The sequence below is a fragment of the Daucus carota genome, chromosome 7 (genome assembly GCF_001625215.2).
Source record: "Daucus carota subsp. sativus chromosome 7, DH1 v3.0, whole genome shotgun sequence".
Lineage (NCBI taxonomy): Eukaryota > Viridiplantae > Streptophyta > Magnoliopsida > Apiales > Apiaceae > Daucus > Daucus carota.
In genome coordinates, this window is record NC_030387.2 from 32,924,257 (window position 1) to 32,990,340 (window position 66,084).

General features: G+C 33.6%; 8 protein-coding genes and 2 long non-coding RNA genes across 10 annotated transcripts; 4 read left to right on the top strand and 6 right to left on the bottom strand.

Annotated features, from left to right (window-relative positions):
• Positions 1-210: 210 nt before the first annotated feature.
• LOC108196268 (uncharacterized) lies at positions 211-13,894 on the bottom strand. Its single transcript, XM_017363476.2, has 14 exons — positions 13,636-13,894; positions 12,824-13,077; positions 11,049-12,555; positions 10,936-10,967; positions 9,590-9,722; positions 9,297-9,394; positions 8,530-8,574; positions 7,224-7,329; positions 6,250-6,376; positions 4,971-5,086; positions 4,244-4,320; positions 3,302-3,436; positions 2,018-2,086; positions 211-776 (listed from the first exon to the last, which is right to left on the bottom strand). Exons 2-14 carry the CDS (start codon positions 13,070-13,072, stop codon positions 504-506), a joined length of 2,967 nt encoding a protein of 988 aa, XP_017218965.1. The 5' UTR covers positions 13,073-13,077; positions 13,636-13,894; the 3' UTR covers positions 211-503.
• A 1,305-nt stretch (positions 13,895-15,199) lies between these two features.
• LOC108196605 (glycine-rich RNA-binding protein 3, mitochondrial) lies at positions 15,200-22,502 on the bottom strand. The gene is made up of 5 exons (XM_017363958.2): positions 22,364-22,502; positions 21,170-21,313; positions 21,021-21,089; positions 16,925-17,031; positions 15,200-15,869 (listed from the first exon to the last, which is right to left on the bottom strand). The coding sequence occupies exons 2-5, from the start codon at positions 21,303-21,305 to the stop codon at positions 15,411-15,413; spliced, it is 771 nt and encodes a 256-aa protein (XP_017219447.1). The 5' UTR covers positions 21,306-21,313; positions 22,364-22,502; the 3' UTR covers positions 15,200-15,410.
• Positions 22,503-23,904: 1,402 nt separating this feature from the next.
• LOC108196539 (exocyst complex component EXO70E2) lies at positions 23,905-26,854 on the bottom strand. The gene has a single exon (XM_017363861.2). It carries the CDS (start codon positions 26,071-26,073, stop codon positions 24,106-24,108), a length of 1,968 nt encoding a protein of 655 aa, XP_017219350.1. The 5' UTR covers positions 26,074-26,854; the 3' UTR covers positions 23,905-24,105.
• Positions 26,855-35,630: 8,776 nt separating this feature from the next.
• On the bottom strand, positions 35,631-36,620 carry LOC108195315 (protein CHLORORESPIRATORY REDUCTION 7, chloroplastic). The gene is made up of 3 exons (XM_017362275.2): positions 36,413-36,620; positions 36,190-36,317; positions 35,631-36,006 (listed from the first exon to the last, which is right to left on the bottom strand). Exons 1-3 carry the CDS (start codon positions 36,486-36,488, stop codon positions 35,734-35,736), a joined length of 477 nt encoding a protein of 158 aa, XP_017217764.1. The 5' UTR covers positions 36,489-36,620; the 3' UTR covers positions 35,631-35,733.
• Positions 36,621-37,709: 1,089 nt separating this feature from the next.
• LOC108195398 (uncharacterized) lies at positions 37,710-39,255 on the top strand. The gene is made up of 2 exons (XM_017362355.2): positions 37,710-38,825; positions 38,930-39,255. Exons 1-2 carry the CDS (start codon positions 38,008-38,010, stop codon positions 39,099-39,101), a joined length of 990 nt encoding a protein of 329 aa, XP_017217844.1. The 5' UTR covers positions 37,710-38,007; the 3' UTR covers positions 39,102-39,255.
• Positions 38,534-39,388, bottom strand: LOC135147661 (uncharacterized). Its single transcript, XR_010285375.1, has 2 exons — positions 39,249-39,388; positions 38,534-39,091 (listed from the first exon to the last, which is right to left on the bottom strand). It is a non-coding gene; the product is annotated as an uncharacterized LOC135147661 (long non-coding RNA).
• A 6,335-nt stretch (positions 39,389-45,723) lies between these two features.
• Positions 45,724-49,595, top strand: LOC108195132 (LRR receptor-like serine/threonine-protein kinase RPK2). The gene has a single exon (XM_017362084.2). It carries the CDS (start codon positions 45,981-45,983, stop codon positions 49,371-49,373), a length of 3,393 nt encoding a protein of 1,130 aa, XP_017217573.1. The 5' UTR covers positions 45,724-45,980; the 3' UTR covers positions 49,374-49,595.
• Positions 49,596-51,649: 2,054 nt separating this feature from the next.
• Positions 51,650-52,891, bottom strand: LOC108194937 (ninja-family protein AFP3). The gene is made up of 2 exons (XM_017361874.2): positions 52,630-52,891; positions 51,650-52,170 (listed from the first exon to the last, which is right to left on the bottom strand). The coding sequence occupies exons 1-2, from the start codon at positions 52,889-52,891 to the stop codon at positions 51,836-51,838; spliced, it is 597 nt and encodes a 198-aa protein (XP_017217363.2). The 3' UTR covers positions 51,650-51,835.
• Positions 52,892-55,408: 2,517 nt separating this feature from the next.
• Positions 55,409-56,757, top strand: LOC108195140 (ninja-family protein AFP3). Its single transcript, XM_017362092.2, has 2 exons — positions 55,409-55,670; positions 56,423-56,757. Exons 1-2 carry the CDS (start codon positions 55,409-55,411, stop codon positions 56,755-56,757), a joined length of 597 nt encoding a protein of 198 aa, XP_017217581.2.
• A 3,499-nt stretch (positions 56,758-60,256) lies between these two features.
• On the top strand, positions 60,257-61,265 carry LOC108195145 (uncharacterized). The gene is made up of 2 exons (XR_010285831.1): positions 60,257-60,462; positions 60,616-61,265. It is a non-coding gene; the product is annotated as an uncharacterized LOC108195145 (long non-coding RNA).
• Positions 61,266-66,084: the final 4,819 nt, after the last annotated feature.

Consider the following 66,084-nt stretch of genomic DNA (forward strand, 5'->3'; position numbering starts at 1 on the left):
GAAGTTTCCATTTGGAAAAAGTCGCTTCTTTTGTTGGTAAAGCGTTGCAGACATTCGTAAAGCTTGAGCAGCATCGATACTTACTTTTATTTCTATTTCTTTTGTGATAAGGCACATTTACAAAATAATAAGGCAAAACACCAGTATATTAATGTCCCATATACAATTAAATATATTTCATAAATGATGCTAGTTATAAAATTGTTAGAGTTTAAAAAAAAAAAATTAAACCTTGGCCTCTAGATTCGTTAACTTTTCAAGGGGTTTAGCTTACAAATTGGGTTGTGGACAGAGTATTCAGGAGAGCAACTTGTTCAGGTCCTTCATGAACACTTGTAATTCGTTACAACTCCAAAAGTACACCGACTATATATTTAGGTAGAGAAAGAAAGAGGCAGTTGTAACTTATAACTGGGAATAAAAACCCAGATTACAGATTGCTTTCATAGTCACATGAATGAGACAGTTCTCATGATTCTATATTAAATTCTAAGGTGTATACATTATTTTCGCAGCCATATCTGATAATCTGATCCTTTATTGACAAACATTTGCCAGCTACCATCCAGATTCACTTCCTTTGACGGATTCCAGTCAAATTGACCAAGCTTCATTACGAGCGAATCTCCAATTTGTGCAGCATAACCCTCACTCACAGCATGAAATATCTTCACAGGACTTCTACAATGGATAGAAGCACGTTTTCGGGCCTCAATCAACTCCGTAATGGTATCATGGATGCCAAAATCATAGAAATGATCGTAAAACACAACAGGCTGCACAAAAGCACGATGTGTAACAATAATGATTGAGATCAACAGCAATGAAGAAGCAATGATTTAAGTCACTACCCAAAGCTCTCAAGAAAAAAAATTGAACGATCAGTTTTAAATAATATCATTTAGTACTATAGTATGGTGTCTCCGTGTCAATAATGCTAGCCACGAGTGAACATATTTGTCACAGAATTATGGTTGCTCTGGTGAATGAGGTGTCATTAGAACGTTGAAGCTATATTTAATGTAACTACTAAATTTTAAATACAATATCTTTTTGTATGAAGCACTAACCAATAATAGTAGACATCACCTAAAACACTAGTTCATTAATCAAGGAAAAAAACTTATGAAGAAATCGCAGTTCCAAAACAATGCTATTCCTATGGATAAATCATATTCCAGCTAAAATCATACTTGCAAGTTGCAGCTAAAGAGTATTTGTTCAAGTATAAAGTTTAATCACCAGTCATACTGCTTAAAAAGAATTCTTAATTACTTTCTCCATGATTTATATTTTTGCATAAAATTACTATATATTGTGCTAACCAAAATTTATGGGGGCAGTATTTTACTATGCATTGGGCTAAAACTAAGACTTAACAGGCCAAGCACCATGAGGATACAAAATTGCACCAAGGATATTAATAATTGTGTCATCAGTTGTCACACGTACTACTAGTTGCAAGAGATAGTCGTCACAAGTAATACTAGTTGCAAGGATACATTTAAAGTCAAATGAATGATGTCAGATAGATCCAAAAATATCTCAGGCTGACATTAAAAGCCAAAAGTTTAGTTTGAATTCAAATAAGAATTTTATTCCTAATCTAGGCAAAACATGTCTAGTCAAGGATCCTAGACTCTGGATCAACCATCTGAAAAGTTTTTGCCAAGTCCAACTGAGTGAGTGTAACCCAGTTGTATAATGCATTGATGTTCAATACCCGACAAGTTCATGCTCGCAAATGACATCTTGATTATCTAGGAATCTGGTATCTATAAGGCTTTAGTTGATGGAATTGGCCAACTGAGATGTATAATGTCCACAAACTAAAGAATGACCAAGTCTTTCTAAAAAAAAATTCGAGTTCGGAAAAAAAAGGACAAAATAAGTTGTCTTGAAAGGTAGTTAAATATTTTAATAGGTACCTGCTGATCTCTTAAAATAAGAGATCTAATGATTTACCAGTATAAAGCACAAGAAAAGTAGTAATATATGTCTTGCTTTATCAAATTACCGTTCCAGGATGAGTTAGAATATATGCATATCCTTGCGTAAGCTTATCTCTTGGAAACGGCCAATGACCCTGAAAATAAAATTAGCAAAGACAAAGAGGCACAGTTGTTTAGCCTAAAAGAAAAAGGCGAGGAAAACTTGTGATTTTTCCCCAAATATAATCAGATATAGTTTCTGTTTCTCTTCTTTCATCAAGATGCAAATAATGAAACAGATTATTTCAGCTAAAATTGTGATACATATGATAATAAATTCTCATCATGGGCAAGTAGTGTAGTAGCTCTTAGGTCAAAAAACAATCAAACTGATAAAAACATTTTGGAATAGCTGCTAGCATAAGGAAAAGCAAAAGAAGACTACTATGTATGTCTAACCAATTCTCAACTCCTAATACATGTATGAGGAGTACATTAAGGAACATAACATAAAAGTCAAAACATAAGTCACTAAATGAGAAGCTTTATATTACCCAATAATTATATAAACTATTGTTTTTTTTATTAATATTACTACCCCATTAGACTCCTATTGGCTATTACCCTGCGTTTGGTTTATTGTTCATAATAAATTAGTACGAAATTGTTTAAAATCCTATTATAATTGAAAATTTTCACCCACATCTCATATACTCGTCAATCCTATTATAATAATAGCAATTTAATTTAAAACTTAAATTCCCATTTAATATAAAATTCATACTTTTTTAATAACTAATGTATCTATATCACATAAACCCCCAGCATGTAATTCTGATACACTTTTATTACACTTAAAACTACTTTTCAATGGTATGCAACAATACAATGTTGCGCAATGTTTGGTTACAATCTATTTTATCACCATTTTTCATTTACAGTAATTTTACTTAAGTTTATTAAAATTATAAATTTTACATTATTATACGAGTATATTCTTATACAATAATTTAAAAAGGTTGATTCGAAACTATAAATATATGACCATGTTTATTTTAAAACAGTTTATAGTAATATAAGTTTATTAGAAATTATATTTTGTTGAAAATTTCAGTTTAGGCCCGTGCTGGTTATTTGCTAGTAGAAAATAAGGAAAAGAAAAGAAACAATAAATCTAATGCAAAGAGGTAACAAAAGTCTAACAATGATCGAAACTGGAAAGAGAATCATTATCTCTACAATAGTTATCTGTTTCAGATGGCATGAATAATAAGAAAAACTGGATCAAGATAACAAGCTGAAACAAGTGAATTGTGTAAGTTAAAGTCCAAAACGAAAAAAGAGTAGAGGATTGGGTGAGGGGCAAAGACCTGAGTTGATCCAGTATCATGGTTTTCCAAAAATGTGACGGCACGTGAAGGCCACCATCCCAATACTCCGGTTGGTTTTCCCTGAGGATCTATTAGTCTCCAGTATTCATTATGTAGAGCCGAGTGGAGTATACCCTACAGAAGAATCAGAATATAACTGATGCAAGTTTGCTTCGAAACTAATGTATTAGTTCATTAACTTCGTGCAAGGAATGTGGTGCAGAAAGTGTAACTGCTATTCATCTTTATAGTATCAAAATTATGCAGGAACATTTAGTTCTTCTAATCATATAACAAATTTTTATTCTTTTCTAATTAACCTAAATAATAAACGTAAGCAGACATTCACTCCTGCACATGTGATTTGTGAACCAAATGAACATTCAACATATTAACTGTAAACGATCCCAGGAAAGGGGGACTTTAAAAGTTTAGCATTTAACCCAAATCAAAATTTTGAACAGGTCCACAGAGTGATGAAGGGAAAATGGCAATAGATAAAAAGGCATAAATTAAGGACATATAAAGCCACATCTGAACATGCAATCAGAGACAGCCCAAATCATAGGTAGAAGAACAAGCATTGAAGAAAATGTAATGATATATATGCGAGATTTTATCAGTTGCCTTTGCTCCTTGGAAAGAGATAAGTAGTGAAGGAGAAGATGAGAAGGGTAAAGAAAGGAAGACGGTGCATAAAATAGTAATTATGATATTTTTGTTGTTGATATTGCCATAAAAAATTTAACGATCAAATGTGCTCTTAACGATTTAGTACAAGATATTGGGCAGCTTTTGCATCCAAGTAAAGTCCTTACGAGGAAATTAACAACTGTTACAGTTGGTGTAGTTGCCATCGGCGACAAGCATCATCAAGTATTAAAAATACCCATTATACTCTATGCAGAAGTAGTATGAGCAGAAAGATATTAAAGGGAGTACCTTCGTTGTGACATCAAATGCTGAAGAGGTGCCACCAGTGGCATTAATCCAATTGACGATCCTTTGACGATGAGCATCTAGTTACATAATGAAAATCATAGTTAAGAGGAGCAATAAAACTAACAGATGTCAATGACGAGGATGAGGATGATGATGATAGGGTCTAAATATTTAATACAGGTTGTCCGTGATTTCTTAAACTACGACAGGAACAAAAAAAAAAAATTTAGATCAGCTAATATTGACTAGCAATATAAGCATTTAATATTTTAATGAAACAACTATTTGAAAACTGGAACAATATACAATGCATGACAATATAAAACAATAATTTAGACAATTTTCACTTGTCGAAAAAGATTCTACTCCACTCATGGGAATTTACAGGGCATATAAAATAGCTTAAATCTTAATAAAAACATCATAGGCTGAGATGCTGAGTAGATCAGAGGCTCTGGAAGTCTATGAAATTCAAAATCAAGCAAGAAAATTATCGCTATTTCTGGGTATATAAATCCAAAAGAAGATGGAACAAAAAACACATGAAGAGGTTCTGTCATATAGTATATATACTGTGCCGATATACTGAGCAGATTATGTGGAGGTAAGAGTCATACTTCCATCAAACAAGTTATGGGACGTGAATTGTGCTTATGTGTATCTGGTTTTCACTGTAATCAAATCTAGAAATTCTCAACATGTAGATAACTGGTGCAGTCAGCAATACCTTGATTGTAGCATAAATTACCGCCCTCATAAGCCAGACTATCCCAATATTCCCCAATTGCAAATGAAGGATTGGAAGCTTCTATATACTCTTTCACATAACTGCCTGAAAACCCTCTGCATCCAAACAACATCTTCTATTAGTAAACAACAATAAATTGCTGAAATTTTATACGAGTATGACCTAGCAGTCTCAAGTGTGATCCTAATGAACCCAATAACTCTTAAAATCACAAATATGTAGTCTGGTTCTGGTACTCCCTCCATGGACACCAAACAAATCTGCTGCTTTGATTCTCGAGGAATGGGATATGAAAACATATCATGACATACATATTGGCTCTTCTTCCAACACTTCAAGATATTCGAAGATTTAGTAACTTAAGATTAACTTCAGTTTATTATAGGAGAACATAGAAGTTCTATAAGTTACCCTTTCATATAAGGTTGTTCATACATGAGTTACAGCTTATTTTTGTCAGGCTCAATAATCTTCCCAATTTCCTAATAATTTATAATAATTAACCTTAGTCACAAGTTAATTATTTCACCTCTCTGAAACGAGGAAGAACTTCTAATTAATTTACAGACAATTCTCTCGATGATATCCTTCAAATCCGGAAGGTATCCTAATGCAAATATTGACTAAGATAAAATCAATTAATTCCAAATATATCCCTAAACAATCATGGGGATAAAACACCTAATCCTAATAGAACTATGTTGGCTTGATCTTTATATAAATAGGGTACGCAAGCATCTTGGATGGAAAATGATCCGACATATCCATCAATTCGAGACACCTCTCAAGTCCAGCCTCGAACAATCAAAATTACAAAACCCCTTGTTTGCATAATTTGCTTATTCCAGTAACCTCCAAATTTGTTATAACCAAATTTGTCCGTTAACAGCCTGCATATATCTTCTCGTAGATAGTGTAATGCATCACTATATATGAGCTCATCTTTACAGCAGAATAGATAAATTTATACCATGTACCTTAGTTTGGTACTGGATATACAGGTTTAATGTGGTGGAAAAAAGTTAAGATATCACCAAAAAGGAAGTCAGAACTCAATTAAGACAATACTCTAATTGTACACCATAATAACCTTTTGTTTTTTGTAATCTGCTTTTTGCCAAAACACACTGACTATATGCTATATTGCTAATACCTCAAGAGATAGAGGAAACCATTTGGACATCAATATCTTTTATAATAAAAAAATGTAAAAGAAAAGGTCAAAAAACTATTGTCGTATTAATAAGATGAAACTTACCTCACAAAGTCCAGGCGCCATCCATCAAAACCAGTATCATTGCGGAGCCAATTTAACCACTCTTTCACATCTTTTCGTACAAAATCCTGGGAGTGATCAATGTTCGGTGCTGCATGAAAGATATCGCCTGCAGCTCAAAATAAAAGCAGATAAGTAGAGCCATACATATAATTGTCTCCCGACTGTTAACAATTCAATCTTGTGAACCTCTCTACTTTTCATGTATACTCAAGCACAACAAGAAAAAGATATACACCTTAATTTTTATAGGCTGCTGAAGTAGAACTTTATAAGGTAATCTTTGACTTCGTAGTGAAAAATTATTACACAAATAGGTAGCCTTCAGTTTCAATCAATTTTTAATCCTATCTACTTTCATGCCATGCTACTTTTTGAATACTGATAATATAAATGAATGTTAAAAATGTACATAGAAGTTTATCAAAGGCTAGTTGGCAGCATAAAACAGGCTAATAAGAAGCAACACAAGTGGGTGCCCTGAAAACAACTTTTCCAATTTTTTTCTTTAAGGCACTTCAAGAATTATATAATATTAATAACCATTATGCGGAGACCATTCTCATGGATGCAAAACTCCCATGTATCTGTGTTCCATTATTGCATTTAATTTGGTAAGAACAATTGCGTTAATTTTGGACATGTAACTACAGAGTTGCACTTTTTTCTTTCTATCCTCGTGATTAAAAGTTCAGGTCACTACTGGTTACATAAGAATAAAGTTTGCAAGCTTATGTGACGATATAGGCATTCCTTCTCGATAAAGTACAAAATATTATCACAATATAGGTTTCCTGAGTTTTGAGTAGATTAGTGAGAATTAGTGGGCATAATAAGAGGAGATCCTACATTATGTGAACTGAAAATCTTATAATCAGCAACATCAAGTTCCAGCAGGTACCACATGCATGTTTAGAGTGATTACATACAAGTGCACCAGTATCGAAATTGCATACCACTTGAAGGATTTCCACGCCCTTGAAAATTTGGATCATCGCAGACAATAGCCTCTGGTCCCCATGCAAGCTTGCCACCAAAAATGTTCCACACACCATTTGGACTCTGCAATTATGTGAAGGTAATTTACTGAAAGACCGTAACAGGCTGTGGCTTAGCCAGGAGAGACCTCTAGTGAGGGGGGAAAAAGAGAGGAAAATCTACTACTCAGATACAAAATGTTATTAAACTAAAACATAAACTAGTTACGATATTGTTTTCCATGTCTTCAGATGTTATAATCATATTCTCATTCCCAATTGTTTTAGAGATATCTCACTGTATTACATTTAATAATAATTTGTTGGTAACACCATCTGCCCTCTTTTACAAATATATCCATATATCTGATACAAAGATCAAGTGGGGAACATAGCAATACTATAGATCAAGTGGGGCCCTGTTAACCCCCCCCCCCCCCCCCACAGTTTCCCCACGTAGATTCACCGTTAAACAGCAGTTTGCATCTCATTTGACACACCAGAAGAAATGGAGCGTCCCATAGAGTAATAGAGTACAGGAAATAAAATGTATTGTGTTTTTTTACTTGCCACACAAGAATAGTCAGCCACATACAAGGCGTTAGGCATTGTAATATTTCCTTTTGTGAACAAAAATACCGGTTTGATAGTGCTAAAGTGAAATCATACCATGCTTCGATATCTAATCATTATGAAACTGAAGATTTTTACATCTAATCTAACCTGGTAAGCAACCAATGATGGGGATCCCAATTCCCAATGATGGTAAGTAGCCTACTAATTTCCCTATTGTTAGGTAACGCAATCAGAATGCAGTAATGCAAAAACTGGCAGTTTGAGACCTTAGGCAGAGATATATTGGACTCTGATTGATTGGAAACTGTATCCCGAAAGCATCCAAATACACCCTACGCCAGTATTTTTTGTTTTTTTTGCACCCTATTTATTTGCTCCGACCAGGTTACTGGAAATACAAGGCTAAATCTTGGCCTTCTATATCTAATTTGAATCTAAAACAAACATTGAAAATTTATTTTCTACAAAAAGGATTTTCTCTGATTGTGCATGGGTAGATCGATATTATAATTTCTCATCATTCACATATATTTAAGAATTACTTTGCATAACTGAGTCATTAATTGTTGACCAACAATCCAGATATCTTAAACTAAGAAGATGTGCCACTAACATACTACGTGCTTCAATATTTATAAACCAAATTGAAGTATGTCACATGATTATACATTGCAGGCAAAACTGAATTGAACAACAAACAATGAATCACCTGCTTATGGGCACACCGATGATTTAGTACAACATCTCCCAAGGCCTGCGGATGAAATATCATTACTTGTAAACAATGTTAAAAGTATAAAGCTGTATCAGTGACTTTCTCCTAAAACTTAAGGTTTAGGGAGAGATGGTCATCTAACAGATTAAATGTGGAAAATGGACTGATCTGGGCCTTCAAAAATTTAGCATGGGAGTATGGATGAGTATAGCAAATTTCGGTATATAATTTAAATCTACCCCATAAAATCAATATATGCAAGGCTACATCCCTGAAAGATGAACTCGTATCTAAATGCCATGTTTAAAAATTAAAACTGTAAAGGCAGAGATGTAAGGAAATAGTTGTTGAAAAAATCAATATAACAAAATTGTGTATGAGAAGAGGTAGCTTCTCGCACATATGGTCCTCTGCATCGTGACTAATATACTAAATCATAAATAATTACCAGAGAATGGCGAACCATATAAATACTCAAGTATGAGAAGTGTGGATGCATGTTAATACTTTTAGCCTACTCAATGAGTGGTTGAAATGGAAACTATTTTTTCTTTTGCCAAGTAGATATGGAAACTGTTATATATTTATAAAAATTATTAATTATTAATTAAACATATAACTCCTCAAAGTTCCAAAACATTCCCTGACAAGGCACTCTTGCATCTTTTCTAGAGGACACGGGTAACACTAGAGAAGATACTACAGCAAGCGTTTTCTTCATGCACATTGTTAATTAACATCCTCTTAAACTTAATGCATACCAAAAGATCTTGATTATGCATTTCCTCTATACAATACTTAAGCTCCTCTCTAGAACCATATGCCGAGTTTAAGTTGTACAGGTCCGAAGGCATATACCCTGTAAAACAGTCAAAATTAAATAAAATCAAGAATACTTAATGCTTAGGGATACTAGTATAGCATATTAGCATCAATAAAAAAAATTATGATCAGCCATACAGAATCTCATTAGAAAGTGATATTGAAATGCGTTGCTTCAAGCATTTAGATCAATGGCAAGATGGTATATAGATCTTTAAAAGTGGTGAAAGACCTTGTGGAGCAACAGATTCAGTTGGCGGTGGGAACCACACAGCTGTAATGCCAGACTTGGATAAATCAGAAGCTTTTGGAGCCAGCTCAAGGTACCACTTTTTTCTCGAGCTTTCCCAATTGAAACCTTGGAACTTAAAACAAGAAAATAGAGGGCATTTAGCAAAAAAAGAAGGTGGTAAAACCATGTTTTTAGCTATAGAAGACATTAAGACTAAATTATAAGACAACCTTCACATTTTTTTAGTACAATAATAAAAAAAAAATCTGCTTACAGCTTAAATACAGTAATTAATGAAAGTACAGGAGCTTCGTGATGCTAGTAAGAGAGATGAACTTGAGTGGGGCTGACATCAGCATACTTATGTGGCAGTTCCACCAGAAGAGCTTATAAGCTTCAATATGTTTGAAGGTAAGTATGAAACTGACAAGCGAACTTTGCAAATAGTTGGAACTTAAAATTCAAAAAATCAGGTTTTGGTTAAGAACTTAACAGCTCATGTATCTACTAGATGAACACGAAATAGTTCAGCAAATTTTGCCATCTGCATAACATATTTGGTTCTTAAAGATGTTGACCAAATTAAATCGTTAAGTTTTTGTTGATCGTCTGTTCGTTGGGTGGTCAGTTGGCTATGCCACTATTCTAAAGATTCTATAAGACTTTGAATTATTTTGATATGTAGAGACTAAATCACTCTAACCTCTATAGTGCTCTACACTATTTTGAGAAGTACCAGCTTGTCCTCGGCAAAGGTAAGTACATGTTGCACAAAGTTATAGAGACCAACTTCTAACCTTCATTTCACTGATTCGGACTACTTAAACTGCTCAAAAATATTTCAAGAAATTCTTTCAGGGAAAACTCTTTTACCTTTAAATCCATTTGAGGACAGAGGGAGTATTTGATAAAGTATAAGTCACACAAGTTTTTTTCTGCAGCATCCATAGAAAGGTTAATAGCATAGAGTTAAAACATTACATGCACATTCAGCATTAAGATCAACCACCTTAAGGAGAACCGGTAACTTAACATGGTATTACAAGGTCGGCAGAGCAGACGAGTTCGACTCTCTTCCACTCCCAATATTCTCATAATTTATTATGGACTTGTAGTGAGGGGAGTATTAGAATATAATATATTATCCAGTTTCATCCTCCTCCAATTGTTAACTTAACAATATGTCATGTAAGAACCTTTTTCTTTAGAAAACTATAGTGTATGCATATAATATTAACATTGTAAATGGTAAAAATGGGTTTTGTATAAAGAAAATTAAGCAACTCAAACACTTTGAACATAAGCATGTCACCTCAAATTAAATTGGTATTAAGAGGTATACTAACCACAATCTCTCTTCCGGTACCAGTTCCTGGCTCTGCATGGTGAAATCATTAGAAATACAATTGAGAGATCTGTTGTTCATGGACATAATATAGCTGAAGATGCAAATATCTACCTAATTTTATTTGTTCAGGGGTCTTCTGCCACTGAATGGTCTTTCGCTGAAGCGCACGTTCTAAAGCCTTCCGCTTCTTTTCAATAATTTCTTTCTCAATTACATGTTCAATAAGTGTGTCCCCTTCCTTTGGCTTTTCATGAGCAATAGACCAAACTTCATCAGGACGGGGCAATGTCAAAGATTTAAATTTAGATGTTATGGATTCAGAAATGTCCTTCTTCCTTGGAGGAAACTTGGGGAAGATGGAACATATCCTTCGTGCCATCCAGTCGGGTATCTCTCTGCGAGGACCATCACTGAGTAGTTTCCACTTTTGTGAATCATCATCCATTAACAGGTCAACCCGTCCACCATTAAGAACAAATATTGCATCTTCTTCCCCTTCGCCTATTGGCTTTTCTCTTAACAACAACGACTCTCCCAACTCTGCTCTTTGTCTCCACATCTTTGAAGCAACTTCAGATGCTTTTAAAGATCTCTGTAGAGCTTCACACCTTCTCAGGTATGCCTCCTCCTTGCATTGTGCTGCTTCTTTAGCAGAGTCAACTGCTGCCCTCATTGCCTCCAGTTCAACCTTAATAACCTTAGAAACAGATTTTTTTCTATCACCTGCATCCTTCTTCATTTTTTCTAATAACAATTTAATTTCCTCCTCTAGCTGAAGAGATTTCACCCCGCTTGACTCCTGATATTCTGCCAGTGCTTTCATTGTATCACTTGCACGAGTTTCAATTGCATTTGCCCGTTCTTGAGCTTGTTCCAGTTCCAGCTTTAATAGATCAATCTCACTTCTTGAAAGTAATAATTTAGAGTTCAGATCATCAATAGTAGCTTGTAACTTGATATTCTGTGTCTGGATGGAAGCCATCTCACCAACAGGAGTTACACTATCTGTAAACATAGACATCGCTTTTGTTGTATGTTCGCTAGCTGTTTCTGCAAGAGCCAGAGCCTTCTCTATGGCCTTTTTAGACTTATCTACGATAGATATAATGGTACCTTCAATGGAATTCCGTACCCGTTCTTCAATCTGGTAAGCTGCTTCAGCAGCTGAAGTTTCAGCTGCAGAAACCCTTAACTGTGCATCTTCTAATATGTGAGCAGTGGCCTGCTGAAAAGAAATCTCTGCCAACCTTTCTACTTGCACTGCCAGTTCAACAGCATCTTGTTTTGCAAGAACCAATTTGGTTTCCAAGTTAAATTTCTCTTCAATTGACTCCTGCAGATTCTGGTTAAACAAAGTTTTGGCAGCCTCGAGTTCTGCAATTGCCCGTTCTTTGTCGTGCATTATGGTGGCCATATATTCCTGTTGTTTAGCCTTGGATAGAGCCAACTCTTCCAAAAGCTCATCTCTCTCACTCTCGACGGTTTTTTTCCTAGGTCGTTTTTCATAATGGTCTCCTCCAACTGTTGATAAATCAAATTCAGTAAATTCTAATATTTCATCAGTATCTGAAGGAATACCATCTCCTTCATCAAGAGCACGAGTTAACGAAGAATCTCCCTGTCACAGAGTATATGGTTAATACATGGAAGTAGGCATAGACACCCTTTATAGTTGTTGGAATACAAAATATTGAATTTCGCAACTGGAGTTTCCATAATTGCCTAAAGAGTATAGGCAGCAACAGTAATCTACTTTCTCTATTCCTAATATTTTGACAAAGCTATTTGAATTTGGAAAGTTGCGTGAACCAACCTCATAAAGATATGTCAAAAAAATAAAATTCCATGTACCTTTTAACTCAAAAAAATCACAACTGTTCACATACCCTGCTAGAAAAGACAGTGGTACTTGATTTGCTGAGCAGGTCTCCTGTGTACCGAAAATCCTTGTGAACAGGTATCGCACATGAAGTCTTTGATAAGCTCGTCCCGTGGTAATAATTTCTATGGGTCAGAGGATGATACTTAAAACCAAAATACAAGTTGCGGTCACATCTCACAGGTAAATAATCAAATGGGTAGCCAAGACAGGAATGCCTACAGATTGTTGCATCGGAAAATGAAATGGCATCCATTTTATCTGTCAACAAAACAAACATTATCATACACTAACGCTAAATACACAAAAAGTTTAAGATGAATCACAAAACCAAACTGAATATATCGATCTAGCTAGTAACTACTATAGCAGCTAGATTTCAGAAAGTAAACAACAGCTCTGTTCATTTCACCGGAAAATAACTCGAGTATGAGAAAACAAAAAAATTTCCTCCATCATCAGGACGACAATGTTCTAAATTCTGATCAAAGTGTCGACAATTAGGCCTTCTATTTTTCCTACAATCACAACTTTTTCTCGAGGGATTTCCTTCCCCCGAAAAAATAAAAATCACCCTCAGACTCAACAAACACCGGAAAAATCAGAATACATTTCCTACAAACAAAACGAACACCTAGAGATGAATCATCTCGTTTGTATGTTAATTAAACAGAATATTGAGGGAGCTAATCCGCAATTACACAGAAATGATAATGTATTGACACAAACAGTTATAGGCATTACGAAACAACGAAACTAGTTAAGCAATTGAATAAATGCACATAAACAAAACTACATTAACAAAGTAGAGTTACATACAATCTGAAATTGAGTGTTAACCGAAGCTCCATGCATATACAACACAAAAGGTATGTGTTTGTGTGAGGTGAATTGAAATGATGATCAGGATGCTAATTTAAACATAATTGTGATTTGATTGAGTCAAGTATGGTGATCTCTGTGTTTAATATAAACACCAGAGTGGACTGCATTGGAGTGAGTGGAGGATCTTCACATGGAAAATCTGCACTTTCTCAGGAATAGTGTATGCCCAAATTAGGAGTACTTTTCTTTCTTTAAGCAAGCAACAAACAGTCAACTTATTTAATACTCCCTCAATATCGAATTATCGAATTAGATGAGCTCATTCACTTCGGGCATACACTTTAAGTTTCATTGACCGCATAATTACATCACTTATTTTTAAAATTCTATTTTTATAAATAAAATTTTAAATATGAAATTTTCGTTTGCAAAAAAAAATATCGAAAAAACAAATTTCAGAACTAGACGGTCAATGCACCTTAAGTTACGTGCTCATCTAATTTGGGACGGAAGGAGTAGATAACTTATTTATTTAATTTTTAATATTTAAAACCAGATTCTATTAACATGCTTTTTATATTAATCGGCGGTAATCTGAGATATATCTGTGATGTAGAAAATAGGCGTGTTTTATTTGGCTATTCTTTTCCTGTCAAATAAAAAAATATGGCTATTTATTTATTATTATAAATTGGGGATACCTTTTTCTTTCCGTAATTCAGCTGGGAAATAAAGATGGAGAACTTTGCTAATTAAGACATGCTTATATACGAGAAAGTGGAAAGTAAGTAGATGCTCACGGGCCACTTGCACTTAACGTAAATGCAAAAGCGGATCCACACTAGTACGAATAAGAAAGCGTCTACAACTTTTTATGAGAGCTTTACATCTCAGACAATCAATTTTTATTTTTTTTGCTAATTATTCCCCAGACAATCATAATAACCGCTGCTTCTACCTTTCTTGGTCATTTATGTATGGGTTGGACACTTGGACCTCACATATAGATATCGATTAGTCGGTCTTATAATATATATTATTTATTTTTCGACTGGTTATTCAAATTTAACTATTTTTATATATTTGAAGTCAGTAATAATAATTACTGTAGCCACGCTTGACAAAATACGATAGAGAAGTATTGTAAGAAGAAATGTTTCTTATTTAGCCATAACAAGGGCAACAGTGCAACACACTCCTACCAAGTACCAACTCTCATAATAAGACGAACCAAACGGATACAATAATCGGGCCAAGACAGATAAGATTATTTTTGGTTGCTATCACATCAAGGATTCAAAGAAAAATGCATCAAACTTATAGAAAATAAGCAACAGGAGAGAAACTGAGATATTCATGTTTTTCCTTTCTTACAATAATATCCACCAAAAGGGACTCGTCCATTTACTTCCTTCTCACTGTTAGGCAAATTTTTTTTTTTTTTTTTTTTATTTTCATAGCTAAGCATTAACTTGGCTTCTCAGCTGGAATTAGGTACCACAAAAACATATACAAACATGATTGTTGAAATACAAATGGAAATATCACAAGAAAAAACTCAAGGACAACCACAAACCAGAATCAAAATTATAGTATTCTTGTCACCCTTCTCCGAAGGAGAGCACAGAAGGAAATCTCAAAGTTCACTGACCTCTAAACTGGCTAATGGCAAAGATAAATTAGTCATTATTTTTTGTAATTACGCCATACAAGACATTCAAAGAGAGTGCAAGCCAGAAAGTAAAAATTAACTTGACAATAAAAGAGTGTCAGTTTCTCGTGTTTTCAATGGCTTCAGGCTCCCCACCATCAGCTCCATCCAGACTCAGACCATCGTTACCGGTAGTACCGCCAGATCCGGTTCCTGAAAAGCCAGTGTCACTAAATTCACCGCTGGAACCTCCCGCAGCAGAAAATCCATCACCGCTACCAGCAACATCATACCCGCCACTATTTCCGCCACCGTACCCGCCACTATTTCCGCCACCATAACTTCCGACATTGCCTCCACCGTCAGCATAGCTTCCATATCCCCCACCATAGTTGTTGCCCCCTCCACGGCCGCCACCGCCATAATTTCCATATCCTCCGCCATAATTGTTACCCCCTCCGCCATAGTTGTTACCCCCTCCATACCTGTTACCACCACCATAACTCCCACCACCAAAACCTCCTTGACGAGGCCTGTCTGTTGCAAAATCGACCTTTACCCTTCGCCCTTGAAGTTCCTAATATCATTGACAAATTTTCAATTCAGATAAAATAATATTGGAGAAATTTGCATAACGTATCATATTTAACATTGCAGTATGCACCACCAAATGATAAGAATTTGCACTAATTTTCAATATATCCTGCTATCCTGCTTGAACAAAGCTATAAATGCTAGTTATTCATCCTTTCTTCACCAAAAATGATTTAAGCAATAGTTTATTACTATGTTCTATGGATCTGTTTTCCATGTTGGAGGGTCTTATTTTTAGCACTTGTAATGTGATTTAGTCCTCCTGCTCAAGGAAAGCCCGTACAATGTATTTGACCAGTGATGACGCTACTGTCCAGGAAGACCATTACCAACTTTAGAGGAACAAAAAACACTGTAATCAACAATTCAAAGCCTTACTATGTGTATTGATTCCTAGATGTGATTCCAAGTAGAAGCCTATGCTAGCACATAGGAAACTGATTTGTATGGGAAAAACCAATATACACCGAATGTAACTGTCAAATATATATACGATATACCTAAGCTAGGTTATAATATATACAGTTAAAATATACAGGTTCGGTTCTATGGAGTCCCGCGTGCTGCTTGCAGACACGATTTTCAATTACAGGACTTCAAGTTCTCCATTTTAACTAATACTCCAAAAATATAAGTCCCCGATTCTGCAAGAAGGATATGTACTATTTGAATATACTAAAATTTTATACTCTAACAGGAGATGCTAAGTATTTAAAATCCAATCATAGAAATTTTGAGCTCAGTTGCAGTATATTTAACAATACTCTTCAGTTATTTACTGCTTCCTGCTAAACCTTCTTTACAAGAGGATTAAACATGAAAATTTAAATTATTCAAGAATAGAACAGGATTATTAATTCCACTTTTCACAAATAGAATTTTTAAACCATAATTACATATGTATATACAGACCCGACAAGAGAACACTACAGGAAAGACCTTTTCTCTCTTTAAGTTCATCTGGGAATTGTATACATATTGAAAAATTAGTGCATCACCTAAAAAGGACAGTATTGTATTCAACATATATGCATATACCTGCCCGTCCATGGCTTGCTTGGCACTTGACGCCTCTTCACTTGAAGTATAAGTAACAAAACCAAACCCTCTGGATCTACCAGTCATCTGATCAATGATGACCCTTGCTACAAAATATATGAAATTATATAATGAAAAGAATGTTATATACACAAGCTTCAGTTGGCATCATAATCACAAACTTAATAGTTTATTTAAGTTGGAACAGCTAACAAACATTATACATAAATTTATATACACTCTGTTATAGCAGATACTGATACAGAATAGACCTGCGGAATTTATTTAGTCTCTTTATTATTTCTCAAGTCTTTTTCATAATACACTTCAACGACGAAATTTGAGCATATTTGTTTAGCTAATTAATTTGATTGTTTAAGTGCACTATAGAGGTTTTTGCCTACTCTAGATATAGAAAAGGGTTTTTTTATATCGATTAAGATAATTTAAACTTTAAACAGAGACTTAATATGAATGAATTTTGGCTCACTAGTTGAACTACAAAAAATTTGAATTATAGCATCACATTTAATGAGTATGATCCATACAATATATTCTTTATTTTTAATATTTAAACTTGAAATTTTTGTATTTGATTGGTCATTGGTTATGCATCATCCAGAGAAAAAAGTCTATACGCTTCTATTACTACTAGACTTCCTGCTCTTCATCAAAATGGTAACTTAGCCTGAACGGGCCTGGTTATAAGTTTCATATTATGTACAAATATTATAATTCTTCAATTGATATTTAATATTTTGCCGTGTCTCCAAGATTGTCATTTTATCAAATGAACCATGGCAAATGAATATTTAATAAATCAATAATTTCGTCAAATGAATAATTTTACGGTATCAAAAATCAAAAATAATAGTAAAACGTATGTTAAAATTGATACAAGAATCAATAATCAATAAATGAAATAACAGTCACAAATTGTTGAATAATCTCTACATACAATATATAAGTTTGTTATTAACTGAAGTTTTTAAAGTATTATTATTCTGAATGACATATGTTTCGAATAATAAAAACGTCATCAAATACAATCAACTCCCTTACTAACTTACATATAGTCTTCGTTTTTTATAATACAAGATCTGCAATTCGCATGACCCACAATTTCATATATTAAATTGAAAATTTCTTTAATTTTTATTTCTATGTAAAATCTAATGCGTTATTTTTATGATTTGTGTTTTTAAAGTCAACTATTTTTACAACTGCAACAATTTAACTAATAAGCTGTTATATCTTTTGTACTAATATAGGATCCAGGATCTTATACTCCCTCCATTTCAAATTACATGTCCACTTTCTAAAAATCACATAGTTTAAGAAAAGTGAATTTTGAGGAAAGAGAGGTGTATTAACTATTAAGTCATTGGGGTTGTTTGGGTTAGCTTAAAATAAGTGACTTCTTGCTTAAATTAAAGAAGTAGAGTAGAAGTGAGAAGTAAATAAGTTAATAAAGTGTTTAGAAAAAAAGTAGAAGCTCTGAGAGAAAAGCTAGTATTCTCAGCTTCTTAAAAGTCCATCTACTTATTTACACAAATGGATCAAGAAAAGCAGAAGCCAAAAGTAACTTCTGCTTCTGCAAACCAAACAGGCCCATTAATTGAACATGATATGTGGATATATGGTTGATCTTGGAAATATAAATTAGAAATATGTGAAGGAGAATTGATTTTGGAAACATAAATTTATATTGAAAATTGAAGTGGACAAGTATTTTGAAACAAATTTTTTTCTAAAGTGGACATGTATTTTGAAACGGAGGGAGTGCTAAAATTTAACACCTCTATACCTTTTATTTTAATATATTGTTGTATTTTATAACTCAAGTATGTATTTAATGTGGTCATTCAATCAATAACTGACAACCGATGGAGTCCAAATATCATATATAAATTGTTTCGGGGTCATTTGGTTCGAGCTCTTCAAGTATGAGGTATGGGTATTCTTCATTCCAAACTCATACTTGGTGTTTGGTTAAGGAAAAGATATTCTGAAACCCATACCTCAAACCTATGAGATATGAGTTTTTCATACCCAAGTAGGGAGGTGGGTTTCATACATGGGTATGAGGAATCAAAAAAAAATTCTTTATATTTCATCTATATTTATATAGTTAGATGTATATTTTTTATATAAAACTAAATCATCAGCTCAAAGATATATAAAAAAATAATTAAAATATTTCAAATTAGTTAAAATTTATTATTCAAAACTATTTTAAATCAAAAATATTCATTCCATCATTCAACCAAACACATTATATCAGAAATGATACCTCAACCTCATACCACAGTAACCCGATTCTTGATTCCAACCCCATACCGCCTCTCGAACCAAACGATCCCTTCATGTTTTCTGTTTGAACTTCATACATTGCTAAATATTTTCCTGGAAAATAATTTCTAAAAAAAAACTTCCGAACAAATATTATACCAAAAAATGTTTTCCGGGAAAATAATTTTTTAAAAAAAAAACCTTCCGAACCAAGATTATACCAAAAAATGTTATCCTGGAAAATATTTTCCAACATCAAGTTATTTCCATACAAACAAATAAAGCTTTATTATAAATGAATTTTAATTTACTACTTGATTTTAAAAAAATTGGACTATAGTATTATATTTTATATGCATGATCCTATACAATATGTTTATTATTTAAAGTTGAAACTTTTGTATATAATTAGTTTCTACATCATGTAAAGCACCAAAAGTCTATAAGTTTCTATTACAAGACTTGCTACCTTACTAGAATGGTAATGTGAGATTACTCGAGTAGGCTATGAGTTCCCCAACCCTAATACTTCAAATGGTTTTACGACCAATCCATATCCATATCCAGTGTTATTAAAAGCGCGCATATGCGAACGCATATTCGATATGCGATGCAATGCCCACCTGAAGCGCATCGCTTCGGAGATGCGATGCGCTCGCTTTAATGCGCATCGAGCGCTTATGCGCTGTTCAAAAGCGCAAAATAAGCGCGCTTCTTTTAAAATAAGTCATTTTAAAAGGAAATGGGTCAAAAAAAAAACCCTGTGGACCTTATAGTAAGGAACACAAATAGATACAGACCAGATTTACATGCAAGAACAAGAGATATCGAACTGGAGACAAAAATTAAACTCATCTTCTTTTATGATTATTGCAGATACCCACATATATAAGATACACATATCGTGTATACACTAACATATATATATACATACAAGTGTTGTATATACACATATGACTTGAGTATGATGAAGAAGACTTTATTAGAGATCCGAATTATATTAGTAAAGATGATGATGATTTCCTGAATATTGATGACGAAGAAGTAGAAGAATGGACTAAGTTTGGAAATCTTTGCTACTTTGACTTTAGAAGAATTTGGTTGCTTTATCAATTAAATGTCATCTTATCTGTAAATTAACAATTTTCTGCTTATATATCATTTATATATGTATATTTATTTGTCTTCGATGAATCCGCGCAATTCGGGTTGCGCGTTGCGCTTATGCTCTGGGGGGCCTTTGCGCTTCTGTGCGCATATCGCATTTAATAACATTGTCCATATCTACCTCTAACAATGAAGGAGAGCACAATTCTCACCCAGGTCAAAGAAACTCGATCCCCCCGAGTAAATTAGTCTCATTGTCATGAAGGTTTTAACTTTTGAAATCTTTTTGCTCGATGCCAAAACAAAGTGGCAAAGAGCCTGAAGAAAGTACTTAGCTTGTCGATTTGAAAGTTCACAAATAAAATAAAGGAAAAATATAGTAACAGCCGGTTTATGATCCACATATAAATTTACAAATATATGACTGCAGAATCACATGTTCAAACCAAAAAATCAGTAGTATACAATCTTAAAAAGGGAGGGCTATTTGTCTTATCCTATATATTTGTATGCTTAGTCTTTACCAGAATATGTTATACTCCAAAGATAATAAACTACCTAAAAGAAACAGCATATTAATAAGACTATATAACATGTAAGTTCAGTAACAAAATTTTCGTACATCCATGCAAAGACTAGGGATCAGCCTGATAACAAATGATCAGAATATTTGGGCAAAGTAAAAACAAATCCATACCTTCTGTGACCTCCCCATGTTGTGCAAATTCTTCTCTTAAACTTCCATCATCAATACTCCAAGGAAGACCTGCACTAAGTAAAGAGTCAAACAAAGATAGAGCAACCAAAAGCCAACAATATACACAAGGGACAGAAAGAGATGCCCACCTCCAACAAATAGCTTGGAAGATGACATAAATCTTACTGCCTGGCAAAGTGATAAATTTGAAAGAGACGATTCTATGCTGACATGCTTAGAGCTTGCCTGCTTAAGCATATTTCCAAGTCTGCTAGCCAGAGCCATTTTGCAACCTAATTGGTAGAAATATACACATAAATTATAAGCCTTATACTGTCCGTAACATTATCAATGAAAAAGCGAGAAATCACATAATAAACTATGGCATCCTCCAGCAATATTGCAGGCATAGATGTGAACACAGCCCTGTTTTACAATTCCAATAGTCTAACTCTATCCTAATAATGCATAATCTTGCCTCTAGCAAAGAAATGATAACACTGTCCTCATTTCAAAATTGATACATGCTCACAAGAATATGCTCTACTAAAAACATTATACAAGCACCACCTCAATGATAAACACTAGAAAAATATATTGAACATGTTGAATCATTAAATACACTAAAAGTAGCACTAATGTTCAATATATTGAGTATTTTGGATAACTAATTGAATACACCCAATGACAAACCCCTCAAGAAAGATATGACATTAACTGAGTAAACAAAATTCTGAGAACATTTAGAGCCCTGGAAGAGAATTCTTACGGTTCTTAAAGTGAAAAAATTAACATGTCTAGTCGATAAAACAGAGAAATTTTCATTTAAAAAGAGCCTATACAATTAATATCACTATTTTGTTGCGGCATTGGATTAACACTCTGGTTAACAATCCCAATCATTTAAGCTTCTTATCTACAAATTTTCTGACTATTCAGTCGCGGCATTGGATTAACACTCTGGGTTAACACTCTCAATCATATAAGCTTCTTATCTACAAATTTTCTAACAAACGTTAAAGTTTTGAACATTGACTTTACATAGACCCACAGGTGCAAAATCATTTTAACCAAATAACACACTAACAAAAATTACAATTCCCTGAAAACTACAAAATAACAAAAATTATCACAAAAGCAGTAGCTCGAAACAATAATGAAAACATCAAAATTAGAGCAATAATCAGCATAAAAGATAAGTACAATTTTACAACGCATTACATCTACAACGAAAACCCCAAGATCTTAATAAACACAGAGTAAACAATATTAATGAAAAAATGAAAAGAATTATAGTGTAAAATTCAAGCTAGGGTTTTAGTTAAAGAAGAGAGAAATCGTACCTTTTTAGTGTACTGTATAGGTTAATTTCTACAAACACGAAACGATGTAATTGTATGTATTTATAAGTGCATACAAGGGCACGTGCAAAGCGCGTGTTTTCCGAATTGGGCTTTCCATTGATGCTTATCGACTATCGTCTTATCAAATTTATTCCAATATTTTTGTTCTTGAGATAATATAATTATGATCATGTAGAATTACGTCCAGAAGCATCTTAACTGACAGTCTGACAGTAATAATTTTATTTTATTGATTATTTAAAAATAATTTATTTTATTGATCATATATATTGAATTAGATCTAGCTGGTCTGGTCAATGGTCAATTTGATTTAAGTGATATTAAGGTTATAGTGCACTCTACTAAACTATAAATCAATTTTTAATTTTTTGCACGTTTAGATTTAATAGTAGAAATTATTATAAATTAGACTATATCATTTTTCTTTAAAAAAGTTACATAATCCGTCATTATAATCAAGTATTGTTTATTTCTTTTGCTAAGTGATTAGAAGAGTTGTTTTAGATGTTCTCCAAAATTGCATATGAATTACTCATTTAAGAGAAAATTTGCATGACTTGTCTGAAATAAAAATTACTCCCTCCGTCCCACCCATTTCTTATCAAATGGATTGGGCACGGAGTTTAAGAAATATATATAAAGTAGTGGAAAAGAGGAAGAAAAGTGGGTAAAGTGGTGGGACCCATTGATTTTTAATATATAAAAAGAAGATAGTGGAGTAAAAGTAGTGTGAAAAGGAAAGAAAAGTGGAGCTCATTGACTATTTTTGGTAAGTTTTGAAATGTAAAGAATTGGGTGGGACACCCCAAAAAAAAAGGTAAAGAAATGGGTGGGACGGAGGAAGTATTATTTTTATCTAAAAAGTTTGAGCCAACCATAGGATAGGAGTCCTCCCAAAACAAAACAGCTTTTGAAGAAGTCTTCAACATGGAAGCAGAAGGAAAACTAACAGGTGGTTTAGTCTTGTCCACGAATACCGTTACAAAACTAATCTTAAGAAATTAGTCATGTACTAGAAGCACCTCCACGACACAGTCTCCATGTACTAATCCTGAAGAAGAACGTTTTGATATAAAAATCTAAAGAAGATGGGCGCCATTTGAGTGAACTTATAATAAGTGTTTTTTGCTTAAAATAAAAAAGTGAAGTAGAAGTCAGAAGCAAATTAAAACTTATAAGTGATTAAAATGTTTGTTAAAGAAGTAAAAACCGTGAAACAAAGCTAACAATCCTAACTTTTTTTATAAATGCTTCTTGACTTATTATACAAACGGTACAGACAAATGCTTCGGACTTATAAAGACAGAAGTCCAACTTATAAGCTTTGGCCAAACACCACCTGGTCTGATTGATACACCAGACAACTCAAGCAACAAGCACCCCAAATAAGAGTAATAAGAGTCAAACAGCTAGGCCACTCGTTAAAACAATAGCCACGCAAACCATAAGAAGCATCCCACACAACTCAGCAGTCTTTAGCTTAGATCAACTTGAGCCTCGGGCCGGGTTAAACACACTGGTAAGATGAAAAAATTGTGACAAATTTATATATTACAAAGATTTGCTGTAAATGCCAGCCAAATAAATCTTATTATAATTCTACTTACCATAAGTTATACAGAAGAAAGATCTTACAGATCTACAGTACTATAAATACTTTTAAGCAAAATGCAAAAAAAAAATATTACAAGATAAATTAAATCCATCAATTTGCTTTGAGATCACTTCCTGTGGAAACTGTGTTGTAGTGACCTCGGGGAACCTTCAAACAGATCCATGAGGTGATTTTCGAGATCATCGGCACTGTACTTAATGTGCTTGTCACTTATGTGGTTCGTGTGTCTGCCTACAAAAGTTCGGTAAGCCTGAATCACCTTGAGAGATGTTGAGATTCGAAGATCGTCCCGTAACTGGATATCAGGGATTGTCCATCCAGTTTGACTCTTGTAAACATCTTCAAATGCAAGATAAAAGCTCTGCAGCCTTTCCTTCAGAAGAGTTTTCGAAATGGAATTTGAACCAGAATTATAGAGACCCTCGTCCCTGAGTAAAGAGAGGATAGAACTCCATGTCGCTCGCTCACAATCCATTGCATGGTGTTGGAACTTCCAGTTATGCTTACGTATCCAATCATCCCCTAAGATTGTTCTTAGCTCGGAATTCTTAGCCTTTTCAGACATGTAATGTATATTGTTCATCAAGAAAAGGCACCCAAGAGAACTGTCCTTGTATAATTTGGATTTTTCAATGAGATTGTGTTCCAAGATTGAAGTAAGCGATCGGAAGTGTATGGAAATTGGAGAAAGATAGTGAGGGGAGTTTACGCCGTTATCCTCTTCAGTGGCTGCATTTGAGTCTGGGGAAGATGACGCCGGGTCGTTTGTATCATTGTCCTTGAGGAGAGAACTGAGGGAATTGCTATAATCTGTCAGCGTCCTTAGGTAATTCATCACATATCTAGTGAGGTGATGGATTCCACCACCAGCAAAGGCGCTAGTTGACACATTTGATGCCACAGCATTCTTGAAATCAAGAAAAGTGGCTTTTGCACAATCACCCAACCTCTTAAGAACGTCCTGGCACTCACTTTTAATATTTGATCCAGTTTCATCACTGTATAAAGTATCAATGTCTGGAATAAGGTCTGCTAGGACTTCATACATGTCAAGAATCCTATGCAACTTTTCTGGTTGGTGAGGACCTACAGCAATAGCTTCAGCAAAATTAAGAAGCTGCAACATAGAGGCTTTCGATGACTCTGCAAAACATAGCGCGCTAACTGATTCAAGTTCCCCAAACACCTGATCCACTAACCATTTTTCACTAGCAAGGTAGACCCTCACAAATATCTTTATAGCTCGAATCCATCTCCTAATTTTGGAGTTCAAAGTGCCCCATTCCATCCTCAAGACATCATCAATGCTCGATCTCTCTACTTCAAGAATGAAGAGGCAGTCATCCAAAGCATCTTTCCGGACACTTATAAATGCCTGTGAGCACTCCCGACCATATTTTGCATCAAACATTAAATTTACAATGCATTTAAGATCAGGAATAACATCACGATGGATCAAGTCAATAGTGTATTCTTCTGCACCTCTACTAACACTGTCTCTCTGAAGCCCATCATCAACAGAATCATCTTCAAATGAGATAATTGAGCCATCATCCAAAGTATCTTCTTCGCTTGAACGAAATGACATGTGCTCAGGCTCAAAAGGCTGCCTATTCTGAACAAGTATGTGCTTAAGTTCCTCCTCAAGTCTAGTCATAGCCGTCTGAAGAACATCATGAGCCTTCCTTGCAAGTGCATCCTCTTCACTATCTTTGTTCAAACTCAAACTATCCAAACTTTCAGCCAATCTACGGGCTTCATCCACAGCCTTCACATAATCATTAGTTTCATCAGGCCCACAATCCCATATCATCAGCTGTTCTCCATCTACCTCCCAACTCATAACTTTGTCATGAACTAAATTAAGCCGCTTCTCTATATCACTTAATTCTTCTTCTTTGTCTTCCGGAGCTCTTGAGATGGTAGACAATTGGGTTCCAAGCTCCACCAAGAGCTTCCTAGCATCATTCGTCAAGTTCTTATTCGTCTCCAAGGCCTTCACAATATGTTGCGCCGCAGCAATTAAATTCTCATCTCCTTCTAGAGATGGAACTACAGATCTATTCTCCTCCATATCTTAAAATTTCACCCAAAACCACAAATAGGTTTAAATCACACCCAAGCCAAGAACCAAAGAACCTCACCACAAATTTCAAACCCTAGAATAGATTCTTAAACATGACCCAAAGTCCCAAATTAACCAAAAAATATTGAACTTCCCCAAGACAAAATCACTAATCAAGCAATAAAGAACCAAATTCTATCTCAGAAAAAAGTCCAACAAAATAAGAAATAAAAAAATTAGGTTTATGTCACACAACCCCAAGATATTTGGAGGGTGTTCCAGTAAAACACCCAATAGTGAACAAGGAGTATTGAATGACCAAATTACAAAACTAGCACACCATCTGACATAAGGATATGGAAACCAAGCTGAATAGAAGCAGATTTCTAAACAAAAGATTGATAAACACAGAAATACCCACTAAAGGTAAGATCTTTAAAGGTAAAATCACACAAGAACAAGAAAGAGAAGAAGAAACTTGAAAAACAAACTGACCCTTTTGAAGTTTATGATCTAGGAGAGGATTTGACCATTCTCAGCTTGGAGTTTTCTCACAGACCTGATTTCTGCAACTTTTTGGAGTCTTGTTGAAATTTATTACACACCCAAATATAAAATTATGTTACTACTGTTGCTCTTAGTTTATGATAATACTACTCCTGTAATAATATTATAATAACTATCTGTAATGGCACTTGGGTTTTAATTGACCATTGAAGAGTCTTGTTTGTGGAAAGACAACATCGAAGCAAGAAAAATTGGACACTTGTGTAAAACAAGAAATGAATATAAAATTAAATAAATGGTGACACTGCACTTAAATATGGGGAATTATAGGGTGACTTCATGTGTTGTATGTATGGTGCACCCTACCCGTAGGTGCCGCCACTGTGTAGAAATCCTGGTCATTTATTTGACTAGGTGTTCTGTCTGACTTTGACAAGTTCTAGATATTCTCTTGACCTCTACCTCTGTTGATTGTTTGTTATGCTTATTATTACAGTTAATTAATCAACCCAAATTTGTGAATAGAACAGCGGGAAATACAGACAACTGGACAATGCTAGTTCAGTTGAATTGGTTTGCGTTCGCAAAATATAAATAAACTTGAGTTAAGAAAATCAGCCCTCATGTTCAAAAGTGTCTCTGTCCACCAAAATGCTACCTGTCTCTGTTTAAATCAGTGGTCACCTTTTAATTTAACTAGTTAACAAGCCGCGCGTTGCGGCGGAATATAAAAATCATATTGATGATTTAATATTAATATTTATAAATAAATTAAATTTATGATAACTTATAAAAATTATATTAATGGTTTAAAATTAATATTTATAGAATAAAATAAATTTTATTTTATAAATATCTCGATGCAATACTGATATTAGTAAGCAAAATTGGACTATAGTTCATGAGTGAAGATATGAAAATAAAAATCTGCATGTAATTAACGATTCAAAACACGACAAATCTTAATCTTAGTTGTGTTTAGCATAGATGCGTTAAAGTTTATATTCTGATGCAACTCCGAAACCATCCCTAATTTTAATTGGGATAAACGTTATGTTCGAGTTGTATAAACATTAATCATCTCGGGACGTATGAGCTCCAATCTATTCATGGTTTTATTAGTGATTCCTTCCTTTTTTGAATTGGTTGTCCGCAAAAATATCAATTTAAATTCATGAGATCGCGGTCTATAATTACTCTTGCTTGCAAGTTGCAACTACTTGTATTTTTTTGATACTGCATAAACAGCCTTCACTTAAAAGGTGCTTGAACCGAACAAACAGATATTGTGGAAGTGTTACATGAATAATCTTTTCTTGTATACAAAGTAAATCATATAAAAATTAACAACAAACATGTCCGATAAACAAAACAAATATTATAAAATAACAACGAACAAACATATATCCCTGACGGTTAATTTATTGACTTTTTCATTCATCAAGACTATATTGTTTATTTGGATTTGGATTTGTCGACTGCCACATCCGACGAACTCTTACTCTTATTAGCCAATCATCTCTATCGCCACATTCAAATCATCTAGCATAGTGTAACTCATTATTGTATTAGAAGCCAATCATCTCTATCGCCATTCAAAGCATCTAGCATAGTATAACTCATCATTGTATTAGATGGAGAAGACAAATAAGCTCTAAAAAAAATTGTGTATGTTAATATTATAATGTCTGACCTCAATTTATAAAGGTTGATTTGAGAAAAAACTGCTTCTCAAAAATACTTTCTGTTTCTGATATACACCTTTTCCAAAAATATGATGGTACTTTCAAATTCTGATTTGATTTTGATATTTTGAAAAAGGTAGTTCTGAAACTTTGTTCTAATATATCCGGAACTAAAAAAGACAGTTTTTATTTTTGATATTTTTCATCCAAAAATTCCTGAAAAATAGAACGGAATTCTCTAAGAGACGCCACCTAAACGCCCCATGTTTCTCCTTTATATAAGTATATTGATTGAAAAAGGTAGTTCTGAAACTTTGTTCTAATATATCCGAAACTAAAAAAGACAGTTTTTATTTTTGATTTTTTTTCATCCAAAAATTCCAGGAAATTAGAAAAATAGAACGGAACTCTCTAAGAGACGCCACCTAAACGCCTCATGCTTCTCCTTCATATAAGTATATTGATTATAGACTTAGATTTTAAAAATAATACTCCCTCCATTTCAAATTACATGCCCACTTTGAAAGAAAAATTTTGTTTCAAATTAGTTGTCCACTTCAACTTTCAATGCAAATTCATATTTCCAAAGTCAATTCTACTCCACATACTCCTTATTTATATTCCTACATCAACCTCATTCCACGTATTTTCATCATCTAATGCAATAGATTTGTGAACATTCACTTTTCTTAAATTGTGTGATTTTTTTAAAGTGGACATGTAATTTGAAACGGAGGGAGTATTTACTACTCTTAACTTTATATAGATTAGTGATCAAATACAAATTATATCCAAAATATAAACTAAAAACATGTTCACAATCACAATTTACAATTGCAAGAATCACTAATTTATACTACACTAATCACTGTTTTATATAATAAAATTTGCAATACTTATGTTTCATATTTGAGATGATTATTAATGATTAATTATGATAATAGGATGTCCATGATGGTAGTAAGTGATGAGGAGAGACGTTTGATTGTGGTAAGTAGCCACTGATTGTGATAAGTTATAATGTCAAGTGGCGTTGGCTATTAGTGATGGTAACCAGTCGTGCGCATGCATAAAAAGTGTTGGTAATGGTGGCAGGAGGTCCCGTATTGTAGTACGGGTAGTACGGGTGACGATGATGATTGTATACATTGTATATATGTGTATGTATATATTTATATTCGCCATATATATTTTATACAAATTAAAGATCTGTGATGTAGAAATTAGTGATTTTTATAGTTAAAATTGTGATAAAAATTTGACCAAAGACTGATTTTTAGTTTGTAGGCTAATGTAATTTGTATTGGAGTAAGAGTAAAGACTCTATATATATTATTAAAATATTAAAGATTTAAGATTGATATTTTATTGTTATGGTTGAATATCAACCCCGCTGATGATTGCGTAGATCTCGCCCTACGAACAAGAAAAGTCATCTTTTGGTGTAAACCTCGCCTCATGTGGGGTCCTCGCCCTTGACGGGTGCCGAACCCATAGGCCCAGTATCTGGCAGCTCTGCTCGTCAACAGGGTCCTCGCCCAAAGTCGATCTTAGCCCAAAGTGAGTCATCGCCCTTAGCAATTCTGGGGATGTCCATACAACTGATTCTGGGGAGTCCACATGGTCTAGAGCTGGTCAGCCCATCTAGTACCATGCTTATTGGAGGAGGCTGGGCTTTGGAAGCCCATATCTGTCCAATCTAAGGCGGTGGCTCATTACTGGATTCAAGAAATGAGAAATTTATTCTGATTAGATTACTTGTTCTCCAAGAACTTGATCCCCGTCCGTAAGCACATAGTTTGGGAATAAGACAAAACCCTTGCAAGAGCGAATACTCCTTCGATCCTGTTAATAATTCTGATTCCGAACGTTCTCAGCCAAATTCAAAATCACCGTCTATATTCCGTCGTCCACCATCAGCAACTGTCAATAATTTCAGCAACTCTCCTTGTATCTTGTTATCACCATATTCCTCTGTTAACATTTATTATAATATATATAAACTATATCGGTGATTAATTGAGTCATAATTATTCGGTCGCGGCCACTGACCCCTGCAGAAACACACTCGCCACGAGTACATATTTGAGCAACGCAACTCAATGCCTCTCGTCACAGTGACGCATAAAGATGTCAGCATATAGAAAACAAAAGTCACTTGATTTAATTGATGCGTTTGAGTTAGTTTAAAATATGTGATTTATGATTTAGAATAACGGAGTGGATTAAAAGTGAACTTGACTTATAAGTTTTTAATAATGTTTAGGTAAATTTTATTTATAAGTCAATTAAGTGTATGATAATTTAAGTTTATAAATTAAAAAAAATTTCAAATTATTAAAATAAGTTTCTTAATAAATAAAGTTTATAACATATTAAAATTTTAAAAACTTCATAATAAAATGCAAATCACTAAAAAATCCAAAAAAAAACTAGTATTTCTGACTCTAACGTGCATCTTTTAAAAAAAACACTTGTGCTTTTTCCGCCGTAAAAATTAGAAGAAGTTTAAAGTATTAAAATAAACTGGAAGTACTAATTTTAAACTTGATCAAATAGCCCAGCCATCACATTCAGAGTCTTATTTTCGATGATTTTTGATATTTGATGCAGACGTGTAATTAACACATTCCGTAGTAAAATTGAGTAGCAAAGTCAATTTCCAATTGAGAAAGTCAACAGATACCAAATCAATCAATATACTTATATAAAGGAGAAGCGAGGGGCGTGTAGGTGGCGCCTCTCACATCGCTCCGTTCTATTTTTCTAATTTTCTGAAATTTTTGGATGAAAAATACCAAAAATTAGAACTACCTTTTTTAGTTTCGGATATATTAGAAGCAAGTTTCAGAATCTGATTTTGTTTCAGATTATTTATGGAATATAGTAGCTTGAAAATTTTAATTTGATTTTGTTTCTATATAATCTGATTTTGTTTCATATTATTTATAGAATATAGTAGTTTGGAAGTTTTAATTTGATTTTGTTTTTATATAAAGGAGGAGCGTGGGGCGATATATTAGAAGGAAGTTTCAGAATCTGATTTTGTTTCAGATTATTTATGGAATATAGCAGCTTTAAAGTTTTAATCTGATTTTGTTTCAGATTATTTAATTATGGGAAATAGTAGCACACAAGTCTCTCGGCACCTATAAATACCCCTATAGGTTGTAGGGTTTTGGATCATCTTAACACAACCTTCTCTCTCAGTATCACAACCCTAGCTCTCTCTGGTGATAGTTCTATTGCTCGATTTCTAATTCGGTGTTGTCGTTCTTCTGGTGAAGGCTGTTTATACAATATTAAAAAAATAAAAAAGTTGTTGTAAGCAAAGGTAATTATAGATCGCTATGTGGGAGTCGACAAATCCAAACACGGGAGAAGAATATAGTCTTGACAGGATATTGATGGATGATATCAATAAATTAACTATTTGTGATGTATGTTTGTTGGTTATTCTTTTATAAAATTTGTTTTGTTTATCGGACATGTTTGTTGTTGTTAATTTTTATATGATTTACTTTGCACACAAGAAAATATTATTCACACATTATTTGTTTGCTCCGTTCAAACAACTTTTAAGTGAAGACTGATCATACAGTATTAAAAAATAAAAGGTTGTTGCAAATAATGGTAGTTCTAGACCGTTATCGCACGAATTTAAGTTAGATGTGTTTGTGCACAATCAATCCAAAAAAATTGGAAGAAGGTGACAATGTAAGAACATGATTACTTTTCAAAAAAAAACACATATAAAATTAAGCTTTGTCGTGCTTTAAATTGTTAATTACGTGTAGAAATTTATTTTCATATTTTTCAACATGAATTATAGTCTAATTTTGCAATTTTATATATTAGTATTGACATTACATCAAGATTTTTATAATATAAAATTAAATTTATCCTACAAATATTAATTTTTAATCATTAATATATATTTTATATACAGCCACAAAATTATTGCATTCTACAAATATTAATATTAGATCGTTAATATAATTTTTATAGGCCGCCGCAACGCGCGGCTTCTCAACTAGTTGAATAAGATTGAGAAATTTAATGGAACGGGAAAAGAAGTTTAGAATTAGATACAGTACCAGTTATGAAGAAATTTCTCGCTTGTTAAATACTGGGAATTTGTGTAGAAGAACTGAAGAAGTATAACCCTACAATCTCTTGTCCCCGCAGAAATTTGTTATTCTTGTATAAATTTATCAGCATTTGGGCCATTATTAGGTGCTTTACCATAATCAAAATTCATACACAATTTTCAACTTTTTATTATCGAAAATACGGTGCAACTCTTGCAACGTGAAAATAGCTTGCTATCTCATACACAATTTTAACCGTATTTTTGTAAATAAATTTAAAGATATAAATATTTATGAAAATTTATCTAAATTTAATACATTATATTATGATCTTTACAACTTCACTTTTGATGTATGGTTTATAAATTTTTCTTTAAAGAATTTATATTCCGGAGTAAAGAGCTAATACCATTAACATGTTTGTTTGGCCATTTTTGATAAAAATATAAATTTATTTTAATTTTTTTTCTTTCACATTTATATAATAAACTTTAATATAACATATTTAATAAGTGTTCTGCATTATTTATATGCATAGCTAAGTCACTTATTTCATAAAAGAGCATATATTAATGAAATTTTTTCAACAATAAATGATTCATTTCTGAAAAATAAAATAAGTCAAATGAACCGATATACATCTAAGAATTGAAAGATAATAACATAGAAAAATCTATATTAGATATGATATATTATAAGTAAATTCAATCCAAAAAATTATTTAATTTAGGGTGTTTATAATGTATGTCATAATCATAATACACATATTTTTTACTTAGACGACGGATTGTTAGGTTGTATTCAATTGATCATAATATAAAAAAATATAATTACATATTAAAAAAATTTTCACTCTTCTAAATCCACCTCCCATCTTTTGAGAGGTCGTCTAAGTCTTGATAATACGGCCTAAAGCCTTTTGAGAGGTCCCATCTTTGGTTCCTCTCTTTTTGTAAGATTGGTTGAGATTAATACATATTTCTGGCTTTTCAAAAAAAAAAGTTTACTGAATCGATTTTCCCATGTGGTTTGTATGTGATCATGTGCACATACTAAACACTAAATTTATAAATTTAATTTATTTTAATTAGTTTCTAATTCTTGATAATGATAAAATTTTATATAAAAATTACATCAATCAAAATAATCTAATACACAGAACGCTTAACATGTGTCCATAAATATATAATAGACAAACCCTGCACACATACATGCTTACACAATATTATTTCTTAATTTTTTTTCTTTTTTTTATAATAAAATTTAACATTTTATTTTTATCCAGAAAAACAATTTAAAAGATAATATATAAAAATATGTTTTTTTACGTCCTAAGTTACATAAAAATAAAATAAAAGAGACATTCATTTTGGGAGACGATCAAACCCACATATGCTTACACTTTGATGCTTTTTTTAATCAAGCACTCATCAGCTGTCCACAATTGACCGTTAGTTTCTCATATTTTTTGGCGTCACTCAAACGGCCACCTTCGCTTTTTCTCGCTCCTTTCCAAACGATAATTGATACATCTACTCCCACTCTTAAGTTTCCTATCAACTCCACAACTTATTCATTCTATATTTCTTCCACAACTCTCTGTTCTCTGCTCTTAGTTCACAGCTAAACACTAATCAAATGGACAAAATGGTCACCGAGACGCTTTCACAATCCACGTTTACTCCCAATCAGAGCCATGAAACAGAGCATGATCGATACCAAGAAGCTGATACAAATTCCCCAAGTTCTGGTAGTGTGATTCGCAAAATCAGCACCCCGGATCGTCTAAAGGTGCCTAAGCCATTTAAATACCCTGAAAGGTAACATCTATGTCCTAATATATCCGTATTATGCTCGATTCTTGCTTCAGGTCGAGTCAGGTGTGCGTGAATATTTAAATTTACGATATTTTAATTTGATTGGCAGGTATACAAGCCCGACCGATCTCATGGTGTCGCCTGTTTCAAAAGGTGTTATTGCGAGAACCAGAAAGACGGGTCCACTTTTACCACCCAGTAATAGTCAAAACGAAGTGTGTCGGAATTAAGTCAACTTAAGTGTATGAATTTTCTAATCCAAAGCTGGATCCTTGTGCAGACTGGTTGTACAAGTAGTTATAAACTTCTTGGTCAAATCTAGTGTAATGGAATAATATTTAAGCTCTTCAGATTTACTAGTAGCATTGTCGAAATGTGTTACAGTATGTGTCATGTTACTGGCTCTGTCAAGCTTCATTTATAATGTAATATTTTGTGGTCAAGATCAAGACTGCATTTCTACTACAAATCTTTAAGAATGTGCAGTGTTCTGTCTTGTTTCAGTATGTAGTCGTTGCCTTGCAGTGGCCACCTTAGTGAAACTTCAGATTTGACATTATATATGCAGGGGTGTTTGGATCGTGAGTTGGAATGGTAATTGAAAATGAAATTAAAGGGTATGAAAATGAGGAGTATGAGAATATATGGGTGGAGCGTAAGTGGGCTCGAGTTCCCATTCCATGTCATAAAATTGTCAATCCAAATACCAACATGAGTTTGAGATTCTGATTCCCGTTAACCGAACTCATTAACCATGAACCAAACGTCTCCTTAAACTTTCTCTTGGATTCGTGTTAAGGGATCTTGTAAACATGCTTTGTTATCTGAAAACTATTCCGCAATTCTCAAAAAATGAAGGTATAGTCTCGCCTTCTGCTAATGCATGGCTGCATGTTTTCATTAGAAGTGTGAATAAAATGGAAGTTCCAAGCCCAAAATACGTCTCCATATTGATTTCACTGCTAATGGTTTCTGCCTTTCTGCTTTATAAAGCAGAGAGGCTACTACTCCCTCCGTCCCAAATTAACTGTCCAGTTTGACTTTTTGATGGTCAATTTGACCCAACTTTGACTGAAAATTAAAAATTATTCTTTTACAATTTTACAAAACTGAAAAATATATTCTAAAATAGATTTGATAATCTTTTCAATGATATATATTTCATAATTTTATTCAATTATTTAATATACATATTTTTCAGTCAAAGTTGGATCAAATTGACTATCAAAAAGTCAAACTGGACAGTTAATTTGGGACGGAGGGAGTATATTTTACTAAAAGTTTTTATGAGTGGAAATATTAATAATTGTATAAGAGAATAAGGAATCTGAGACACCCCTCGGACAACTTTTCTCAGATAACCAATGAACTGACTGTGTTTTGATAAATGATAGGGACAATATTTTGATATTCACAATCTTTTAAGATATCAGAAGTTATCTCGGACGATCAATGAAATGACTGAGTATAAATGACTATGAAGTGATTTTATTCACTATCTGAAGCAAGTTATTTGAAATTCCTTGTTCTCATTCTATAATTAAGGCAAACAAAAACTGATTCTTGAAATTATTCTAAACGAACTTCATACCATTGAACAGAACCAACATCGCCAGCTATTTCTAGTTCACAAACAGAAGAGACGAGGAAAGACACAGCATCATCAATATCTTCAAATCTTGCAAGGTCAGGGGGGAGGGATTTTGCTGGCCAGTTTTCTAGCCAGTTCTTCAACTTGGCCCTCAATTCTTCCTCTGATACAAATACCTCAGTCTCTCCTGGTTCCATTAAAACATAGGTATCTGAAGAGAGATTGGCCCTGCTCCTCCTTGATGCACATATCTTTTCCAGCAAAAGAGAGTAAAAATGATTAGACATAGGTCTTAGAGCCAAAACTGGCCAAGTTTTTTGACTTAAAAGAGTCCGAAAAAGCAGTTAAAAGGTCCTTCCAGCATCGAATTCGGACTAAAATGTTTAACTAAACAAGCCTTCAATGGACTGATAGTTTAATGCTATTACTATTACCTTCCCTGAATTCCTTTTCTGGTTAGCATTTCCCAGATGAACATGTGAGGGGCATAAAGGATGAGTAACAGCTCGAGTCCTTAGTGTAACATTGATAGCTTCACTTTGATGAGTTACTGCGTTATTACCTAGATGATTGATTAAATTAGAGCTTATTTAACATGCATCCATCCACAATATATGTATTTGAGATGAACAGAGATTAACACAATTTAGAACTTACAGTTGAGGTTTTGAATGAATCTGTTGTAGCAAAAAGCTTTGTTCACTGTTGTGGCATTGCCTGCAGCTCTAATCATTGTTTTTTAAAAGGAAATAAAGGAATAGCCAGAGGCTGCAGATCAAAATGAGTAGCCTGAAGCAGCCATTGTTTTTATTGAGTGGATATTTGATGTTAAAGATGAGGCTTTATTATCCTTATGTTTCTTACCCACTATGCCCTTTTATATCATTTTTCAGACCAAAGCATAATATTTTTCTATGAGTTCTTAGAGGCATCAGCAATGCAAGAGCCCACACGTGTACCAAGTAAAAACCGGATTTGGACTGAAGCACTACACATGTGTACCGACTAAGCAAAAACCGGACTTGGACTAAAGCGCTCCAACGCACAAGCAATGTAAAACATTTTACGCCCTCCTGTTATATATACCGCTCCTCCTTTTTACTGAACTGGGTCAAGGAAAATAAAAAATAAGAATAAAAATAATACAAATAGCAGAAGTGGGTTCATTTCTTTTACAACTTTAATGTTCAAAGAGATTTAATGTTTTTACATATTTACATCCCTTCTATGAAAAACACTATAGGTGTTCAATAAATGTTAATATATCAAGAGAATTAGATTAAAATGATGAAAATCATATCACAAGATGCTGTTTAAGAATAAGAAACAGCCGCAAGATTTCAGAACCAGCTATAAGAAACGCTCGATCAACTATATTCTGACCTTTTAGAGGTAAATTATCATGATGATTACTTAACATGACTGATTTGAACTAGATTTGGGAAATGATACATAATTGACTGTCCAGTCTATTGTCAAAGAAGGTTTCGGCTTTCAGAACAGAAACGTTAGTAGAACTAGAACAAAATAAGAAAATACTCAAAATAACAGGCTGAATTATAGGCTCAGCAATATTTGGATTATTTTACACAAAACATTACTCTATATTAAGAGAAGCTCTGTCATATTTGGATCATTTATGCAAAACATTACTCTATATTAAGTTTGGATCATTTATGCAAAACATTACCCTATATTAAGAGAAGCTATGCAATATTTGGATCATTTATGCAAAACATTACTCTATATTAAGATAAGCTCTGCAATATTTGGATTATTTATACAAAACATAACTCTATATTAAGAGAAATCTTTATATAGATCACCTATAGTTTCTAAAAAAAACAAAATATGCATAAATTTAGAATGCAAACATTACGGTGTGTTACAACTGTTAGACTATCTCTAGTAAATTTTGTTGCATCTTGCCAGACACATGACAGTTAAGATTTGCTCAGCGTCCCAAAATTGGCGCCTGGCCTTTCTTTTAAATCAAATTTTCTTGTAACAACGTTAAACCTTTCGTAAGGTCTAATAAATCCTCCTCTCTCTTAAAGCCTCCAAGTTTTGCTGGGGTTCAGAATATAATCAAATTGTCGTTCTAGCATTAACCTGCGAATTTATAATTCCACTTCCATTTTTGCAGTCCGTCCCTTGTACATCTCTTATCAGGCTCAATACCTGTGCATTGTTGTACGCGTTTGACCTGAGATAAGGATCGCAAGGGCTAATTTTAGTCAAGATCGACTAAAATGGAGTCCGAAAATGGAAGTGGAATTAACAAGCACCAAACAAAGGATGATGGTGATCAAAATACCCAGGACAGAAGTTTTAACCATTCTAATTCTTCAGCATCCTCATTTTCCGCATCATCATCCATATCTAATCCGTTAGAGACAGATAATTTGAACGATTCTGACCCCCAGACAAAATCTGAACACTATGATCTTAAGTCAACACCAGGAGATTGGAGCATGATGAGTTTATCGCCACGGTCAACATATTCACAAACTGACTTTAGTGCCTACAATTCATCACCATCATTGCCACCGCAACCTCAAGGGGCAGGAAAACCTCCAGAATACCCAGGGTTTGACCCCAACCGGATTCCATCGTCTGTTTTTGCAACTAGTAAGCCCGCGTCAGGTGTTGAATGGAGCGTGGCTTCAAACGATTCCTTGTTCAGTATTCAGATGGGCAATATGAGTTTTACAAGAGATCATTTAAATTGGATGAAGTCCGGAGAGCTCAAAAGCCCTGATTCTGAGTTCACAAACAATCCATCCAATCTACCTCCTATTACTGAAAATTCATCTTATAACTTTCATAACCTTGAGGTTGTGAATGAACATGAATTAGATGATGGCAGAAATAGTACTTCTAGTACACAAGCAAATGAAACCAACAAGGAAACACACACATCTGCTGAGAGGACTCGTATATCTGATCGCGCATCTAATGCTTCTGATGGTCATGGAATGCATCCAGCCCTCGAACCTCCTACACCTGCCAGGGTCTCCCAACAATCAGATAATAGCAGAATAAGCAACAGTTCTTTTGCATTTCCAGTGTAAGTTATTACTCGCTTTCATTTCCACATATTATAAGTTCTAGCATGTAAATTTGTGCTGATGCGTTCAACATGGCACTGAATTGACTCTGATTCAATTACAGATTGGGAGGCGAAACACCTGCAAAGAATCCGACTCAGAACCCAGAGCCGCAGAAAAAACCAGAGGCCCCTGAAGTAGTAGCCGAAAAACCCGCTGAGACCGGATGGTTCAGCTGCGCAGGTTTCACTTGCTCATGTTGTGCGTGGCCTTTTCCTTTAGGTTTCTGCAAGTGATACAACGAGAATGTTCAATCTACAGGCGTCGTATGTTGTCATAGTCTATGTTACTCGAATCGGCCAAAAATGTCCAACATGAATATGTGTCGGATTGTCGGCAATAATCAAAAAATTTACATATTTTTGACTTAAAAATGTACATACTCATGTCCGAGTGTCGAGTATCCGACCCGGATACTCGATGAAGAATCCGAGTAACATAGGTCAGGCTGCTATAGCTATCATCATCAAATACATTTTGTAACCTTCAATCTTCTATGAAATATACAGAACATAATAAAAAAATTCTTTTGGCTAACAGATTGCTTTTAACAGTTTCATCATCTATTCCGCAGATTGCACTACACATGTTCATTTTCAGATTAATTTGCTTAAAAAATTGAATGCTGGCACAAACAAAATATGTAATCTGCAGAATTATTAGAAAGCTCCAGTTACACATGGACAAAAACTATCCATTAAGTAAGAATCTTTTGACATAAAGGTGCGCATTAAAATAAGTAAGCTGCTAGCTGCTAAATAATTTGTGTACGCTCTCTTTGGCACTAGAATAATAATGTGGGAAACGAGTGTTTACTTAATTATCATGGATTATATTTGTTCGTCTAATTCGAATCGATCATGTACAGATTAACCGAATTGAATTATATCGAATATTTTTAAATATTTCGATACAGATTAATACTCTTACACAAGGTATGATATCCAAAAATAAATTTTTACAGAGTGTGTGTATTAAATATTAATTCAGGCTGAGTTGATGAAGCAGTCAAGTTTGATCAAACAAAAGGAGGGAAGACGTTGATAAGTTTCACCCAGTAGAGAGGGAACAAAACAAACTGTCATTTCATGGGGACAAAACCTAGTAAAATCCGCTGAGTAAGAGCCAAAGCCACCATTTCAATGTAACGTATTCTACAAGTGCCAAAGTGCTGCCTTAGCTAACTTTTTTGGTGCCCACACAGCCCACTTAGAGCAAGTCTAAGAGTAGCATGTCCTAAGTTAAAATTTGGGGCATTTTAAAATTTAGGGCATTTGATAAAAAGATTGCTTCAACAATATCTTAGTGATGCCTTATATCACTAGGACAATTCCTTCGAGCCCTATTTTTGAAGCACTCTCTCTTGATTTATCTCATATTTTATAATAAATTCCTACCAACACTCTCCTCTCTCTACTTTATATTATGTTTTAATGATGAAAGTGAACCTTTAATAATAAAATATTAAACATATAGTGAAAATAAGGCACATTGTTAGAGTTGAATTTAACAGGATATGTCCTAAACTACTTAGAGCAAGTCCAACAGCTGCCCTATTTAGTGTCTTAAGTCATAATATAAGGCATTTGAGGAAAAAACTTGATTCAACAATGTCCTAGTGATGCCCTATATCCTAGGACAACCCATTCAAGCCCTATTTTTGAGGCACTTTCTGCTCTATCCCATATTTTATAATAAATTTTTACCAATACTCTCTTTCTCTCTATTTTATATTATGTTTTAATAATGAAAGTGAACTTTTAATAATAAAATATTAAACATATAGTGAAAATAAAGCACATTGTTGGAGTTGAAGTTAGTAAAATATGTCCTAAACTACTAGGACATAATTTTTTATATTATATTTAGGACTCCAACTAAGACACTGTTGGACTTGCTCTTAGGACATAATTTTTTATATTATATTTAGGGTTTCACCTAGGACACTATTGGATTTGCTCTTAACAAATATACTACTGCATTTTTGCTTAATCTCAGTTATTTTTAATCTTCTTTGTTAATTTCCTCTTCCTTTCAGTTCCAAATTTCAAATCAAGAGAGCCGGCTTAGATTTAAAATTATGATTTATGATTTATAATTATTTAATGTAATAACTGTTGACTTAAATTATTATTATTTTTCGATAAAGCTAGCTTAAATTATTTGTTTGAATGAATTTATATTATAGCGACTTATGAGTTATTAGAATAACAACAGAATTATTTTTAATAAATTATCTATTTTAGTGTTGAAATTGATTTTTATTAAAAAATCGTATAAATAATATAAGTTGATTAAAAGCACATGATATTTTAACTTCTGATTTTAATCAGTTTCAGACTTGTTTTTAATTTTAAATCAATTTTTAATTTGTTATATAAATATATATTTTTCAGATTAAAGTGAAAAATGGCGAAAACATGGACATATAATCCGAGAGTCCGGGACAAACACATTCACGGTGATGTATTGGACTGAGATTTTAAAAGATTTTTTTTCATTCATGAAATCTAGCGTATTCAATTGGGCTTGTTTAAAATCCACTAAAATCTAAAGATATTCAATTGTGATTTAAATAATGCTACAAAATCTGGTAGTATTTAATTAGGATTTTAAATTATGGTTAAAATATGATGGTATTTAGGTGAGATTGTTTAAAATTCATTAAAATATGATGTATTCATATACTAATGAATTTTTTTGAAATTAATAAAATGATGGATTGAGCACGGTTGGATAGCTAAGTGGTTAAGAGTTTATCCTCTGTCGTCCCATGTCCTGGATTCGACCCTGACTCACCTCGAGAATATCTTAGAACAGATACTCATTTGTAAGGCTATAAGCCATACTTGTCCAAAAATAAATAAATAAATAAAATGATGGATTTAGTAGCATTTCTCAGTATATTTTAAGTTTTTTGAAATCCCACCAAAATTCATGAGATTTTGACGTATTACTTAAATCCTAGATAATTCATATCAATTTTACGACATTTTATCAAGAATCCGCACAAAATCAAAATCATAGTAATTCATTAAAATTTATAGATAAAAAACAATACATTAAAATCTCAACACAGCCGGTGCGACTCGACTCTCTTTCATCTATACTATACTATAATAAGCCAACATGGGTATAATTTGTAGTCCAAGATTTTAGTTATATTTTTTGGTTTGGTACTCTCCTTTTGGTACTACAAGTCTACAAGTATGGAGTCTATTGGTATTATAAACAGTTTCAAATACTAAAAACAATACATTATCATATAATATTTCATTAAAAAAATTATAATGATGTTATAAATAAAATTATAAATATACAATTTTGAATATCTTTTTTTAACAAAAACCTTCATATAACTCTTTTTTAACTTTAACGTGTTCTATTTCAATATAACCATTACATAACCCTTTCTAACTCTGATCTTAAAAGTTATTCTTGTCAAAAAAATCAAGATTAAAAAATTACGTTGAAATTCGATTGATTAGATTACTGAATCTTTCAAAGGTATTACACGATCGGCTATGTTTGAAGAAAATTAGAATTTTATAATTTTTTTTATTTTTAAATCTACATATACTAAATTCGGATTAAATGTACTAAAATCCTAATATATATATATATATATATATATATATATATATTAGGTTTTGTCCATTTTTAAATAATCGGGAGAAATTATAGTCGGTTGAATACTAAAATCCTAATAAAATGATGTTAAAATTTAAATTATAAATAATAAATTACGAACTATATACCCGTCCGTGCTTCGCACGGGTTAAAGGCTAGTACTTGAAATAATATAAACCCAGTTTATTATTAAAATAATAAATGAGCGGATGAATAACAACTGTCAGTGCCGTACAAATATGGATTTAAAATGGTTCATGCCCGGAATATTCAAACTAATTTCTAAATTTGCAAAATCTTAAAATATCAGATAATAATAATAAAAAACAGTCCCCCAAACCAAACCAGACAATTTCAACAAAATTAGTGGGGCCCACTGAGGCAATGAGCGTTTATGAAGGACAAGTCACGTGGGTTCCCCACCACCACGGCGAAGATGAGACCCTAAAAACCAGACCGGTTGAACCGGTGACGGCAGGGGTCCAGTCCTTGTGGAAGACCAGCTCAGGCTGTTAAGCCAAAGACTTTGTTGCATTCGTATTAGACGGGGACATTGACCGGGTTTAACATTAATAAACCGGCATTGCCCGGACCCATACCTTCTTTTCACATTAATCTATCGGCAAAACGGGCCCCATACCTTTTATCAAGAAAAGATGTTTACGTTCGTAATCGTGGAGGTGGCCTATCCCTTTTCCGGAAAATAGCATTGGTTGTAATAATAGTATAACTTTAAAGTTTGGTTTTTGCGAAGTTAGCGGAATCTAATTTCCGGAGTTAAGTAATATTCTGAAAAACTCGGGAAAATAGATTTTTTCGTCACCCAACTTATTGTATATTTAGAAACTTGCCACTGAACTATAAAACTTTTTCTTTTTTGTCACTAGTGTTAGGTTAGGATTTTTTTATCACTAAATTTAGGTTCAGATTTGATTATTAACACTATGTTATTCTTTTTAGCATTATTAAAATATAGTGGTAGTCTGCAATATTATGATTATCTGATATGTGTTTATATCTTTATATGTAGTCCTCCACATGTGTCCTACGTAGTTTACGTTGGAGGATGAGAGTTTGACACACACTTTACGGTTCCTAAAAGATTTAGTTTCATAAATTATTTTAATTTTTTTTCTGAATAAAAATTTAACACTTGAATTTTTGCACACAAAAAGAAAATCTCAAATTTAAGTTATGGAACTATGTTTTATAAGAAGTGAGACCTTAAAATACATGCCAATTAATAATTACATAAATGAGTGGTAAAATCGAGAAAAATTATAATTAGAATTCTAAAAATTCATTAAACTATCAATCTGAAATCAATAACTTCAAATAATTTATCATTTACAATCAATTCTCAAGCAAAATTAAGTTAAGTGATACTGTATTTTTATGGAGTCGTAATATAATTTATAAAGCTAAATTTTTCAGGAGTCTTAAAATGCGTGTCAAACTCCCTTCGTCCAACGTAAACTACCCAGGAGACATATATATAGAAAACTATATATAATTGACATATAGCGTATCATCATAATATTACAAACTATTACTATGTTTTAATAATGCTAACGTTAGTGACAAAAAAAATCCGAACCTGACATTAGTGACAAAAAGAAAAAAAATTATAGTTCAATGGTAAGTTTCTAAATACATAATAAGTTGAGTGGCGAAAAAATCTATTTTCCCATTTGAAAAACCTAAAAGTTTATATATTTTGCGATTCCATAATCATACATTTTCGGGTGATAAGTTGCATAGTGTATTAAGAGTTAATTTCATATAAGAGAATAAGTCAACATTTCCTACAAATAATATAAATTGAGCAGATAAAAACCTCTTTTAATCAAAATTTAGAAAAACATTATCATTATCCACGTATTCTTTTTATATAAACTTGTCTGTCAAATATGCCCTCTCTATTTTAAAATATAGGTTATTTGAGTTTTTTTAACACTGGTTCGTTTAGTTAAAATTATTATTTTCTACTTTTTAAAATAAAATATCATGATTAATAATATGATCGATTTTTTTCAAAAAATAATAAGCTTTACTAGACAATCAAAATATTTTAAAGTATGTGTTAAAAAATAAATGAACTATCATGGAGCAGCAGTTAATTATTATGATTATGATACTTAACATATTCGAAGAAGTCGATAGTCTTCAAAACATTCTTATATTCAGTGTCGTAAAAAAGCGAAAATCAGAGTTAATTAGTTTAGCCACGGAATTAGAATGAATCAAAAATTTATTGAATTAATTAAAAATTAATCAGGTTAATCAAAAATTAATCAAGAGTTTTATCAATTCAAAAATTAATTACCATTTTCGGAACACAACCATGCTATTCCAAAATGATATTATCCAGCCGAGCTTTCTCATTTCAAAGTACACAGGCATCAAAGATACAATGCCATGCCAGGGCCTTTTAAAGGGTATTGTCATCTTATAAAAACTAAATTGATATTTCTACTTTTATTTATTTTAGTGAAAGACTGAACAAAAAAGTTATATTTACTTATTTGTTATTTATTTCCCATTTCAAAGATAATGATAGAGGTTTAGAATATTAGAAGTAAAACAAAAGAACTTGACTAAAATTATGCATAGTTCTGGCAACTGTGGAATACAAACCTCATTTGTGGCCTATGTAATTTTTCAAGTCACTTTCTGAGAGTGACTCTTTAGATATATAAATATAAATCAAATTCTTTCGAAAGAAGCACACTATGTAATATTTTTACATATTAATATTCATAGAAATGGAAGATGCGTTTTTTTTTTTCCGTCTTTGGAATTAGTAGTGTGGAAAAATGTGACCAATTTTTAGGATTTGAATGTCTTTTTCAAATATTAAATAAACAAACACATATTAAAATCAATAACAAAATATTAGAAAATTTTAAAATTATCCCAAAATCTTATTATATGTCGTGTATGTATAATTAAAAAAATTTCTAATTATATGACGGATACATTCATAATATATTAGCACAAAATTCAAATATAAAATTTTCGGGATAAATTTGTGAAAATATTTATGGATTTCCTGACTCATTGTAGCATAAAAATATAATACGGAGCAATAAATAATACTATTATCAAAATCAAAATGGAGAATATTCAAATTCTGATTTTTTTCCATATTTCATAATTAATTCATATTTTTAAGTTGAAGGAAGGAAAAAAAATAGAATATGGTTGTAGAAAACTAGAAGAGAGAGAGAAGAAAACGAAATGCAAGAAACAAAGAACAAGAACGCGTTTTCACAAAGAACAATCACTGTTGAGTCTTCATAGTCTCTCTCCTCACAAAACTCTCTCTCTCTCTCTACCCATCTTTACAATCACCACAAAAATTAGGGCTTGGGTTTGGGGGTTTTGAGCAAACCAAGCTCTATAAGACTGATTCAAACACTCAAAAAACTTGCAAAGATTCAATCTTTTTTTAAATTTTCTTGGACCCTTTAAGGGTTTCAATAATGGGTCGTTACAAATGTTACAGTTCTCACAAGCCCTTCAAGTTCTTGATTTTCTTTTGGGTTTTTGCCTCTGTTTATGGGTCGGACCTTTTTGGACCCGATTCGGATAAATCGGCTTTGTTGGAGATGAAAGCCTCTGTTTCTGACCCTACTGGAATGCTCTCCAGCTGGAAATCTACAAGTGCTAATCACTGTTCTTGGTATGGTGTCAGCTGTGATGCAAATTCCAGGGTTTTGGCTCTCAATGTTAGTGGCGGTGGAGGTAATTCTGGTTCTTTTTCTTGTGCTAAATATGCTCATTTTTCTATATATGGTTTTGGAATTAGAAGGGTTTGTAGCGGTAGTGGTGTTGTGTTAAGTGGTAAGATTTCACCTGCTGTTGCTAAGTTGAGCGAGCTTAAGGTTTTGTCATTGCCTTTTAATGGGTTAAGTGGTGAAATTCCTGTGGAAATTTGGGGGATGGAGAAGCTTGAAGTTCTTGATCTCGAGGGGAATTCTGTTGGCGGTTTGTTGCCTAGCGAGTTTAAAGGGTTGAGGAATTTAAGGGTTCTTAATTTGGCGTTTAATGAGATTGGAGGGGGAATTCCAAGTTCTTTGTCGGATTGTGGGGGCTTACAAGTGTTGAATTTGGCAGGGAATCAGATGAATGGGACAATTCCGGTGTTTTTGGGGAAATTTGGGGATTTAAGGGGGGTTTATTTGTCCTTTAATGGACTTAATGGGAAGATTCCTCAAGAGATTGGGGATAATTGTCGTAAGCTTGAGCATTTGGAGCTTGCGGGTAATTATCTTGTCGGAGGAATACCTAGCAGTTTAGGTAATTGTAGCATGCTGCAGTCACTTTTGTTATATTCGAATATTCTAGAAGAGGTAATTCCTATGGAACTTGGACAGCTAAATAAGCTTCAAGTATTGGATGTTTCAAGGAACAGTTTGAGTGGAATGATACCCTCTGAACTTGGTAAGTGTTCAGAGTTATCGATTGTAGTATTTTCAAACTGGTGGGATCCTCTTAGTGGCGGTGTCGAGTCAGATTCTGATCTTTTGTCGACTTCTGGTCATGAAGAATTTAACTTTTTTCAAGGCACGATTCCGACAGAAATCATTACTCTTCCAAAGCTCAGGGTATTATGGGCACCAAGGGCCACTTTGGAAGGAAAACTTCCGACTAATTGGGGTAATTGCGACAGCCTGGAAATGGTGAATTTGGCTGAAAATTATTTCATGGGAGAAATTCCCATGGGTCTATCCAGATGCAAGAGCTTGTACTTTCTTGATTTGAGTTCAAATAGGCTGACAGGGGGCCTTGTCGAGAGTCTTCAAGTTCCTTGTATGACCCTGTTTGATGTCAGCAGTAATTTTCTGTCTGGTTCTATGCCCTTGTTTAATTCTAGTGCTTGTCCTCTTGTTCCTTCATTAAGCCATAAGCCTTTTGAACCCTACACCCCTTCAAGCGCATACGTGTCATTTTTCGATTATGGAGCTCGGAATGCAACTTCATTGCCATTATTTGGAGATGTTGGTAATCTTGCAATCATGCACAACTTCGGTGGCAACAACTTTACTGGGGGATTCTCTTCGGTACCAATTTCACAAGAGAGATTAGGTTCACATACTGTTTATGCATTTCTTGCTGGCCAAAACAAGATGAGTGGACCATTTCCTGGTGGATTATTTGGGAAGTGTGATATGCTAAAGGGTTTTATTGTTAATGTCAGTGGAAATGGATTATCTGGTCAACTACCGCTAGGAATTGGTGCAATGTGCAGGTCTCTCATACATTTGGATACATCTAGAAATCAGATTGCTGGAGCAATACCTAGTTTTGGAGGTTTGGTTTCTCTTGTTGCTCTTAATTTGAGCTGGAATCATTTCCAAGGTGCTATTCCTGCCAGTCTTGGTCAGATAAGTAACCTCAAATCTATTTCTTTAGCCAGCAATAACCTTACTGGCTCAGTACCTCCGAGCTTATGGCAGCTGCAGTCTTTAGAAGTGCTAGATGTTTCTTCAAACTCTCTCTCTGGGGAGATTCCAGACAGTGTTGTGCATTTGACCAACCTCACCACTCTGCTGCTGAACAACAATAAATTCTCTGGTCAGCTCCCTACTGGTTTGGCAAATGTGGCCAGACTTTCAGTGTTCAACGTGTCCTTCAATAACCTCTCTGGGCCAGTCCCCGTAAATAGTAAGGTAATTAAATGTAATGATCTCCTTGGGAACCCATTCTTGCAGCCCTGCCGAGTGTACTCTTTATCAGGATCATCTTCAGATCAACAAGGAGGGGATTCGCAAAATTATGCTGCTTCCCCATCTGTGAGTGAAAGCAGCAAAAAGAGTGGCAATAATGGTTTTAACTCGATCGAGATTGCATCCATAACATCTGCATCAGCCATTGTGTCAGTTCTGCTTGCTCTCATTGTCCTGTTCTTTTACACCCGAAAGTGGCATCCGAAGTCCAGGGTGGGCGGGTCTGTCAGAAAGGAAGTTACTGTATTTACTGATATAGGGGTTCCTTTGTCATTTGAGAATGTAGTGCGGGCCACAGGAAGTTTTAATGCTAGTAATTGCATCGGGAATGGAGGCTTTGGAGCAACCTACAAGGCTGAAATTTCCCCAGGCGTCTTGGTGGCTATAAAACGGCTTTCAGTTGGACGGTTTCAAGGAGTACAACAGTTTGACGCAGAAATCAAAACACTTGGCAGATTGCGCCATCCCAATCTTGTTACTCTAATTGGATATCATGCAAGTGAGACGGAGATGTTTCTTATATATAATTACTTACCTGGCGGTAATTTGGAGAAATTTATTCAGGAAAGATCCACAAGAGCGGTAGATTGGAGGATACTTCACAAGATTGCTTTGGACATAGCACGTGCGCTAGCATATCTGCATGATCAATGCGTGCCACGTGTTCTTCATCGTGATGTCAAGCCTAGTAATATATTGTTGGACGATGACTTCAATGCTTATTTGTCTGACTTTGGATTAGCTAGACTCCTTGGAACATCAGAAACCCATGCTACTACTGGCGTTGCTGGAACTTTCGGATATGTTGCTCCCGAGTATGCAATGACTTGTCGTGTGTCTGACAAGGCTGATGTCTATAGTTATGGGGTCGTGCTCCTTGAGTTAATTTCAGACAAAAAAGCGTTAGATCCCTCATTTTCTTCATATGGCAACGGTTTCAATATTGTTGCTTGGGCATGTATGCTTTTGCGGCAAGGGCGAGCCAAAGAATTCTTCACAGCAGGATTATGGGATGCAGGTCCACATGATGATCTGGTTGAAGTGTTACACCTAGCAGTGGTATGCACTGTTGAAACTCTATCCACAAGGCCAACTATGAAGCAAGTTGTTCGGCGGCTGAAGCAACTACAACCGGCATCATGTTAGCAGGATAGGAGCAACCAGGTGATGACATAGTGATTAGTAGGATCTAAGCACAGCCAGCAACTGTATGTTTTATATATTAATATAATCAGCTGATGGGCATATGTGAAGCAATTGTGTAGGCTTTTTATTAATTTATTTTTTTGGTTAAATGAATGTTTGAAATGTTGAAATAATTATGTAGAGTTTTATTGTTTTATAATATCAAATTTAACTTGATCTACAGTTATAGATGGTCAGCATAAATTTTGCTTGTCCTTTCTTAATTTTTTAGTGCTTCGATAGTTTTGTCGGGTGATTAGCTTGGATTAGTCCTGATTATTTCTTGGCTTGATTCGCTTCCAAATCAGTGCTACTAGTTTTTGTGCGTGTCGGGCATCTCACTGAAGCGGAATCAATCTGATCTGGCTTCAAATTACACTACCGATTAGAAGAGGAAACAGTTGGTGATTCTCTGTTTTTGGTATAATCTGATTACTTGGTAATATTACATACCTTATTATTATAGATCAATTTGTCTTGGTTTCGGTTCGATACGTGAAACATCAAACAGATCAGGAATCCAGCAAATTCAGTTCTGTTATGTGGTTATAGTTTCAAAATTTTACAATTTCTGATATGATGCTGTTGTAGTTTTTGTTGTTTGTGCTTACAGTTTTAAATTTCTGACTATTTAATGTTCCCTCTATTCCGGTCGTATAACTTTAGAGCTAAGTTCTTACCGGTTATTTGGATGGTCTCAGTAATTCATTTATGTTGGAGAAGCCCAATCAAGCTTATATGCTCCACATTGGTATGTGTTGGCAATATTGCTGTTCCATGGTTGAGGATATTGTTTGATTCTCAGAAGCTGGCTGCTTTAAGCAGTATGAGTGAGGACCAACTATTCAGAATAGTAATATTCTTTTGAAGGAAACACACCTAAACAAAGTTACACTAATTGCTAAGAACATCATCAAATAACAAGGATGTGGAGCTATCCCCTTTGTTCATTGTGAATGGCATGAATCACTTTTAATTCATCACACTCCAGAATCAAGTTTCTCTCGGCAATTTCACTCTGCTGCACCAGCCTCTGCCATATCAGGAACCCATTATACTTCAAGTCTCTTCACTGCAGCCACCGAAAGCCATATCAGGTACCCATTCTCACCCCTTATAACAGCTCCAAAGCTAACACGGCTTCCTGGAGTGATATGTGCATCCACGTACACAATTTGGAGGTGGGGATGAGCACCCAGCAGCAGAAGGTTCGTAATAATTTAAGATAGGAGGAACAGATTATATAGTGCGATGGAACATAGCTACATGATCCAGATTGGATCTTGTAAATACCATCTGAAGAAGGCCACTGTAATCTTTAACACAAGGCCATGAATAAGAGAGTGAAAAAAAACGAAATAAGACCAACAGAGCGTAGTAGCGTACCATACAAAATTTGTACAGTTTTCCTTTAAGAATACGGTAATGGAAAAGGTTGTATTTCTGGCTAAATATCATGACAAAGTATAGAAATGGTCGAAACATATAGTATGCCGTGAACTAAACATTTTAGATTAATATTAAAGGAGTACTTGTGAAGAAATCTTCGATCTCTCGGCCTTGTATTATGGCATATGTACTAACCTTCCTCACCAGGTATTGATATATTATCCACCACAGTTTCGATAAATTTATCTTTGTTTTTCATCAGTTGAACACCCAATGTTTTGCAGCAAATCCTCGGCCAGCGTATGTGTTCCTGTAGACATGGATGGAAGATAAATGTCTCCAGAAGTCCAGATAGAAGAATGCACCACAACTGAACCGGAGTTTGATTTTTTCAACGGATAGTGGTTTGTAGTTCATAGTTAGTCAACTGTATTAAACAAATCTACTTCCTCTCTTCCTTTTTACAAATATATTTCTATCTACACTCAATTAACTTATTCGGCAGATTCTACTGAATCACAATTCATAATATAATATAAGGGTGCTGGTCCCAGAGATGATGCATCAAACATTCAGGATTATAACAAAATTCTGTCACATCCTGATAATCGCAGAAAGGAAGAAGTCCGATCCGCGGAAAATTATAGGGGATGACAAAAAAAAAACGCTTGAATCTGCACCCTTGAAATTCAGATTTAACGATTTTGAAGCTGTGTGTTGGTTAAGAGTTATATGACATAGGGGGCTGTGGAACAAAACCCATAAAACATAGCCAAAGTAAGATTTAAGAACAACATATCATACTAGCTATCAAACAGAATTATAGATGTAAAGTGAAGTTCCTGCAAATTAATATATTTTCTGCAGAATTAATATCAAGCAGTAATAGTCACTGGTCATAACACAACACTGAACAATATCCCGAATTTAAAAACATTCCATACACTTGAGTCGATATAACTTATAAACTGATGCCCAAATACATGATAAAACATCTGTCTAAAGGAAGATTTAAAAACAACATATCATACGAGCTAAACAGAATTATAGATGCTTCGCTTAACCATTTTGATGTCCCTTAAGGGATAGGCTACATCACCGCCACCTGCATGTTTGATGAACTCGGAGGGAGTCATTGAATCACCATGACAGGCACAGATGATAATTACGTCATCTTCATCGTTGTACCTGGAGAGAAACCCTTCTATCTTTTGGCCATGTACAGTTGTAAACACACATGGCATGCCTGTATTATTGAACACTATCCCATTAAGTTTGCCTCTTGCTGCAGGTATGGCTTTCGGTGGTGTATTTCCTGCCACATTTCGGACACCATTTGAAGACCCGATGTTTGCAGGATATCTCTGGCCTGGGTATTTGTTTGGTCATGTTACTCATGTAGATACAAATAAGAAAATCAATTACTAAAGAAAAGACTCAATCAAGTATCAACCACCAAAGTATATATAGGCTGCATAACATATTTGAGTGTAATATCTTTAAATTTGCAGGTTTCTTCTAAATGAAACGCAAATGATGCTTTCAATGTCAATAGAACTGACAAATATCAAACATATATGTAAATATTGTAAGGTATACAGATTATTTTGAACAAACTAACCTCTCTATATGTTTTGGCAAATATTTATAATAAATTTCTGCCGAATCTATCAGAACTTAATTCAGAGCACTAATCATTTTCATGAATTATACATATTAAAACAAAAATATGCAACATGCTGCCCACTTTATATTTCACTCACAAAATATCAAAATCACAAATGACATGTGTAATTGGATAAAATTGCCAAGAGAAAAGTATCGTTACCTTCCATGGTCTGACACTGAAAATAAGAGGAGTTACTACCCTGTGAATCAGGTGCCTGCTTCATCTTTAATTCACCTCCATTTTCATCAGAAATCGGCGAGCTCCATTGGTTCGGAGTGATCAAGACCTCCGGATGAGTATTTGTTCTCTGATTTCTTTGTGGATCAACACCAAATTTCCCATTCAACGAAAGACTTAGACTTAGATCAATGTCTTCTTCTTCTTCTGTTTCTTTAACAACTTTCTCCTCATGTGGTCGCATACTTGAAACAAGAAAACACCAAAATGATGAAATTTTGATTAAAAATAATTGATATAAAAATGAGTATAACAAAAACAATAAAAGCTTAGCATACCTTGGTGGGGATACAAAGGAATTGAGTGAATAAACCATAGTCAAGTAGAAGTAGTTCTTGTATTGGATCTGTGCACTCTGCTAGACAGGACTCTGCTATACTCCACGGATTTGCATGAACCTCAGTTTAAGGTGGACAGCAGAGCTTGTGTTTCGTCAGCATACTAGGCACGTGTCGGTTTATAAATATTACAAGTGACTGTGACATGTGATACATAGTGAGTTGACAGATACGTTAAAATAAATACAGTTATCTTTAACACGTTCAACCCATATACGTTAATATAAATACAGTATAGAGTTTACGTTTTGAATATATATATTTCCAATACCGTAATTAATTTTGAGACAGATACTGTTAAAAGATACAGTAAAGAAGTTTTAACTTATCTACCACCTACCCACCCAACAACGGCCTATAATTAATTAAATTTAGAAATTAATTAGATCTGAGACTTGTGCTTTAGAAAATATATACAAAAAGCACACGTTTTGAACTTATCTCCAACGAGGTCACAATTTATTTAAATTTACAACATTTACATGTCATTATTATATTATTTTATTATTTGTTATAATATCTAATTATATTTATGCTCTTCTATATCTGTTTTCTTAAAAGAAATAGTTTTGTTTCTTTCAAAAAATAATTAATATTATATTTTAATTTTATTCTTAATAAAATATAAATACATTATTTAAAATAATTTGACCATCCATTGTGTTCTTGTAGAGAGAAAGTTGATTATACTAATATTTAGGATGATAAATGAGATATTATTCTAAGTGCAACAACCTAAAAATGTAAATACTCAATTTCTTAAATTTTTGCAAAAATACTTAAAGAAATTAAAAATATACTTTATTTTGAATTTGCAATAATCATAATCGATATGACCAAAATCAATCCAATTCAATCGTGAGAAACTAGAAATTTTTTCTCTAAAATATTCCTTTAATGGCATATTGTATTATTAATTGTTACATCTACAATCTTTTCATGAATATTTTTGAAATATAGTAATATTGTGAGATATCAAAAACATAAAAATTTTCTAATAAATTTATGTTGACATAATTACTAAATAATTTGTTATCTAACATCACTCTAGCTTGACATAAATATTTACAGAAGATTTAAAAATTAGACAAATAATCTAAAATTAATATATATTTCTAATAATTACACATAAATTCATTAGAACATTTATCAAAATACTATGTTTACTTCATTTTTCACAATTTTACTATATCTTAAAAGTATTTGTGAAAATACTGTAGATGCAACAAATTTTTTCCGAGAAAGTTTTTATTTTCTGACAATTGGATGGATGCTGATTTTTGTTATATTGACAACAATTGTTGTAACACAGTAAATTTGCAAAAACATTTAAAGTATAGTATATTTGCAATTTTTAAAAAAATTATATGTGATTTTGCAAGAACTTAAAAAATTGAGTATTTTTTTTTTAAAACCTCTGCTCCTTCGGGAGTCCAAGGGTGACCAAGAGGATACATATCTCTTTTTTAAAGAGCTGAACCAACACTGTATTTTTGCTCCTATGTTTTGAAGTATTTACTTGTAGGTTTTTGCACCTAGAATAATATCTCATTTATCATCATAAATATCAACATAATCAACTTTTTCTTTACAAGAACACAATGGAGGGTCAAATATTTTAAATAAAATATTGATGTTATTATAGGAATATAATTAAAATATAATACTAATTTAATTATTTTTCGGAAGAAACAAAACTATTTCTTTTAAGAAAATAGAGGCTTATAAATATTATTGTATATTATAATAAATAAAACAAATATAAAAAATATATGTGAATGTTGTAAACTGAAATAAGTTATGACTTGATTTGGTATAAGTTGAAAATTAAATTTTTTCATATATAATTTTTTAAAGCACATATCTCAAATTTAATTAGTTATAGGCCGTTTAGTGAGTAGGTGGAAGATAAGTTCAAAACGTAAACTCTTTACTGTAACGTATCTGTCTCAAATTTAAGTAATTATGTCAGTCATATTAGAAATATATTCAAAACATAAATTCTGTATTTATATTAACGTATGTGGGTGGGTGTTGAATACTCACTAGGTATCAGGATTCACGGGTCAGGTGTCACTTGTAAAATTTATAAACCGACACGTGCCTAGTATGCTGACAAAACACAAGCTCTGCTGTCCACCTTAAACTGAAGTTCATGCAAATCCGCTGAGTATAGCAGAGTCCTGCTGTCTAGCAGAGTGCACCGATCCAATATAAGAACTACTTCCACTTGACTATGGTTTATCCAGTCAATTCCTTTGTATCTCCACCAAGGTATGCTTAGCTTTTTTAATTGTTTATGTTATACTCATTTTTGTATCAACTATTTTTAATCAAAATTTCATCATTTTGGTGTTTCAAGTATGAGACCACATGAGGAGAAAGTTGTTAAAGAAAGAGAAGAAGAAGAAAACATTGATCTAAGTCTAAGTCTTTCGTTGAATGGGAAATTTGGTGTTGATCCACAAAGAAATCAGAGGACAAATTCTTGTCCGGAGGTCTTGATCACTCCGAACCAAAGGAGCTCGCCGATTTCTGATGACAATGGAGGTGAATCAAAGATGAGGCAGCCACCTGATTCACAGGGTAGTAACTCTTCTTATTTTCAGTGTCAGACCATAAAAGGTGATGATACTATATATTCTTTTGGCAATTTTATCCAATTACACGTGTCCTTTGTGATGTGATATATATTTTTGTGAGTGAATTATGAAAAGGGCAGCATGTTGCGTATTTTTGTTCTAATATGTATAAATTATAATAGATGAAAATATTAGTGCTCTAAGTTAAGTTGTGATAGATTCTGCAGAAATTTATTATAAATTACTAAAACATATTGAGAGGCTAGTTTGTTCAAACCGATCCGTATACCTTACAATTTTTACAAATATGCTTGATATTTGTCAGTTCTATTGACATTGAAAGCATCGTTTGCGTTTCATTCAGAAGAAACCTGCAAATTTAAACTTGATAGAGGGAAGGAACCAGAAATTTGGGTTGGGGTGGGCTTGACAAGTGAATAACGAAGAAAAATCTATGTTCATTCATGCTAGGAACTGAAGAAAGTGAGAACTCCACCTTGTTAATCAGCATTCTCTATTCTATTTTCTGAATCTACTTGATTATATTGATGCCGGACTTAGTTGATAGTGAGCTTGGGCTTACTTAACACATAAATTATATAATATATATAACTACTAAACTTTTTTTTAAAAAAAATTACCCTGGGCTTAAGCCCAGGTAAGTCCTTCTATACTTCCGTCTCTGGATATTACACTCAAATATATTATGCAGCCTATATATACTTTGGTGGTTGATTGAGTCTTTTCTTTAGTAATTGATTTTCTTACAAGTAACATGACCAAACAAATACGCAGGCCAGGGATATCCTGCAAACATCAGGTCTTCAAATGGTGTCCGAAATGTGGCAGGAAATACACCACCGAAAGCCATACCTGCAGCAAGAGGCAAAGTTAACGGGATAGTGTTCAATAATACAGGCATGCCATGTGTGTTTACAACTGTACATGGCCAAAAGATAGAAGGGTTTCTCTCCAGGTACAACGATGAAGATGACGTAATTATCATCTGTGCCTGTCATGGTGATTCAATGACTCCCTCCGAGTTCATCAAACATGCAGGTGGCGGTGATGTGGCCTATCCCTTAAGAGACATCAAGATGATTAAGCGAAGTATCTATAATTCTGTTTAGCTCGTATTGATATGTTGTTTTTAAATCTTCCTTTGGACATATGTTTTATTATGTGTTTGGCCATCAGTTTATATTTCATATTGACTCAAGTGTATGGTATGTTACTATGTTGCTTAAATTCGGGACATTGTTCAGTGTTGTGTTATGACCAGTGACTATAACTGCTTGATATTAATTCTGCAGAAAATATATAAAATTTGCAGGAACTTCATTTAACATCTATAATTCTGTTTAATAGCTCGTATGATATGTTGTTCTTAAATCTTCCTTTGGATATGTTTTATTATGAAGTATTTGGCCATCAGTTTATATTTTATATTGACTCAAGTGTACGGTATGTATCAAGGCTTCTCTTTCCAGCTTGGTATTAGTAACAGTAGAAAAGTATATAAAATTTGCAGGAACTGCACTTTACATTTTAATTAGCAGCATACATGTTTATTTCATAAAGAAGTTTAGGACGTCTACATAAAAGTTCTGAAATTTTTATTGCAGAGTCTGACACTCGGACATGTATTTATGGTGGACACTTTTAGCCATGTTCGAGTAATATTATATATAATTTATTATGTTATTGCCGCTGGATAACAGAATTTTTAAAGAAAAATTGCTTATGTTCGGCGCTTTTTTTAGCTGGACAACTGAAATCGGAGTTGCTGCAAACATTGGGTGTTCCTTTGATGAAAACAAAGGTAATTTTATCGAAACTGTGGTAGATAATATGTCAATTCCAGGAGAGGAAGGTTGATACATATGCCATAATACAAGGCCGAGAGATCGAAGATTCATCCACAAGTACTACCATATAATTCCCTTTTTTTATTATCATTTCCAGCATGTTGCTGGCCTTCTAACATTGCGTTCACTTGGATGGATTTGAACGAAGAGAGAACAGAATGAAAAATTATAAAGAAAGAAAAGAGTGACAAATTTGTGAGCGAATCTAAATTTTCTATGTTAAAGATTGCAGGGAAACATGATGTTAGAAGTGAAATGTGTATACGACTTTGATTAGATTTCTAGTTCAAATAGTAAAAAATTAAGTACACAGAAACATAAATCATCTGATGCTACAAACTGCAAACTCCTCACAGTAAGGAAGTGAGCAAAAGTAAAAAAGAAATTCTCCCTTGGGCTCACTAGTCGCCTAAACTAACGGGCCTTCCTTCCGGTCCTAGTAAATACCCGTTAATAACGGAGACGAGATGTCGATCTTGCATTTTGTTCGTTTATAACACAATTTTTGTGTATCAAACATTTTCTTTTATAAATTTTGTAAAAATTTGGGAGAAGATTAACGAACATTCAAACAAATCTCAGGTAATTCTGAGGCCATATATATGGCATCCACCATGAAATCAATGTTTAAAGCTCTAAGAAAATACATTCTTAAAACGCCATGGGAAATTACTGGACCATGCGCAAGCCCCGAATACAAAAATGCCATTCCTACTCTCAACGATGTTCGAGTTTTCTCACCTGCAACACCGCCTACAAAGGTCGTTGTCCCCACCTCCGATCCCCAAACTGTCTTTGACATTCAGTATTATTCCAGGGATCAGCGGCGCAACAGGCCGCCCATTCGTCGGACTGTCCTGAAGAAAGCTGATGCTGTCAAAATGATGAAAGAGAAAAAAAGTTTCGGTGTGGCTGATTTTCCTCCTGTTTATCTCACCAAAACGGTGGAAGAGGATTATAGTGCTCGTGGTGGAGGTTATGTGCAAGAAAAATAAGGCCTGCAGCTACGTAATTCCTTCTGAAATCTTCTTGATCCATTTCAGTTCCATAAGAAGTTCTGAATGTTGTGTGTTACCTGCATTTAATCGTCTGGGATTATCTCATTTGCCGTAAAATTGAAAACATGCACGGTGATAAATGAATAATGCTTGGTGCACAATAAGATGAGCAAGAATATGTACAGAATTTTAGTAACAATCTGTTCTTAACATTGAGAATTATTGTTTTATTTATGTTTCTTTTCGAAATATGAGATGCTCACAACACGAAAGGACTACTGATGCGGAGAGAACATATTTGAAATAAAACAGGATAAGCTCTGGATTAGGTCTTGGTCTTATTAGCATTGGGCTAAGATCACAGCAAGATTCAACCAAAGATTGAGAAGTTGCCCTCATAGGTTTGTTACTTGGTTATGGGTTATAAATGTATGAGAGTATGAGTTATGGCCTAGTTGGTTTATGGGCTCCTGTCCCCAATGAGGAGATGATCAATTGCACCATGATATAACCAAACCAAAATGATTTTGCCAATATATTAAAATTCCTGGCTCTTATATACCTTATGAGATAGCTAGTATAAATATAGACATAGAGTAATTGTCTAATTGACTCCTGTACTAATTAATTTCATAACAGTTGTTGAAGAAAACCCAAATAAATAAATAAATTCTGAGTCCACTTCATACTCGGTTGGTGAATTATGGAATGGCTCACCAAAAGGGGTCACCATCGCCCGTGAAAGGTGACAAGGCCTTTGTGAAAAAGCCAAACCAATGCCGGACCTTACACCACAGAAAAGTGAATGGAACAAAAAGAGTGCAACAGCACTGCAAAAGCTTCCTGCAAAAAGGGAGCCAAAAAAATAAGAGGGGAAGAAATATAAAAATCACTTCCCTACTTGCCTTCGTCTGTACTCTTGTTACTGTCAACTTTTATACAACGGCATCAAGCTTTGTCTCATTACAATTATATCTCCCGTAACTTCAACGCTATTAGTAAGCCAACCTATCAATTAAGTGAAGAGATATGTACATATTGTTCTGGTGTTGTGGAAAAAAAAAGGTCCTGCAGTACAATTAAGTGACGAAAAGTCATATACTTAAGACTTCTGCTGTATATGCATAGTTGCAGAAATTGGAAATTGAAACTGATCGGTTAACCTGCCAATTCAAGATTTATTAAGAATTTATCGAAGATTTTTTTGATAAATTAGTTATTTTCATCAAATCAGGTGTAATCTCGGTAAAAAAAAATTAAAATTAATCGAGGATTTTTAAATAAATTAGGGATTTTTAGAACACCATAATAAGCATGAACCGAGTGTGTTGTATATTCCCATATTTAAACATTTTTAATTACTCCCTCCATTCTTGAAATATCTGCCTTTTGACTTTTCAGCACACATTTTAAGGTGCTTTGACCAATCAAAACACTTTAAGATGCTTGCCAAAAAGTCAAGAGACACATATACTCCCTCCGTCCCTTTTTACATGTCCATTTTGCTTTTCGAGAAGTCAAATTAACCAATTTTTGACTAAACATTACGAGTTATCTACCCAATATTTTTAAAATCTGAAAGTTGCGTATTAAAATAGACTCAATATACTTTCTAATGATATAATTTTTATTATTTTTGTCAATTATCTGATATACGTAAAGTCCAGTCAAAATAAAGTCAATTTGACTGGTCAAAAGTCAAAATAGACATGTAAAAAGAGACGGAGGGAGTAATGTTCTTCACCTACACTTAATTCCTGAGTCTGCCCCGGCTTCTATCTCACTAAACAGTGAATACATCTGTTAACACAAAAAGGAGTACGACGAACAACTCTGCAGTCTTTTGTTGGCTTTGGATGATATTGTCCAAGAACATTTGTAATTTTCTACCTACCGGTCTCCTCTTTAGAGCACCCAATTTCAATATTTAGCTAAGTGCAAACATGTGAATGTATGTCAATATTATCATGTAAGTGAACAGTATTTTAAAATATGTTCTTTAATCAGTACGTTTTGCATGCGCATGTGCATGCAAGAAACAATACTAGTACTTCTGAATTCTTATGTCACTTGAATGAAGCTCATAAGAGTTTTGTTTGTGGTTGGTGTGTCAATTATGCAGCTATGAGAAGCTCAAGAGAGACAGACACTCAGACAGAAGGTGGTTGAATAAGAGAACCGACTCCGGTACAGAAATTTAATTAGAAAATGCCAAAATGTCAGTAACTCTTATAAAAGCTTGTTATGTAATCTTAAAAGGTTCGGCATAGTATTTATTATCATTAATGATTTTTCAAGTTCAGTCGGGTCACGCAGCTCGAGAGATATAAAGAAGAGTCAAAAAGAAAGGAGGGCGAAGGAGTCATAAAAGTGAAGATGGATAGATAGATAGCAGTGAGCATCAGAAATAATGCAGCAGAGAAATGCAGAGAAAGTGAACAAGTGTATAACGGCCTTCCTGGCCTTTCCCTGCAATAAAAATTAAATGTTTTAAACAGACGTAACAGCTACAGCTTTTCCTCTACTCCTTTGTGTTTCTTTTCTTCTTCTACCCCATGTCCCCATTCCATGTGACTCGCCCTTCACTTACCATAAAGCTGAGCATGCATGCGTGAGAGAGAAGATCCCAGTCACTTGTGAATTGTGATTCTAAATTTTTAATACTACTGTGTCAGCTGTAATTAAAGCATATAAAATTAATGCTAATTTTACTTAATCCTTATCAGATATACAGGATTTTGCTCTAAATCAGAATTGTTTTTATTTCTTCAATTTGATCGAATTGATTTAAAAACTTGTTGGCTATTCGCAGAGCTAGCTAGCTCATAGCTAAAATTCGACCAGAAATCAGTATGCGTTTATTTTCGCGTCTAATGTTAAAACTCAGGTGTTTCGTACTGTCTTTGTTTTAATATAAACATCCTTATGCTTCTGATTATTTGATGACCTATACTGTGATTTTATTTCAATATACAAGGCTCAAACAGGTATTTGAAAGAGAAATTAAACAACACACTGTCTTGCAGTACTGCTGCAGCATGCAATCAGAAGTGTAACAGCACTGTGCTATAAATTAGCTTCATACAAACTACAAAGGCATGGTCCTTACATATAAAAAGTGAGTGGTACGTTGTACGTGATAATTAACTTATATATAACAGATACTTTCTCCCAAGTTTCATACCTTTGATTAGACAGATTGCATATTTAAGCCAATCTCGAGTATGCGTACTTTGTATATATCCGAAGTAATTGATTGCTATATACCTTACGCACACAAATTCTGGTAATCTGGTTTTGATTTATTTCAGTCGGAGGAATCCTAAGCCAAGATTTAGGAGAACCGTTCAAGCTCTCCAAAGATGAACGTCCGTGATCCACTAAAATAAATTTTCATGACCAATAACGTTTTTCAAACCGCATATAGGACACAAAATTAGCGTCAATAGTTATCCATCACCGCCTCAAATAGTAAGCAATTCACATCGAAGATGCCATTTCAGATATTAAGGGATAGGCTTGGATGATTTGGAAATGTGGACATATTTAGTGGAGATAGGAACTTGTTATTTATCACATTTTTAGATGGCGTGAAGCATAAGAATAAAAATAATGCAGGTCAGTAGCCGCTAAGGAGCATCTGTGGTAATTCCATTGTGGAATTTTGTATGTTGTTTTCAAAAGAGCGTGGCTTGACTTGGTCGGTTGTGGTGTTCGGCAGTGGCGTATGTAACATGTGCGAGTAGTCTGTATATACATGTTGTAATGGCTAAGAGCCTCACTCAGACCGCGACAGCTGAGGGGCCATCCCGGGCCTGGGGCGGGCGACTTGATCGATTTTCTCTTCCTTCATTTTGGCTTTCTGAATCACCTATGTATGACAGCTGATTCCATTTTTTAATTGGTGTTTGGATCAAGTTTATATCCACTTCCAGTTGGAAACAGTATTTGGACTGGTTCATGGTTTTTTTTTCAAACCAACCTTTGTAATTGGTAGGACTGGCTTATAGTTACCGGTGAGTCGGTGACAGAGTAAATTATGAATTATAATCTATTTTTCTATATTTTAAAAAAATTAAATCATGCAATATCTACAAAAATAATCGATTGAGGCAAATATAAAATAGATTATATGGCCATTTTTTTTTACTTGAATCATATGGCTAATTAGTTTGGTCTTTAAGAGACAATGAAGCAAATTATTGAAATTGATATATATACATTCAATTTTGCTTTACAAAAATTTATCATTTAGGTCAAATTTCTTAGGTCAAAATCTTGAAAATCCGTTAAATCTAACATCTTATTACATCAAACACACACACAAAATCATATAAACTCTCACAAAAAGAAGAGAATAAACAAAACTGAAATGAATCAGGAATAAACAGAATTCCTTATCTAAGGGAGTATTATTCAGAAAACAGAATTCCTTTCTTAGAGCAACTCCAAAGGAACATCTCCCTTACTTATAATGAGCCTACGTGGACAAAAATAGGGATTGAAGTAAAAATTATTCACTCCAACCATCCTCTCCTTACCTAAATTTTTTAGGTGAGAGAAAACAAAACCCCTTCTTTTGGGGATAGAAAAGTAAGCCCTTATTTCTTCCAACTCATCTCTCTCTCATTTTCTTTCATTTTTTATTTTCCCTCCTTTTTTTTATCTACCCCACCATAGTAAAAGTTCTAATAAATATTTTTTTTTAAAATATAGAGATGATTATAGGGAATACCATTGGAGTAAAATAAGTTTTTGCTTACTTATATTTTAGGTGATCATTATTTTATTATATTTTAGGGGTCGAAAATAGGTAACACCATTGGGGTTGCTCTTAAGGGAGTATTATTGAGAAAACGAAAATAAATTTAAAAAAATAATTTGTTGAAGGACTTTCACGAGCGAAAATTGATGATGTAAATCCTCGTGGCGCCAATAAGAAGTTTGTTCTTAGGTTTTTTTTAGCTCTCTTTGTGATTTATATTTTTCTACTTAGATATAGAATTTATTCTCCACTTTAAAAAATGCTTAAATTTGACGGGGAAATTAGGGACGCGTGCTTCACTAGTTAGCTAGACCAAATTGTCCACTTCCGTTAAAAGTTAAAAAATATAACTTAACTAATTGATGAGAAATGTTAGATTGAAGTTATATATATCCTGTTTAAACTGTTACTAAAAGTCTAAATTTCGAAATACTTATAATAATATTAAAATATTAATATTATAATAAGTACTTATACTTGATTTAGAATATCAAAAATTTATATAAATTATATTTGATATTCAAATATTATATATAAATATTTTCTATTATTATGTAATTTTAAATGTTATCAACTAATAAGGTCTAAGTATTCGTATTCTATAATAGAACATGTGAAAAATAAAATTCAATTTCAAATTACAAAAACTATTTCTATTCGATTTTACAAAATCTCCTTTTATTTTGTTTCGAACATAAAAAATTAGCAAACGTATTATATATAAGAAACATACTTCTATTTGATTTAGAAGATCCAAAATATATATAAAATTTATTTTATATTTCAGTATTATATATAATTATCTTATTATTATATAATTTTAACGTTTATCAAATAATAATATATAACGTTTCACATTTATTTTGTGGTAATAGGGTAAATAATCAAATTATCTGTATAGGCTTATTATATATAAAAATATAACATGACCTGTTGTAATCGTTTCAATTATAATTCTGTGTATATATAAAGATAATGATATAATTACATTGATATATATTAATTAAGCTAGGTAGGATCGATCTTCTCAAAAGATTACCGATTACGCCTACGCACATCAATTGATCAACCAAGATTTAGCGAATCATTAAGGTGATCAGATCTAGTTAAAACGATCATGCGTAATGGATATTGTCATATTGAACCCAAAACCAAAATCCTTTTCGATAATAACTGACAGCTGAGATATAGAGAAAGATAATTGAGCACGACTATATTCGATTTTCCAAGGCAGCAAATTATAATACCCTCACATAATACTATATATGTGTATGGGGCTCGCATTTGGTATTATCTAAATATGTGCGTCAAGTGTGAGATAAAATGAAGCTGAGCAATGCAGTTGAAGTTTCCCTCCCCTGCAAATCTCTCTGCAAGAAAAACTGGCTAGGCTGTATCATCATGTGGTCCTGTTTCAATTCATCTCAGTGGGTGATATAAAGAGAAGACAGGGATAGCTAGATAGAGATGTGTGAGTTGGTCCCTCACCTAATAACTCAGAGGCAATAGGCATACCCCTTATATGTTTTCTCTCTCACACGCAGCAAAGCAAAGCACATATTGTACAATTTCAGTCTTTCAATCAAAGTAACCATAACATCAACTTGACTCATTAACACCAACAAAATTCTAGCCAGTGAAGTCAATCTAAACCACAACTTACCTTACGACTAGACTTGCAATCTATGTGTGTGACTGGAACCGAATCATATTCATTTTCAATCATGGCATCATCAGTTTTGATAGAGTGGAGGTGATTAAGAACACAATCAGATAACTGGCATATATGCATGGAGCTCAAACCAAGTTCTCCGCAATACTATCATTACAATACCGTTAATCGGTGGCAATTTCGGGTAACATGTCGTTTAGCAATCGGGTCGAGCTAAAATCACTTAAAATTAAATAAAAATGAAAATTGAAGATTTTAGAGAAATGAAATTATAATTAATTTCAGTTCCATTTTGGGTCAATCGGGTGATTTTCGGGTCACTTTCGGGTTTTGTCTCAATAAATCAGGTTGCGAATTGGGTCGGGTTCGGGTCGTGACTGATATTGTCACCTTCCGTATGATCCCTGTAAGTTCTATTCCTGTTCTGTCCCAAAACATTGAGGTATTGCTCTCACTGAGATTTTAGGAGGACTGTTAGGTTAACAAATATTTTAAACTCTTGCTGTTTAGCCCTGATGTTACACTGTTGTCATTTTTTTTTTACTCCATACAGTTTAAATTTTAGACCTATTATTTATTATACTATCATCAAAGGGCATCAGTAATTGTGGAAGTAGAATTGTACATTTAAACATGCATATAGTTTGTCTGCTTTCTGCTAAGGCGTGCATCTGTTGCACCCATGTGATCAAAAATTCACAAGGGCTTGCTTTTCTGGTGCCGTTAAAGTTTTTCATTGTGCAGTCGCTGGTCCCAAAAATTAAAATGACTTTTTGTCGTATTTAACATCACCTTCTTATTTTACATGCTTTTTATTATTTTATATCTGTCTCAATGCAATTTAATTCATAGAGTTGCTCGAAACTAAATCAAAAAATATTTATACACACATAATTTATCAAATTAGTATAATCCAGTTCTGAGGTCCAGCATTTCATGTTATATTACACTCAGAGCATCTAATTACCTAGACACCAAGGCATCAGCGGCTGATGATCAGCCATCGAATGATAGGTATAACATGCTAAAACAATGCATTGCGATAATAAATTTTGGTGTTCTACTGAAGCGAATTAGTATAAGTAGTAGAAACAGCTGCTATATCAGGAGTCAGCTGAAACAACCCGGAATTTTGAAATATGAATTGCTTGTAA

Excerpts from the sequence above, each read along its gene's own strand:
- LOC108195140 (XM_017362092.2), top strand. The coding sequence starts at position 55,409 with ATGAGACCACATGAGGAGAAAGTTGTTAAAGAAAGAGAAGAAGAAGAA. Across the intron at positions 55,671-56,422 it reads TCAGTGTCAGACCATAAAAG|GCCAGGGATATCCTGCAAAC; the intron begins GTGATGATACTA and ends ACAAATACGCAG.
- LOC108196605 (XM_017363958.2), bottom strand. The coding sequence starts at position 21,305 with ATGGCTCTGGCTAGCAGACTTGGAAATATGCTTAAGCAGGCAAGCTCT. Across the intron at positions 21,090-21,169 it reads TTCCAAGCTATTTGTTGGAG|GTCTTCCTTGGAGTATTGAT; the intron begins GTGGGCATCTCT and ends TACTTAGTGCAG. Across the intron at positions 15,870-16,924 it reads AGCAAGCCATGGACGGGCAG|GAACTTCAAGGGCGAAGGGT; the intron begins GTATATGCATAT and ends CAATGATATTAG.
- LOC108195398 (XM_017362355.2), top strand. The coding sequence starts at position 38,008 with ATGGAGTCCGAAAATGGAAGTGGAATTAACAAGCACCAAACAAAGGAT. Across the intron at positions 38,826-38,929 it reads AGTTCTTTTGCATTTCCAGT|ATTGGGAGGCGAAACACCTG; the intron begins GTAAGTTATTAC and ends ATTCAATTACAG.
- LOC108195315 (XM_017362275.2), bottom strand. The coding sequence starts at position 36,488 with ATGATTAGAGCTGCAGGCAATGCCACAACAGTGAACAAAGCTTTTTGC. Across the intron at positions 36,318-36,412 it reads ATTCATTCAAAACCTCAACT|GTAATAACGCAGTAACTCAT; the intron begins GTAAGTTCTAAA and ends TCAATCATCTAG. Across the intron at positions 36,007-36,189 it reads AGAAAAGGAATTCAGGGAAG|ATATGTGCATCAAGGAGGAG; the intron begins GTAATAGTAATA and ends TTGCTGGAAAAG.
- LOC108196539 (XM_017363861.2), bottom strand. The coding sequence starts at position 26,073 with ATGGAGGAGAATAGATCTGTAGTTCCATCTCTAGAAGGAGATGAGAAT.
- LOC108195132 (XM_017362084.2), top strand. The coding sequence starts at position 45,981 with ATGGGTCGTTACAAATGTTACAGTTCTCACAAGCCCTTCAAGTTCTTG.
- LOC108194937 (XM_017361874.2), bottom strand. The coding sequence starts at position 52,891 with ATGCGACCACATGAGGAGAAAGTTGTTAAAGAAACAGAAGAAGAAGAA. Across the intron at positions 52,171-52,629 it reads TCAGTGTCAGACCATGGAAG|GCCAGAGATATCCTGCAAAC; the intron begins GTAACGATACTT and ends ACAAATACCCAG.
- LOC108196268 (XM_017363476.2), bottom strand. The coding sequence starts at position 13,072 with ATGGATGCCATTTCATTTTCCGATGCAACAATCTGTAGGCATTCCTGT. Across the intron at positions 9,395-9,589 it reads TGAATCTGTTGCTCCACAAG|GGTATATGCCTTCGGACCTG; the intron begins GTCTTTCACCAC and ends ACTGTTTTACAG. Across the intron at positions 2,087-3,301 it reads ATGATACTGGATCAACTCAG|GGTCATTGGCCGTTTCCAAG; the intron begins GTCTTTGCCCCT and ends TTTTATTTTCAG.